The following is a 72089-nucleotide window of genomic DNA, read 5'->3' as shown; positions in this document are numbered from 1 at the left end:
AACTACTACAACAACAACCACTATCACATCTTCTTCATCACTACAACTGTTACTACAACCACCAACACCACATCATCGTCACTACCACCAGTACTACAATCTCTACCATTAGGTTTTGGTGCTTTCATATGAAATAAGGAAACTTTGGGATTGTATTTGGCAATGTGTTTATGTATCATAATATAAATCTAATCAATTATCTATTTAGAACTATACAATATGTAAACACAATGCCAAATACCATTCCAATTCCTTTTTCTTGTGTGCGGAAATTCCTCTTTCGGCATTGAAATTCCTCCGAGTGGTGTCTGAAATTCCTGTGAGCCAAATTTAAAGTTGGCATCTCTGTATTAACATCCAAATTTGCTGACTTGGACAACATGGGTGATTTCTGTTGACATCAGACATCTTGTTTGACGAATTATCTATATTCTTTTGTAGAATGCCTAGGTGACCATATCTTGGATGTCGTGGCAGAAGGGCATAATTTAATTTTTTTGCTCAAGTTGGGTTGGCTATTTTATTCATTTCACTCCTGAAGGGCACCTGAAACATGCATTTTGTTTTTTTCCTTTTTTTTTTCTAATAAGTAAAAATTCATGACTCAATTATTTTATTCCCGCTGAAATTCTTTAAAATTCATGTTTCTCTTAGACATGTAGCTTGTCTTTATGCCTGTCAGATTTGGTTGGTTTTAGTCAAATTTGATTTCAAGCTCTAAGCCTACTAGTAAATGTATGTAATTAGGTACGGCAAACCCTCTTATCGAGTCATGGCTTTGTTGGCAAACCGAGAATTTCAACTCAAATCGTCACTCTCTTTTTCTCGTTTTCAGTCCGTCAAATAAAACGTTTTTGTTATCAGATTAAATCTCAAATCTTCATCTTTTAAAAAATGTTTATGCTTTTTTCATAGGATTTGCTGTTATTTCATGGCTTTGAGTTGAAGAAGAGGAGTAAACTCCGATTTTGAAACCGGCACTCCGTTACTCGAACACCGTAACTGACGGTCGTCTCTTCTCTCCGCTCGGCTGGTTGTGTCAGCGCTATTAATAGTAACGTCAATGGCTGCATCAGAAAGAAAATTGAACAAGCTTTGATTCGATACCAGATTCGCATTTTTATGATTTTTTTCAAAGTTTGAAGTTTCAAGTTAAAAACTTTAAATTGATTTAAAAAATTAAGAAAAATTTGAAAATTTGGACAATTCTGGTATCAAAAGAAAGTTTAAAATCTCAGCTTTAAAATGATGTATACGAAAGCAAGATTTATAGCTTTGCGTTCACCAGCCAACTGAAAACAAAACTACAACTACAACATTTGCCTTATTCACTTCACTCATATGCTGGCTCAGGCAAGGGGCACAATCGCTGATATTTCGTAACTTCGCGTTGAAATTGACAATTTTGGCTTTGTCAGCTACTTTGGGGGCAAATTATTTCTATTTTAGAGTTGAGCTCAGGAAAAAAATACACATATTGTTTATAAAAAGATGTGTATTGTTAGAAAGTTGAATATTTATGAAAATACGGCATTTTGAAAACGGACAAAAGGTTGCTTTCAAAGAAGGACAAATTTTGGCGATTTTCTACAAATTTTGAAATAACATATCTTTTTTAATTTTTAACCAATTTTAATAATTTTTATACTATTTTAATCAGGAAAAAAAAGTTCTACCTATTGAATGCAACTTAAAGACAACAATTATATAATCTAAATTTGGGTTTTCCGTACCTAATGTAATTATTCCAAACACTTGTTTTATCCAAGAGTGTTGCAAGAGTTGTTCAGCTGTCAAAAGCAAAAACACATAGAATTATCCAATTCTTTCCAATTCTTTTCAAGGTTCTAGAGGAGGTGGTGGACGGGGCTGGAGTGGCAATAGAAGACAGAAAGCACCTCGACACCAGATAACAAATAATGCCTCATCACAGAGCCAGATCAGTCAGGTAGGTTGTCAAATATCACCCAACTACTAATCTACAATCACCCAATGACCAATGTCCAATCACCCAACAACCAATCTCCCAATCTCCAATCACCCAACTACCAGTTTTCCATTTTTTTGTAACATAATCGTCATCATCATCATCATCATCATCATCATCATCATCATCATCATCATCATCATCATCATCATTATTATTATTATTATTATTATTATTATTATTATTATTATTATTATTGTTGTTGTTGTTGTTTCCATAATAATTACCATGAATAAGTGAATGATGCTGTCTGTCCTTTCCATAGGATTCTCAAGGCCCTCTGACCCAAGGGATGTCTATGAGTCAACAATTCCAAATGAGTCAGGGTCTCAGTGGTCTTTCTCAGCCTGGACTCAGTGGACTGTCTCAGCCAGACCTGTCACAGGTCAGTTCCATTCAAATAGCTTTTCCAATTCATCATACACTTTGCCACAGAACTTGTATTTGTCATTGGGTTCAGTACTTGAAAATAAACCAAAAACTGTGGATCTAGTTCCAATTAACCGGTAGATAACCACGCCTCTCGGACAATTGTCATAATGTAAACAATGGCAGTGATTGGTAGACACAGCAAACTACACAGGTTTTACTATCGGTGGTATGTGTTAAGTAAAATACCCACTGTTCTACCGCTTGATCAGTAGAATCAACACAGAAAACTATGAAAACTACTACTTAAACGTTTATAATATGATCAAGAAAACCATGTGATAACTAGTCACCCATTTGTCAATATAAAAACAATAACAAAGATCAGATGGAGGTAAAATTCCATTCACGTTATTGTTTATAAACAACCAACTATGTTTGTCTGAGCACGTGTGAAGGAGTGTCACATATTCCATGTTTTGATTGGTCAAAAATCTACTGGTTAATAGAACAGCAGAAATAGTTTCTCAAAGATTCACAAAAGGGTGTTATAGGGACTTATAGTATTTGTCATTGTTTTTTGTATAATTTTGTTTCAAGTTTCAAGATTATTTATACTGTTAGATTTTCGCCAATAAATCACAAGCTTTGATGGCAACTTCCATGTGTGATAAGTCTTGTCACAAAAGTCAAGTAATGTAAAATGTGACAGTTGTCAGTTTTTTTTAAAGAAATAACTTAGTATTGGGGTATTTTTGTGGTGAATTTGACGAAAACCGACATGCTAGTAGGATATCCCATTGGTCTTTGATAGCAGCTACATTATTTCTATGGGAGCATTTGGTCACACAATGTCTTTCTTGTCCTTTAGAAAAGCTATTGTTTGATAGGGAAGCCATATGTGTGTGGTGGTCCTGGGAGAACCTCAGGAATGGTCATAATACTCCAGTTTGAGATGGTCGTTTTGGAACAACAAAGTTTTCTGGAAATTGTTCAGTTTATTCATCAATTTATCTGAATAAGTTAATCAGATGTTGAAATTTTGAAGTGGGGAAGGTACCGATTGTCCAGCTGAAAAAATCGCGTTTATTTTGTGAGAATATTTATGATTAAATATTCTCACAAGTGCTTTCAGCATTGCAAATAATAGGGATTATAAAATGCTATGGTGAAAAAAGTCAATTTCAAAATCTGAGCGGCTAATCATGAACTTTTGTCTTGACAAGACCGTGCGTCTTCCTGTGGGTTCTCCGAGGCCAGTAGACACACACCTTTTATTTTCTCTCTCCACCCACTTATTACAAAATATGTTGTCAATGTGGATATTGTGCAAAATAAAAGCTCAGTTTTTGTTTTTTCTTTCTTCCTTTTGAACTTCAGTTGTCATTATCTCCATATTAATTTTGTACATTTATGTTTTCAGGACAGCTTTGTGCAAGACGACTTCCGGTCTCAGATGGATGTCCTACTGTCCCAGGATTCCACCTACCAAGGGGATCGTATGTACTTGGCTTCCCAGCTCTCCCAGGGACCCTTCAACTAATTGGTGATTGATTCCAGCAGACCAGTCTTGGGGTTGTTTCACGTCCCTGTGAACCAAAAAAGAACAAAAAAGACAAGTGACCTCAAACGTTACTCTGGTGTCAATAGAGACGAAACCAGGCACAGCCATGCGTAACACCACTAGCACTAGCAGCACAGATTGGATGGAGACGGAAGGAGGAGGATCGAGGAGAATGGAAGAAAAGCACACGAGACCATTTACTACCCATTGCGGCTACCATTCCATCTACCTGAAGATAGTTGGAATCAAATGAGCAGTTGACACACGTTCTGCCCTCTCCTGGTCTCTGAGAATGATATGCATTGTTGTTTGTTGTCTTGGATATCTCACGATACCCTGCCAAGGTTGGATATGGTTACATGCGTCAGAATCGTTTATTTGTCAAATTAGTCCTAAAAAATGAATTTAAAATTAAATGAAAGGAAAGAAAATACGCCAAAATAATTTGATGCTCCTACTCACAAAAAAGGGAGATTGATTGTGCTAAAGGGATTTGATATACCAATATCTGCACAAAACTCGAATTTTATAGAAAAAATGATGGCGATAAATTATGACAAATGATTAAATGAAAGAGAAAAAATATTTTACCATGTTTTTTGGGGGCTCAGCAAGCCAAGAAGCGTATCATTATCTTTGCTGTTTATGAAAATATGAATCCTGATATTGCATAATGTTGGCATAACACCAAGCACTAGGAATGCCTCATTTCAATTATTAACGGTGCATAAAGATCGTTTTTCATTTCTCATCATTTACTTTCAATATGGCCTGAATGTTAAGCTGAAATTACTCCTTTTTTCTTTTTTTTGCAATTTACAAAAAAACAAAACAAAAGAAAACGATTTCTTGCACTAAAGGTGCCAAGTTGCTTGAAGGCACGGATATAGCTAAAGATGATGACAGCCCAGCGCATCATGAAATGGACAAAGGTCTTGAGATGTAAGACTAAGCTGTTGTACGGAAATGGAAATACAGGTTTGCTGTGGAATACTGACATGGAGACATGTCCTTACATTTACAATACAATATAATATAATATAATAAAGATTTGCCCAGGTTCATTCAGTCAATTTATGATATCATGTGTTTATATGTTTCATACAAATAATTTTTTTTACATTCAGTTGGTGAATGATGTCATACCCTTTAATCCTGTTGGATTATTTGTTTCGTTTTAACTACAGATTAAGCATAGTTTTGGACCACAGTTTTAAGTATTCTCCCAATTGAAATAAGGTTTAAACATTATTCAACAATGGAAGTAATGAAAATGTAACAGCAATACTCAATGGTTTGTAGTTATCGGAGAAATGTGGAGATTGTTTGTTCATTTTGACTTTTAGAGAGCTGTTCCCTATTTTAGCTCACCACATATATAAAATCAATTGCATTGTTTTGAGTCTCTGCAAATAGTAATACAAATACAATACTAAGTGAATACTGAATACCCACCAACTGTGGCTGTTTTCACCTTCATGGCTCTTTTTCTCATCAGAGATAATTATTTTCTAACTGGGCAGGTGGCTGGCAGTTGACTGACTCTCTTTAGATGGAGAGGGTTCTAAATAATATATCAAGAAATGAAGTGAGTAGGAAAGTGACAGAAGACAACAGAGAATAAAAACATAGCGACAGCTCCGCCTGGCTGAGGAGATCGTGACTCTACCATATGAGCTATCCATGACCCAGGAGTCCTACTCACTTCATTTCTTGTTATCAACATAAGTGCCTGCTCCACTCACTTTTTCTAAATAATATTTCCATTCTTTTGACTCTTTGTCAATTAGTCTTATGGGAGACAGCTGAGACAATAAAATGTACAGGAGATTGAGTGGTTTGGGGTTGGTTTATTTTTTATTTTAAAACCTTTTTTTAAATTTTTGGGTTTATATAAATCATCTCTGCTTTATTATTATATGTCTTCAGTTTAATGACAATGTGTATCCCAATACTGGTGTCTTTGGTTATGTCGGATTGTCTCCAAATGGACACAAAAGCACATTTCTGGAGCCTTACTTTTTATCTTCTATTTTTATTACTCCCCTTTTCTTACTTTTTCCAAATGCTTATGATTCCAAAGTGACAAGTATGAATAAATTGTATCTAAAATGATAAACTGTCCTGTCTCCTTTCTTCTCCTTGTCCCAGTTATTGTTCTCTGGATGGGAGATCTTCTCACCTCCCATGGTGGACAGGAGGTCACTCGCTGTATCTTCTATCCCCCTTTATGTTTTTCCGAGTTCTTTTCTGTCTCTGTCTTAGAATGAGATTACTTGGTTTGTCCTGGGCCTGGCCCGAGTCCTTAGCTGAAAGGGAAACAGTCAAATGTGTTGTATTAGTTCTGGGAGATGATTTTTTTTCCCTTGTAAATCATCTCACTGTTATGTACTGTAATATTTTAAAATTTTGAAAGTCATGTTTTGTAAGCACTTGAGTGCATTCCCCTTTGTGGGATCCTGTGTTTGTGTCTGGATGGAACTTTTCGGTGATCTCAAACAAAACATATATTGATAGTTTGCTCTTGGAATCTTCCTCTGTTCCCTATTTGAATCAGTTCCCTTTGTCTGCCCTTTTCTCGGGTGTTCAAACTGTCATTCTAGATTTTTTAAAATTTTTTTATTGTACCATCCTATCCTCTTCCTTTTTACTTGTGTTGAAATGACCTAAAAGTGTTTACAAGCACTGTAAAACCCTTAAAACCAAACACACAGTGTTCTGATTTAAAAGTAATCGAAAACAGCATTGAAGTCCTAAAATCACGACTTAAAGATGCCCTCTTTGCTGCAAGACAATTGACACTCAATTGAAAGACGACAAATGTTGTCAAGCATGTTGATTCAATTGGTAGACATTGTTTAGATCTGTCCAAATGAAATCTTTTGTTCATTGGGCCTCAAAATCTTGAAGGACAGTAAAATCTAGGACGGTGTACTTGGGGCTGAAAATCCAGCTTAACTTCAAACTTTCGAATATGCATATACATCCTGTTATTGTTGTATGGTGACAGTGACAGTGGGTTTCTGCCTATATTTAGGATTTCAAATTTAGCTAAAAAGAGAGAGGCATTTATCTTGGGAAAAACAGCTTAGATAAATCTATCTTTGTTTTCATACAAAAAAACACACTAAAATAAAGTCATAGAAAAATGTCAATTAATCTGATGTGAATCACAATGGCTTTGTTGTTGTTTTATCGTCATGCATTTATTCATTTTGTTGGTTTACCATTATCTTTTATAGCGAGCTGGATATGACATTTCATCAATATTTTCAATATTACTGAGAAAATAACAAAACAGTTGGTTACATTTTAACAATTCTCAATATTTTAGTTTTAAATTTTAGTCCTTTTCCCCTGTTTTATAGTAACAAAATCAAAACACGATTATCATAAATATTTATAAAGAAAAGTTGGTGAAGAATAGAGGAAAATGAATAAGAATTATTTATTTCAAGTTTAACCATTCAGATTCAGATCTCTGTTTAAGGGGAGGGGCGACACCTGAAACTATTTTCAAGAATAATGGCTATATCCAATATCTTTTTATATTGGGACATTGCCTATGACCAATGGATTCGAACCATGTGATTTATTTCGGTGGGCGTGTCCGGTTGCCATGGTGACAGCCGCCATCTTGGATTTTACTCTTCTCTGGGTGCTATTTTTAAAAGTTACTTTCTCAATAAGTTTCCATGGAATTTTCTTGAAATTTTGCATGGTTGTATTTTTGTATATTATAAAAAAAAATACAGAGCATTTTTTAAATATTTTTAATAGATTTTTATTTATAAATTTTTTTTAAAAATAATTTTTCGGTATGATAAAAATCATGTTTTTTGACATAAAAATGTCAATTTTTCAAAAAATAATAAAGATATTTAAAATTCCTTCTGTATGATTTTAGATAATCACTATAGCTCTAGACATGCAAAGTTTTAAACAAATTGATTGATAAATGACAAAATAAGATAAAGATTGTTAAAAAATGTCATTTTGAGAAAAACGAGATCAAAGATAACCATGAATGAAAATAATAAGACAAAACGGTACAACCAGCTCAAAACATACCAGCACCGTATGAGGGTCCCCCGTGTTCTTTTTCTGCCTCCCTCTGGGCTTTTTCACGGGTCTGAGCTTTCATTTTGCCTCTTTTTTTTTCTCTTTATGTTAAGCAACCCTTATGCTTTGGTCAAGTCTTTTTGACTCTGCTTCCTGACTCAACATCTGGGAGTGTTCTCCCAGTCCACCGATGCTCAAAGACACTTTCAGGGATGTTATTTCTGTTGGACCAAAATTATACTCTGCACCAAACTCAACTTTTTTCAGGGAATGGAAGTATGTTTTATGGCATCTTGACCAAACAGAATTATGAAACCTTTCGTTTGGATTTTGTGTTCTCTTCATCTCACAACAAATCATATACAGGCTTCAAGTGCTCATGAAGCAAATCAAAATTCAAAGGTGTATGTAGACGCTGCTTGTGTCAACAGGATACACATGGGCAGCAATATATTTTTTATAAAAGCATCTGGAGTCCGGTTCAGGAGGACAATACTTATGTTGAGGGAAGTCATTGGTGGAATAACCGTGGTAAAGACCGGCAAGAATAGCCCATCTCATTTCTTTCCGCTGCGGCATTGCTTGGAATCGCTTTATCATAATACTACTTTCACACACCCAATTCCAATCAAAGATTTGTGGCCACGGATCAACGATGAGCCATCATAACTTTCTTGCTTTCTTGGCTTATGTAGCATATAATTGTTGCCAACGTTTGGATTTTTTGGTCACTTTAGGTATATTTATAATAATCCAGTAAAAATTGGAAATATTTAGAGATAATTAACGTGAATACGTGTCAAAATGTGATAAAACAACTGATCAATCGGAATGTAAACAAATCGTAGTAAAAGTAATAGTAATAGAGGCGAACTTTCACCCTGACTCAACATCCAATCCCTGGCGCGGAGTCGGAGGTCGAAAACAAGGTCAGCCAATCAGATCGCACCATTCGTGATCACGTTGTATTTACCTGACAACTTGACCTCTTATCAGCTGTTTGACACACAATCTTTGTTCGCGACTAACAGTTTCTAAACCCCTCTCCTGCCCATATTGTGATATTTATGAGACTGAAACCTTGTCAACTAGACGGGCAAAGAGTAGACTAAACTATCGATATCAAAATCTACAACATCGATATGTATTATAATGCTTTTCAGCCCTATTATTTTCAGTTGAATTCTCACAAAAAATTGAAAAGTTTGATATTTTCATATCGACTCCATGTTTATGAAAGACGATTTACAAACTTTATATTATCCAAATCACCTTCTCACTGCTGAAAATATGTGAAAAAATGATTGTTCTTTTATAATAAATAAAAAACTGAAATTTTATATTTTGACCCAAAAATCGATATTTCAGGTGTCGCCCCTCCCCTTAACTCTCTTGAGTTCACATTAATGGAAAGTCAAACATATTTGTTTGATTTTCAATCATGGTGAACTCAAGAGAGTTAATGACATTATTTACCAATGCAATCAAAGTGTCGTTATATTCAACTGGACTTTATTTCAAGTTTTATGCTTTTTAAAAATTTTATTGGCTATATAATATTTTTTTAATAATGAAAAATGATGCCAATGTGTATTGATGAGTTCCCTGTTCTCTAGCTAGATTGAAAAGAAAGTTTTTTTGTTTTTTTTATTTCAGTATATAATTATAATTATACATTCACCAATGGCAATACATCTCTAGTGTCATGAATTAATTCTTCAATTCTTTCTTTTTTTCTTTCCAAGTTTTTGAGTCGCGGGATTAGAATTGACATCTATTTGCTTGTGGAGAGTCAAAAACTGTATTAGTCATCTTTATTTTTTTAAAACAATTTGTTCAGCATCCTTTGAGCAAGTGAGCTACAAACAAAATTTCTCAAAAGACTTTTTGCTTTGACCTTTTCCATCATTTAGGTCTTCATGACTTCCAGTGTCCACCATGAGACAATCTGTCATTTATAGTCAGATGATGGGAACCTTCAGGTCTTTTATTGATCTCTTCATTTTTTTGCTAAATTAGGCCAATTTCATTTTTTTTTTTTAAAGAATCCAAATTCCAAATACATTTTATTGTTATGACTACAGTAATGAACATATTCATGGTTAGTTTATGTATGCACTATTTGTGTCGTTTTCCTATAAAATATTACTCTCAATGCCTGCTCTGAATTTTGCCTGGGCTTTTTTTTTTTGTTTAAGGGACAGATGAGGTAAGCTTTTATTTTTTTATTATCATCTTTTTTTTTTCAATTTGTAAATCTTTAAATGCCATTTTTATTATTGTTGTTACCATATATATATATATAAGTGTACCCCTTGTGGCGTGTATCTTCTGCCCATAACACTTTACTTTCCATTAGAGCCGTAGGAGACTCCATCCACGGAACTATTGACATCTAGTTAACCCTTTTCCTGTTCCTGTTTGAACGGGTTTCCTTATGTCTTACCTCTGGGTAGGGTTCCTGACCTCCCATGGTGGGAGGGAGGCACTTACTGTGTCTTCTATCCCCCTTTATCTGTTCCAACTTGCTTTCTGTCTTTGTCTTGGAATGAGATTACTTGGTTTTGTCCTGGCTGGGAGAGAAACAGTCAAATGTATAGTAAGAGTTTGGGAGTTTATGTTTTTTTGTCTTGTAAATCATCTCTGTTATGCACTGTATTATTTTTGTTTTAGATATATATATATATATATATATATATACATATATATATATATATATGATTTGTAAACATTTGAGTGTATTTGTCTTAGTGGGACATGTGCTTGTGTCAGGATGAGATATTTAGGTTATCTCAAACTTAGTAACTGGATGGGGTTCCTGACCTCCCGTAGTGGGCAAGGAGGTACTAACTGCCTCTTCTATCCCTCTATAGCTGTTTTCCACTTTGCCTTGTCTTTGTCTTGGAATGAGATTACTTGGTTTTGACCTGGCCCTGGTCTGAGTCCTTGGCTGGGAGGAAAACAGTCAAATGTATAGTTATTGTTTTGAGAGATGATATTTTTTTCTTTGTAAATCATTTCTGTGTTATGCATTATTATACAGTTCACTCCGCTTAATCGCACACTCTGCTTATATTTTACACATTCGTGAAAAACAATTTTTTCTATATAATCGCTCCACTTAATCGCACACCATCTCCACTTAATTGCTACACCTTGATCGCAGTGACAGCCAACAGCCATATGAAATCAACAATGCTGTTCCCATTCCACACAGCTTTCGGCCGAAGCATCCGATCAATTCTTTACAATGGATAACAATATCTTCATCAGCGGTGAACTGACATCTCAGGAGCTATGCTGAGCTCTGTTCAGCCACACAAAAGACAACGCCTGGATAATGAAGATGAGGATGAGTCATCGGAATGTGACACATCTCCAATCACTGATAAACGACGTAATAATCATTAAAAGCATATTTCTGTAGTGCCTTTCGTCGAAACCTCAAAGCACTTTTAAAACAAAAGGAAAAAAAGAGGACATTGTTTACCCAGGTAACAATGAAGGTAACAATGACATTGCAAGACCAAATCAACAACTATCAAAACATTATGAGTATAAAACGGGCATCAATACAAAAGTCACATACAATCCATTTCATATTCAATTCAGTAAATATTTTCTGAAAAGATATGTTTTCAGGGTTTTTTTTTAAAATATCGATATAGCTCGAAAATCTCACAGATTGAGGAAGATCATTCCAAATCACTTAAGTATTTGAATTTAGTTTTAGAAGATGCTAACAATTTTAAATCATGGGATCTAAGATTTATCAGAGAAAGTCTTGAATGTAGATAGGGACGGAAGACTCAGACTCAGATACACCAAAGCAGACAAGGGCTATTTTGTATTCAATTCTAGTCCGGACTGGCAGCCAGCGGAGGGTTTGAAGCATGTCCTTTGTATCATCATAATGAGATTTCCCAGGACTAATCTAGCAGCACAATTCTGTACTCTGGAGCTTGTTTATTTTGTTATTAGGGAGACTAGCGAGCAGTGGATTGCAATAGTCGAGGCGTGACAAGATAAAGCAGAAACAATGCTCTTCAAGTAAGGTTTTGAAAGGTAATCATGACCTCATCTGTGATAGTCTACCGAGCTCATAGTATGTAATTTTCACAGTTTATGTGCTGAATCATAGACAAAGAACTGTCCAGAATGACACCCTAATTTTTAGCTTTTTCAGAAATAGAAATATCACGTGGTGGACAAACTACGCCACTTCATCAAAGTAGAACGCCTTACAGATGATCTACATTGATGGGATTGGAGACCGTTTATAAACAGTTTGCACAGAAGAGAAAGCAATCAACGCTTCAGGATTATTGTTCTTACAAAGATTAAGCGGAGTCGACTGTATTTGTTGTTTTGAATGTAAAATAATGTCAGCATTTGGGTGTATTCCTCTTAATGGGTTCCTGTGCTTGTGTCTGGATGAGACTTATAAGTGATCTTAAACTAAATAAGTACATTGATGGTATGCTCTTGGAATCTACATCTGTTCCCAATTTGCACCATTCCCCTTTGTCTTACTTTATCTTGGGTACTTTACTCGTAATTATAGAACCTTTTACTATCCTATTTTCTGGGTGGGGTTCCTGACCTCCCATAGTGGGCAGGGAGGCGCTTACTGTGTCTTCTATCCTCCTTTACCTTTTCCAACAGGCTTTCTGTCTTTGTCTTGGAATGAGATTTCTTGTTTTTTTTCTGGTCCTGGCTGAAAGGGAAACAGTCAAATGTATAGGGAAATGATATTTTTTTCCTTTGTAAATCATCTCTCTGTTATGTATTATTATATTTGTTATTTTTAATGTGTATAATGAAATGTAAGCATTTGAGTGTATTCCTCTTAGTTGGATCTTGTGCTTGTGTCTGGGTGACTTATAGGTGATATCCGACTAAGTACATTGATGGTATAACTGGGTGGGTTCCTGACCTCCCATAGTGGGCAGGGGGGTACATACTGTGTCTTCTATCTCCTTATATATCTGTTTTCCAACATGCTTTCTGTCTTTGTCTTGGAATGAGATTACGTGGTTTTGTCCTGAGAGGGAAACAGTTGAATGTATAGTTAGTTTTGGGAGATGATATTTTTTTTCATTGTAAATCATCTCTCTGTTATGCACTGTATTATGCTTGCTTTCTTTATATTATATATGATTTGTAAAACATTTGAGTGCGTTCCTCTTAGTGGGGACCTGTGCTTGTGTCTGGATGGACTAAACTAAGTACTTTGATAGAGTGCTTTTGGAATCTACACCTGTTTCTTATTTGAACCAATTCCCCTTTGTCTTCTCTTTTCTTGGATGCTTTATTGTAATTCTAGAACTTTTGACTATCCCATTTTCTTCCATTTTACTGGCACTGATATGACCTTAATGTGTTGCAAGCGCCGTAAAACCCTTCAAAACAAAACAAAACAAACATTGATGGTATGCTCTTGGAATCTACATCTGATCCCTGTTTGTTCCCAATTCCCCTTTGTCTTACTCTCTCTTGGGTGCTCTAATTGTAATTCGAGAACTTTCGACTATCCCATTTTCTTCCTTTTTACTGGTGCTGATATAACCTAAACGTGTTGCAAGCGCCGTAAAACCCTTAAAAACAACAAAAAACAAACGCTTAAAAACAAAACATAGTAACATATTATTGCATATAGCACGATGTTCTCACGCTTTCGGGGTTTTTATTGGCTTTGTCACTCTTAGTATTTGTTTTAATAGGACTCTTTTAATTAAATAAAGCTTAATTAATTATCTAATTTAATTATTCAGACATTATTGCTTCCCCCCCCCCCCCCTCTCTCTCTCTCTCTCTCGTCCCCCCTCCTGCTCTCATTATAGAATTTTATTTGGCTTGTATACTGTGAGTGATTTCAATCTTGAGCAATAAAAGAAAAACAAAACAAAGAAAAGATTTGTTTGATTTGATGATTATGATTTGAATTTGTAGTTGTGTCCACTTATTTTTGTCTGTACTTGGTAGATGATTCTATGTCTGGATTAGACTTTTAACTAAGTACACTGATGGTGTGCTCTTGGAATCTACACCTGATCCCTATTTGAACCATTTCCCCTTTCTTCTTCTCGTGTGCATTTCGTTAATTGCAAATCTATAAAAGTCTTTTTAACTATTCCATTTTCTTCCTTTATACTGGCGCTGAAATGACCTGAATGTGTCGCAATAGCAAGCAGCAAAACCCTTAAAAACAAGCAGTAATGGAGAAAATCAGCACATCTGTCTAAAATCTGCAGTGATGGGTAATTCACCTTTTGCAGATAAAAACATTGAACTGAAAACAATGACTGTTGAATGACGTCATTCTCATTCATTGGATAGGGGAGGTATACTCTAAGACTAAGAGACATGTTGGTAAAGACAGATTTCTGGGTGGGGTTCCTGACCTCCCATAGTGGGCAGGGGGGTACATACTGTGTCTTCTATCCCTTTATATCTGTTTTCCAACATGCTTTCTGTCTTTGTCTTGGGATTAGATTACTTGGTTTTTGTCCATGGGTGCCAGTTTTCCGGTTCATGCCGGAATTCCGGTTTCGCAATATCTCGAAGTCAAATACCTCCGGTTTCAGGGTTTTGAGTAAAATAACCTAATAGCATCGGTGTCAATATGTTTGCTGTGTAATCATTTAATAATGGTATAAGAACGGTGATGAAATAAGAGTAAAGTTAAGGCCGCATTTTCAGTACGAACATTTTCAGGTTTGGCAAAGTGTCGAGATTTTAGTTTCAGGTTTCAGCACTTTTTCCTGCTGGCACACATGGTTTTGTCCTGGCCCTGACCGGAGTCCTAGCTGGGAGGGAAACAGTCAAATGCATAGTTATTGTTTTGGGAGATGATATTTTTTTCCTTGTAAATCATCTCTCTGTTATGTATTATTATATTTGTTATTTTGAATTTATAATGTAAGCATTTGAGTGTATTCCTCTTTGTTGGATTTTGTGCTTGTGTCCGGATGAGACTTATAGGTGGTCTCAAACTAAGTACTTTGATAGTGTGCTCATGGAATTTACATATTATCCCTGTTTGTTCCCAGTTCCCCTGTGTCTTACTTTTTCTTGGGTGCTTTAATTGTAATTCTAGAACTTTTAATTATCCCATTTTCTTCATTTTTACTGGCGCTGAGATGACCTTAATGTGTTGCAAGTGCCGTAAAACCTTTAAAAAAAAATATTTTACACTATCAAATTTGTAAACAAATCACGCACTGGAAGAGATAAGTCCATTGCATCGATCCATCGTGTTTCAAAAAAAAATAATAAAAAATTAAAAAATTGCTTGCTGACACCGGGGTTCCGGCTAGTGGTTTCGAGTTTTCGAATAGAGACAACTGGCCTTAAAACGGTTTCCCCCAGCAGGTCATGTGGAACCCTATTTCTATTTCATACAGTAGTATAGGCTCCCAGTGTCTGTCAGGCGTCCATTTTGTACTAACACTCATATAATACACGCCACTGTTTATAGCCAGGTACAGATTCACACCCGAGTCGAATGGGACTGACAATACTTTCCGTTACTTTGATCGAATACAATAGAAGTGAGACTAACAGGACGGTAGTTTCCTGGATCGGTCTTACCTCCTTTCTTGAATAGCGGTGTCACTTGAGCTTCTTTCCAACAGAATCATGTGATTTTTGATAAGCTAATGGTTCAGAGAGTTCGTCTGATAATGAATGCAGTAAGCGTGGGTGAAACATATCAGGACCGGGCGATTTGTTCTGATTGAGATAGTTTATTTTATTTTTCACATTGTCTTTATCTAGTAAATTCAACATCTGCCAATGCACTACTATCTAATGGATTTATTTTCTAGATTTCTATTTATTTATTTTGTCGTTGTTGGTTTCGTTACAATTCGATAAGTGCAAATTTCAACTTCGTTTGTGAAAGTTTGATTTCTCATCCAACTGTCGGTTGCTAATAATAATACCTTTACAAAATTATATTTATTCATAATTAAAAATAAATAAATAACCGAACAGCGTACATTTGACCGTATGTCACGTATACATATTTGCAGGTCTGATAATCGAACGCAATTATGGGCTTGAATTAACGTTGCTGTAATGGTTTGAGAATATTTCCATTACAACAATGAACCCATAATGATAAAACGTTGGTCTATCAGACTTGCAAAAGACAGTAACAGTTGTGTACTCGTACTAGTACTAGTTGTTTTTGTACTTGTCTGTGATTTTCTTTCACTAAAATTATATTTGGTATCACGACGGTTCGGATGCCCAATGCCAGTTGGCCAGAGTTTATGGTGACAAATTTCGACTTTAAAAAATGACCAAATTGAACCTCACTTGATCCAAACACTACTAATACTCCTTGAAAAACTCATCGGTCATGATAAACAAAACATCAAATAAACTAGGAAAGTGTTTTTCAATAAACAAAAAAAAAAAAAATCATTAAAGTTTAAAAGTAATAATGGAAATACGATTCTCTGTTTGTCTTATTTTTTTTTGCCAAATTATGTACGAATGTGGCCATCTGGCAGCCCCAATACGGCGGAAGTTTGCGGAAGACAGTCTCTTGCTTATTATTGTCAGACAGGCACTTTTAAAGCAAATTTAGAGGTTTACAGTGCTTTATTTGGTATCTTATATCATTCTTCTCAGTCATTAAATTATTTCTAATTAAAAATATTGAAAGTAATCTTACAGATTTTATATTTTGACTAATTAAAAGTTATACTTTAATTTTAGCAGAATAAATAAGGTAACGATTTTCTGCCATTTTGATAACTCGTATTTTGGCGTTTCTTTATTAACACGAGCTGGCAAGTCAACCGTGCTTCAGTTTCAGTGGCGAGAAAATCCAAACAAAAATAATCTGAGCCTCACGACATAGAAAAGGGAATATTATTCTTCCAATCAAAATGAGCCAAGACGCTCTACAACTCGATAACATTCAGAAGTCAATTAAGTTAATTCAAAGATTACGCTCAGGGGTGGGACAGGTATTTAAAGATTTATCAGATGGAATAAGTGAATATGTAGAAGCTGATGGGATCAAAACCAAAAGCGACAGTGAGCAGACATCGGGAGAAAAATCAGAAGAGCAAAGCGACAAACACAAAGCAATTCTAAGGACGTTGAAAAAGTCTCTAGAAAGTATCAGTGACGACTTTAGGTAATGCAGTTTTCTATTATTGTCTTGCATTTTTTTTCTTCTAAATACAACTTATCAAAACAACAGACCCGGCGTTCCTTGTCAGAGGAAAATTTGATCTTTGTTGACTTTGATAACTCCAGTCCAGTGGCCGCCGATAGGCTCACTGTAAGGTGAAACTCGTTTTTTGGAACTTTATTTTTGACCCTTTACTGTGTTGGTCACCATGGCGTTATTTGTGAACCTATGTAACTAATTTTGGTATCTTTTTAATTTAAAGGTCACAAAACAGGCTTTCTAACGGTGCATTTCATTCTTAATTCCTGATTGTATTTCTCAGAAAGCTTATTGTAATAAAAATTTATAAATTTTTGAATTATAAGAACTTTGAATATTATGGATACATTTTAATTATACTTCATACATCGATAGACAATTAATTGAAGAATATCTCTGCCAAATTTCATCAAAATTGATACACTCGCTCATTATTTTATTTTTCCTGCCACCAACCCCACCTTTTAGGACAAAAACCTCATATTTTTTTTCCAGTTTCATTTATCCTTAATTTTTTCCATACTTTCCCTACATTAAAATGATTAATATGAAAATAAAGCTTATTTTCTGACCTTTAAAATGATATCTAACACTTGCCATTTATTTTTTTAATTGAAACAAAGTTACTGAAAACAATGAGTGGGCCATGTTGACTGCAAGACTCAAAATTTCCCGATCGCCGCGAGATGCTGGTTTTGAGGCAGCGGTGAGATCACAGATTCTCTCTGTAAAATTGACAAAAAATTTAAGTAGAAAAATATAAATAAATCTGGAACCGTAGGTCGTAGAGAAACAAATAAGGTATCAAATTTTGTTTTTAAATTTCAAGTCCCCTGACTGAGTCAAGTCAAGATATTTTGTTTGAAAATTTTATCAAAGTGGACTTGAGATTTTTCCCCTCATTTTCATTGTCATTAAGTATCTACTTTGACTTTGGGGACACTTTGGTAGTAAACGTCCATTTATTTGAATTTGGCACTCCAGCAGTGAGCTGATGTCAAATGGCCATGTGGCTGTGACCCGAATTTTATGATTTTTGAGTGATGGGTCTCAGAAAAAAATCCGTAGAATTTTTGTTTATGGATGGATCTTAATGATTTTGTCTTTTTTTCTTCAGGAAGAATTGCCCTTCATCAGGTGTTGTTTATGTTTAATAAATCAATGCCAATTTAGTATCTCTTTTGGTCGTGGATAAAATATGGTATCTATAATTTAGCTTTGGATAATTAAAAAATAAGAAATTTGTAAATTAAAATTGCTGTAACTTAAGATTTTAAACATCTTAACTTTTTAATGAAATTAAATTCAGGGCAGAGTTTTATCCTGCATTCCAGAAAAATCCTAGGTGAAATGTCAGCTGCCATTTTAGGCCAGTTTTGAAACATCTTAAATGCAACAATTTCAAGTCATAAAGTTTGTCAGTAAATAACAAAGGCAAATTATAGGAGTACATTTTTCAGCCTTTTATTTAATATAACTTTTCTTCTTCTCATTTGATTTCCAAAATGTTGGTATACCATTAGAATCGTGTTGAAAGTGCTTCATATTGAATATAGGTTGCATTAAGCTCAATCCAATTTTAATTTTTTACTTAAAGTACCTCTTTTCATTTTCATTATTTTTATTATTCGTTCTGAGTATTATTCATAAATGCTGAGTAGGTGATGGTTACCTGCTAAATATTCAAGCCGGAATATTGGCACCTGAAATTTCCCCAGGAATTTTTGGCTCTAGAATCTGTATCGTCGACTCGAGTGCCAGAAATAGCTCTATGTGTCCAAATTTGACTTTTGAATCACTGACACTGTATTGTTGGGCAGCAGCACAGTGCACAATACGCATTCAGCTGATCAGTTTTTCCTTTTAATTTGGATGTAGCACGTGTACAAGGTCCAATCAGTTCCAGTGTGTACCACAACCACATAAATGTTTTGTAAGGCGAAGCATTCCTGGGCATTAATGGATTTGACCTTATTGTTTATTGCCTTCTGAAATGGAAAGGGGTGGGGTTTCTTATTTTGATAAAGTGTGTCAAATTTGTCTCAAAATATTTGTTTTCATAACTAACGATGCCAAACTGTTTAGCAATTCATCAAAAATATCTGGTGCTACTGGCATTTCAAGTCAAGGGAAAACAATTCTCATTTCTTGCAATCTGTGATTAAAAACCAACCATGGTTTAGATGAGATCTATCTTTGTTAAGAGATCAATGTTACCTCTTATAGTTAATCTATATAGCTCAATATCCACTAAACGTGCTCAAAAGTGCTTTACAAGGGGTCCCTGACCAACTGCAAACCTAAGATATAGGATGAGACATGATGCCTGTTAGGTAATAGTACAATTTTTTTATTTGACAGAGACAATGCTGTTAACAGCCAGGTACTCATTTTACACCTGAGTACGATGAGAAAATGTGAGTAAAGAGCCTTTTTCAAGGACTCAACTATGCGCCGAGCGAGGCTCGAACCCAGGACCTTCTGATCTGAAACCAGACCATATAGCCGCACTATGCACAAGATTTGACCTAAATCACGTGGTGCATTACATGCAATGTGATTGTTGTTGGTTTTTACTGTTTTCAGATGGAAACCTGAGTGTTTCCATGCAAGACCATTCAATTCCTATTATTAGTTGTTTTTTGTTGTTGTTGTCTTTATTTCAGTGATCTGGAAAAGACTGGAACCAGCATTGGGCCAGTTCAGTCTTTCTCTAATATTGACAATCTCAGTTTGGATCCCGTGGACAAAAATGCATCACTCCATTCTCAGCTTTTACAAGCCTATAAGTTTACCAATAAAGTAAGTAGTATACCTTTTCACTTTGACATTGAAAAGATTACTTACCATATAGCATACTATTAATCCTGATCTCTCATCTCTGTGATAAAATGCAACTGTCATTTTAAAAAAAGGTGTCATGGTCCTTCAGAGCCATTAGGCCCATGGAGCTGGAGTTTATCCCGGTTTATAAAGTGTGAAATGGACAATAGCAATTGCTAGGATGCTATTTTATCGCCAAGTATTTTCCATCAGATCTAACAGACCCAGCTACCCAATCACTGTTGGGTGGACAGGTGGCCAGAAAAAAATCTCGACTGCACCCAACTGAGCTATAGGGACCCCCAACCCCAACTGTCACACAGAATAAAAAACAGACAATGACAGACCTGCTGTTTACACTGATGCACTCAATTCAATACTACAGAGGGATCCTGTGCTGGTGTCTGGATGAGACTTTTAAGTTATCTGAAACTAAGTACATTGATGGTGTGCTCTTGGAATCTGCATCTATTCCCTATTTGAACCAATTCCCCTTTATCTTACCTTTTCTTGGGTATTTTAATTGCAACTCTATATTTAGTTGACATTCCATTTTCTTTCTTTGCACTTGTACTGATATGACCTAAATGTTTTGCAAGCGCCGTAAAACCACTGAGAACAAACAAAAACAAAGGGGTGAAAGGATATTTTTATTGGGCTTTGTTTCCAGAGGTGGAGAGTTGCATCAAATTTAATTGCCTTGGAAGTTACCCACTTCTACCTTATCCCTAAAAAATCTTTTTAAATGATCATTTTTCAGATGCATGAGCATGCACAACACGCAGTCACCATCTTGTCACAGAATTCGCTGAAAAGAACACAGTCCCCAAGATATACATCAGGCAAAAAACCAAGAGCAAATTTACTTCTGGCCAGTCTTGCATCGCCTTCGTAAGTTGTTACATGTCGAAATGGAAAATTTGTGTGTCTGTGTGTGATCAGCTGTCTTTGTACTTAGATAACCATGTCGCCATAATGTAAACAATGGCAGGGATTGGTAAACATAGCAAACTGCACAGGATTTACTATCGATTGTATATGTCTAGGTCTAAGTAAAATACCCACAGTTCTACTGCTTGATCAATAAAACCAACACAGAAAACTATGTGTAAACTTAAAATATGATCGAGAAAATTGTTGATAACTAGTCGCCTATTTGGCAGTATAAATATAAAAACAATAACAATGATCAGAGAGATGTCGATTTCTTTCGCACGTTTACGTTATTGTTTATAAACAACCAACCATGCTTGTCCGAGCACGTGTGAAGGTGTGTTACAAATGCCATCTTTTTGTTGGTCAAAAATCTTCTGGTTAATAATACCATTGTGTCTGAAATCCCACCTTGTCCAATTGTATTTGTTGTTTTACTTTTGTGGTTCACACTAATGACAACTGTACTGCATCGAGTGCTTTTTATTATAAAGGAATGGGTGTACTATCCTTTATTATTCTGATCATTAATGTCATAACATTCTTTTGAGCCATTCGGCTCTTGGAGCTGGAGTTTTTTCCAGTTTCTATAGATTGAAACGGACAATAGCAATTGCTTGCCTCTCTTGGATAGGATGCTAGTCTATCTCAAGAGTACTTTCCACCAGATCTAACAGACTCAGCTACCCAATCACTGCTGGGTGGACAAGGGATCAGAAAAAATCTCAACCACACCCGTGATTGATCTCACTCTCCTTGCATGTTAAGCGAGTGCTCTACCAAGTGAGCTATCAACCCCCTTATATCTCAAAATCCCAAGGTGTACATTATGATATTGTTTTAAAAAAAATATTGAGCTTTTACTTTTATATAGCACAATATCCACTAAACATGCTCAAAGCGCTTTACAAAGGGTCCCTAAACCAACAGTAACCTGTAGGACGAGGCATTATACCTGTTGGGTGATATTACAATGCTGTTAACAGCCAGGTACTCATTTAACACCTGAATGTGGTGAGAGAATGTGAATAAAGAGCCTTTTCCAAGGACTCCACTATGCGCAGAGCGAGGCTCGAATCCAGGACCTTCCGAATCAAAAGCGAGTGTCATACCACAAGACCGCACTACTACTACTACTACTACTACTGATAGTGTCTTATTCTTTCTGTTTCTCTCAGAAATGTGGATCAGTTTGTGGAGACTTTAAAGCGAGATTATCCAGACATGTCCATATCCATCGCACGGCCGTTTGGAAGTTGTGGCGTCATACAGGTAAACATTTTATCTCTCATCTTTTGTAATTAATAGTAAATAACTTTGCCATCGTCAATGCTTGATTCCCATGATGGTTTTGGTGGAATGGAATATTCAGTCATTGAAATGTTTCCAAGTTATTTCCAATTTCTTTGAGAAAGAAATAAAGGAAGTGAATGTGAGACTCAGATAAAAGGGGACAAAACAAGCAAACAACATTTGGGCCTTTCGCTTTCCTCAGGTCACACACTAAACATGCAGATAAAGTCGAGAGACAAAAGAAGAAAAAAAAGCCCTGTATCATATACCATTTAAATTATGACGTCAAATTACAAGGGGAAGCAGGGGGAGGGGAGAGACAAAGAAAGAGCTAGGTGTGTGTGTGTGTGTGTGTGCAAGGGAAAGAGGGAGAAGGTTGGGGGGTAGAAATACAATGAGATAAAATGTAAACTAAAAATTGATGGATGATGCACAGCTGATTAAAATTAAGTTGACATGGTTTTAAATTAACAAAAAATAGTTAATGAATATTTTTCCAACAGGAAGGGATGGGGGGGGGGGGGGGGGGGGTGGATGGTTGAGAGAGTAGAGAGATTTTTGTTTATATCTTTGTAACTGTATGGTACCTATCTTGTTTTCTATAATGTACAGATTGAGCTAGGGCGGACACTGAGAGCCATTATCGTGTTGCGAGGGTTAATGATTGAATGGGTCAAAGTGAAAGGCTATGATGAGACATTCAGAACAGATGATGGGCAGGTAAGACTTTTGGTCTTGATTCATTCAAAGCTCGATGGCCAGTGAAGACTTTTGGATCTTGATTCATTCAAGGTTTGACTGTGTTCTATCAACTTAAAATCTTGTTACAATATTTGTTTCATTCACGACTAAATCCAATTTTATATTTTAATTTAAAGATCATGTTAGTGCCAGTAAAGGTAAAAGGGAAGAATATGGGTTAAAAAGAAATAAAATCCAAGCCTATTCAAACTATAAAGACAATAAATTTTTAAAGTAAAACTTTTGTCTTAAAAGAATATTTTTTTCATACATAAGTGTACATTATACAAAAAAGAATGAAAAGAATTTTTTTTAAAGGAGACAACAAAATTAATATTAGATTTATATTCTACCATTGTTAGAATTCCTTGAATGATCGTCAAAAAGCTTTGACAAAGGTTTTCATTATCTTAAATCTAATATCAATATCATGACTTATTCGAATATGACGAAGTGATCGTTGATGTGTATAAAGTATGTCATGGTATTTTGTTCACACTTCCTTTGATACTTTGAGAAGTCATTCTTGTGATTTTTTTGGTGACAGACTGTGTGTATGTTTGGATCATCTGTTATTATTGGACTCAAACTGATAAAAGCTAGATTTTTCCTTAGATTTCAACTAAACACGTCATATTGTGTTGTTGTTTTTTTTGTCAACGTTACTGAAATAATTTTGACACACTTTAGATAAGGCCTTTGAAGTAATTGATTTGTTGGTCAAAATGAATAACAATGTCAAAGCGTTTAGAAATAACAATTTGGTCAATTAACAATGAGAAGTAGCCTATTGTTTAAAATCTCAACTCCAACTCCAACAATTGGCATTTCAGATTGATATTTGGTCTTCCTCAAGATATCAAGTGTTCCAAAAAGTATGTATTACTGTCACTAATTTACACTTAAACTTTATTGTATAATGGTTTCATCAAAACCGAGTTTTAACTGTTAATCAATTTAAAAATCTTTTCCAAGTCACATTAAGTTTAATGTTTTTATTCATTCATTCTAGATGACCACGTAACTGCTAGCTGGTATAGTTTGAAAGACAATCATAGCCCATTATTCTAGTGATTGCAATTTTTACCAGATTTCAAAACAAACAATACAAGGGGGTTCCATTCTTGTAAAATTACACCATCGATCCACTCTCTGACCAAGCTCAATCTTACTCAACTTTGTTACAGATAGTGAAGTGTATTTATGATGTATGGTATCATTTCCTAAACTTTAAACTTGAGCTTTTGTATAGCACAATATCCACTAAACATGCTCAAACCCCTTTACAAGGAGTCCCTAGAGTAACAGCAACACTTAACATGACGCTTGTTTGGCGATATTACAATTATTTTTTTTTCTGTTAACGGCCAGCAGCTCGTTTTACACCTGAGTTGGTGAGAGAATGTGAGTAAATAGCCTTTTCCAAGGGCTCAACTATGCGCTGAGCGAGGCTTGAACCCAGTGCCTTCCGATCCAAAAGCGAGTGTCAAGCCACAAGACCACATGTTTCCTTATATCTCTTTTTTTTTTTTTCTTCTCACACTATTTTTTTCTGACCATCTGATGGTGACTTCGGAAATGGTTTCTGGCTATTTATTTCGATATATTGATTTTAAAAAACCAAACAGATCACAGACCATGCAGAAGCTGCCTCCTTACATTACTATGCCCCTGCTATGCCTGAGATTGCCATCAAATCCTTTGTGGTAAGGGATGATTTCATATCATGTGACTTTATACAAACCCAGCATTTCTATTTAACCTGTTAACTGCCATATTGTGGAAAAACTCGTATTTAAAAATATGGCCATGAAGCCCGTCCTTCAAATATCAATCTATTTAACTCTTTCAGCGCCACTGGCCGCACTGTGCGGCCAGAGCAGAATCTGTTCTACTGGCCAGTGGCCGCACAATGCGGCCAGTCTTGAAAGGCAAAAACAATAGTATAATCCAATCCTACTTTCTACAAAAGAACTATAAATTGAACCAATAGTATCATTTCTTTCATCAGAACATTTAATTGGCCCAAGAGGGGTATTTTAAATGAGATTTTGTGCCGAATTTGTCTTAGCTTGTCATTCTCATGCTGCCTCAATCAGGTGTCAGCCATTCTGTGACGGAAATGCGAATATAGCCTCAGCGATGAAAGAGTTAAATGTCCCTCATCTTTTCTCAAAATCTCTCAAACCTAGGACTTTAATCAAGACTTCACCGAAGTCCCAGGTTTGAGAATTAATGCCAAGAGAAGTCTCATTTAAATTGATCAATAAATGAAGGATAGGTTTTCTGACCAAATTTTTAAATACAAGTTTTTCCAAACCACGACAGTTAACGGGTTAACACTAGAGGAAAGATCAAACAAACAAAACAACAAAAAAACAATTTTCCGAACTCAGTGGTTCCCATCTCCATGTTGTCTAGGTGAATTTACAGTACACATGACAAATAATTACCTAAATACTGATGATTTTTTAATTGCACTCAATCCATTTCTCCGATATATAAATTCTCTGAGTAGACACTGGATGGCTGTCAGCAGGTTATGGTCTATTATTGTTATTAATAGTTTATTATTATTAGTATTAAAAGTAGTAGTAGTATTGATAGTTTATTATTATTATTAATTAATTAATTAATTTTATTTGAAAAAAATAATTATTATATTGTTATTATTATCACTATTATGGTGATTATTATTTAAATTGTTATTACCAAGCAGGCTAATATTAGTCAATGCATGGTAATCATGTGACCTGATCACGTGATGGATCAGCTGTGTAATAAACAAAGGGATGATGGATGTAAATCGCAGTCGAGACAATGGAAGATGATTGTCTGTCTAATTAAGTGAAATGGGTGAGGGTGTTTATGATGTTGGAAGAAGTAAGTTCCTAAAAAGCCTACTCGTAGATCTTGAAAATTATTTTGTGTTGATCTAAAGCACCAAGTGCCTCATGGCTGATGATATCGTACACTATATTGGTCTGTTATTATACTAGGTTGACAATTTACCGTATATGTACAGAATTCTGTATGTTAGTTTTTTTAAAATAAAAAAAAATAGTCCAGATAAATTGGGCCCATGGAGCCGGGTTTATCCTGATTTTTATAGAGTAAAACGGACAATAACAATTGCTTGCTATCCTTTGGATATGACGCATCTATCACTTCATACTTTTCACGCCAAATCTAACTCTCAGCTCTCAGCTACCCATTCACTGCTGGGTTGACAGGGGGGTCAGAAAATATCTCGGCTACACCCGGTATCGATCTTGGTCCCTTCTCGTGTGAAGCGATTGCTCTACCAACTGAGTTATCGGGACCCCCTTGTACGTTATAAACCCTTAGTAAATTTTCCAATCACCGCTAAATGTAAAAAAGTAAGTACATAATTTTTTTTTTTCTGAGATCAGCTCTCAGAAAAGGTCAGTCAATGTGTTTTCTAACAAGTTCAGTCAATTTTTGCCTCCTAAGTTGGCAACCCTGTTATTATTTTTATCATAAAAAGTGAATTCAATGTTTAATTTTTAGTCTTGGTCCATCAGATCAGTTCATATGTAAATGTTTGTCTTTCAGCTTTGGTTCCAAGGGTTTTCTTCCTTATTCTCTGCACCTTGTCATAAATGCGGCAAACACTTGCAAAACAACATACCACCGACATGGAGAGACTTTCGGACTAAAGAGCCTTTTCATGATGTTTGTCGGATGTAGAATGGAAGTGTGTGTGTGTGTGTGCGAGGGAGGTTATGTAAGTGTGTGCGTGTGTCTGTGGGAGGTGTATACGAGTGTGTATGTGGTATGTAATTTTACTTTATAAATAAATATATTGATGTCAATAAAAGGATTTGTCGAGTCTTTTCCTCCTGGGTTCCTGAAGGTTTTTGTTTACTTTGGTTTTCTGGTGATTTGACCTGAAATGGCTAAACCAAAAAGTCAATCAAAGTGCCATTTTTTTTTCTTGTAATTGGCAACAAAACTTGGGATCTTTAGAAGACACAAACCTCCATATGACTACTACTAAATCAGAACAATTATCAGCTTTCCTATGGACACAACCAAAAGGAAACAAAAGTGTGATGTCAAAAAACTAGTTCCCATCTCATCAGATGTGTAAAAGCACTCTTCCAGTTCCAGAGGACTGAATACATACTTATGTAAATGATCTTCTTGTTTCAGAGTGATGGCATCATATTTTCTAGTCTAAACATATGCTGGTAGTCAATAAAGGTCATCCATCCTCACTCTTTTATGCGTAATCCTAAGAAGAATCAGGTTTTCCTAATAATTAGACCCAAACCGCCCCTTAAAATCAAAGAAGTGATTAGGGGTGGGGAATAGAGGCATGAGAAAGATTAGTGAGGTGTGGAAGGGATTGGGTACTGGATTCATAGGTTAAAGATGTCGCGTGCTGGCTGTCCTATAGTACACGTCAAGGGGAACATGATTCCACCTGTTATTGAATGAAACAAGTACTTAAAGTTACACCTCATTATAAAGGGACCTCAACTAATCACCTCACGTTTACATCCCCCCCCCCCCCCCCCACACACACACATTCTTTGTAAAATACCCAACAAATATGAAATAGTTTGTTTTATGTAGTTATTAAGAGTTTTACGGCGCTTGCAACACATTAAATCGGCGCCAGTAAAAAGGAAGAAAATGGGATAGTAAAAAGTTATAGAATTACAATTAAAGCACCCACGAAAAAGTAAGACATAGGGGAACTGGGAACAAATAGGGATCAGATGTAGATTCCAAGACCATAACACCAATGTACTTAGTTTGAGATCACCTATAAGTCTCATCCGGACACAAGCACAAAATCCAACAAAGAGGAATACACTCAAATGCTTGCATTACATTATCATTGAAAATAACATAACAATACATAACCGAGAGATGATTTACAAGGAAAAAAATATCATCTCCCAAAACAATAACTATGCATTTGACTGTTTCCCTCCCAGCTAGGACTCCGGCCAGGGTCAGGAAAAAACCAAGTAATCTCATTCCAAGACAAAAACAGAAAGCATGTTGGAAAACAGTTAGATAGAAGACACAGTATGTACCCCCGGACACAAGCACAAAATCCAACAAAGAGGAATACACTCAAATGCTTGCATTACATTATACATTGAAAATAACATAACAATACATAACCGAGAGATGATTTACAAGGAAAAAAATATCATCTCCCAAAACAATAACTATGCATTTGACTGTTTCCCTCCCAGCTAGGACTCCGGCCAGGGTCAGGAAAAAACCAAGTAATCTCATTCCAAGACAAAAACAGAAAGCATGTTGGAAAACAGTTAGATAGAAGACACAGAATGTGATGCCTTATCTTGGTGTCTCCATAAACCAGGTAATACTGTAATCACTAGAGATTGCTTCGAATGAGTGTTTAAATGATGAAGATCATTTTGCTTTGGGTTTGGTGTTAGCTTATAATATATATGAATTTTGTTTTCAATCATGCAGACTAAATACTTTTTTATTATTGCTTAAACAAAAACACATTTAGGGTCATAGGATTAAATGTACTTTTCACTCTGGGAAGGTTGGCACTCAACCTGCGAGTCGTAGATCGCAACAAAAAATTAAATTAGCATCTTTTTCAGGCAAACCGGCTCACCGGTCTGTCTTTCAGGCAAATTGATCCCCGTTAACTTTCACCCATGGCCTGGTTCCAACTTGTTCGAGATTTCTGTGGTGCACTGTATAAGTTAAAGGAAAATTGCAAAACTTTCCATCCCACCCTCGTATAAGTCTACATTTGACTGTTTCCCTCTCAGCCAAGGACTCTGACAAGGGAAAGGCCAAACCAGGTAATCTTATTCCAAGACAAAGACAAAAAGAACGGTGGAAAACAGATATAGGGAGATAGAAGACACAGTAAGTGACCTACCTGCCCTATATGGGATGATCCCACTATGACATCGAGGAAACACTCAGATGCTTACAAAGTACTCAATATTAAAAACTATGTTTTTGTATTTTTTTTAAAGGGTCTTACAGCGCTTGCAACATATTAAGGTCATATCAGCGCCAGTAAAAAGGAAGAAAATGGGGTAGTAAAAAGTTCTAGAAAAGGTAAGACAAGACAAAGTAAAGGGGAATTAGTTCAAATAGGAAACGGGTGTAGATTCCAAGAACACTATCACTATCAGAGTTACTTAGTTTGAGATCACCTAAAAGTCTTATCCAGACACGAGCACAGGTCCCAACTAAGAGGGATACACTCAAATGTTTACAAATCTTATAAAATATGTAAACAAAATAACACAGTGCATCAATGACACAGAGATGATATACAAGACAAAAAATATTATCTATAACTATGCATTAGACCTGTTTTTGTTTTTTGTTTTGTTTTTAAGGGTTTTACGGCGCTTGCAACACATTTAGGTTATATCAGCGCCAGTAAAAAGGAAGAAAATGGGATAGTAAAAAGTTATAGAATTACAATTAAAGTTAAAGCACCCAAGAAAAAGTAAGACATAGGGGAACTGGGAACAAATAGGGATCAGATGTAGATTCCAAGAGCAGACCACCAATGTACTTAGTTTGAGATCACCTAAAAGTCTCATCCAGACACAAGCACAGATCCCAACCAAGAGGAATACACTCAAATGTTTACCAATCATATAATATAATATGTAAACTCAACATAATACAATGCATAAATAACAGAGAGATGATTTACAAGGGAAAAAATATCATCTCCCAAAACTATAACTATACATTCGACTGTTTCCCTCCCAGCCAAGGAGCTCCGGCAAGGATCAGGAGTAATCCCATTCCAAGACAATGACAGGAAACAATTGGGAAACGGGTATGGGGGGATAGAAGACACAGTATGTACCTCCCTGCCCACTATGGGAGGTCAGGATCCCCACCCAGCATTAGACCTGTAAATGAGCTCTATAAAAATTGACTGAAACTCTTCGTAATTCGTAGCGGAAAAATCCAAAGAATCGAAATTGAAATGAATAGTAATAGTAATAGTAAACAGCAAGCTCGCTTGAGCAAAACAATGGCAGAAAACTAATTTGCGAGGGAATTAATTAGGCTACTTACCATTGTTCCTTATAATTAGGTACCCAATCAGTGAAGAAACTAGAAACGGTCAAATTATTCTTTTTCATGGTTTTATTGTCCTCCAGGTAAATGTGGTCAATTTTGGCTTAGACGAAACAGTGAAATTTATCGCTCAGTGGCTCAGTTAAAATTGGCTACCATTGGGATCACGACAGGTTTGGAAAGTGAAAAAATAATTTCACGAAGGCTGTGTGAGAATACACTAATGCATTCAACTGTTTCCCTCAGCCAAGGACAAAACCAAGTAATCTCATTCCAAGACATGTTGGAAAACAGATACAGGGGGATAGAAGACAGTTTGTACCACCTCCCTGCCCACTATGGGAGGTCGGGAACCTCACCCAGTATTCAAAAGTATAAATTATAATAATAATAGCAGGCCTAGAAGTGATTCAGGAAAATATTTTTCCCTGCTTTTTCCCGGTTTTTTCAAGGCTCTAGGGAAAATTTTAAGGTAGTAATTTTCAAGCATATTCATCAATTCTAGACCAGTTACCACTACCTATATATATTATATATATATATATATATATATATATATATATATATATATATATATATATATATATATATATATATATATATATATATATATATATATATATATATATATAGAGAGAGAGAGAGAGAGAGAGAGAGAGAGAGAGAGAGAATCAGAAAAGAGGGGGAAATTATTGACTCGTAGTACATATTACTATAACAAGCCATCCAGTATCTAAGCCTACACCATCCGTGGGGGAAAAAAAAGAGAGAGAGAGAGAGAGAGAGAGAGAGAGAGAGAGAGAGAGAGAGAGAGAGAGAGAGAGAGAGAGAGAGAGAGAGAGAGAGAGAGAGAGAGAGAGAGATGTGAGTGAAAAAGAGAGTGGCTGAGACTGAGAGAAAGAAATATATTGACTCTGGCTATTAATACTTGGGACGTATTCCTGTAAAGTCTAGGCCTCCTACAACATGCAAAAAAAAATATTTTAAAAAAGGGAGAGACAGATAGAGAGAGAGAGAGAGAGAGAGAGAGAGAGAGAGAGAGAGAGAGAGAGAGAGAGAGAGAGAGAGAGAGAGAGAGAGAGAGAGAGAGAGAGAGAGAAATGGGGAGAAAAGAGACAAAGAGAAGAGAAATCAATAGAGAGAAAAAGACATTTGAATATTACTATGAGAGAGAAAGTAGCGTCCAAAGACTTGTGGCCTACTTATTGAATTGCACATGAATGAAATAAAGCTAGTTAATCTAGAGACAGACAAAACAAACTTAGTACAAATTACAATGAGTAAACAACCTTAATCTGCCATCTCCAAATAATTGAATAACAAGTCACGAAAATTAATTAAAGTAGCCCAAGGACGTCGACCGTCTTTCTTAGCTTAGCTAACAATCGCATTCATGACCAAGTCAAAAACACACAAAAAAAAAAAAAAAAACAAAAAAAAACACACACACACACACACACACTACTAAGATGAGGGGAGGGATGTGTGTTTCTAGCACTCTTGTCTTGTCGACAATGATGAGTCGACTGAGTGAATCAAGCGTCTTTAAGTCTTCGACCAATCACAGGCTATCTAACCGAACCGGCTGGTCGAAACAAAGACGCTTCTCGCCGTCGATGTATTACGCTATTGTTGTGCAAGTGGCAAGGAATATAACACCTTTTTGAGTAGGCCTAAAAGCTAAAATCTAAAAGTAAAAAATGTAATTCTGAGGAATTTGAAAGTCACATTGTTGAAATCGGCTTGAAAAAAGATGAACATTGGTCCTTGTTTCAGAAAAATCGGTTTAAAACCAACTGTTTTACGAATAAATTCGATTTCAAAAATTGCTTTTGTTTATTTTCGATTTTTTTAGCAACTTTTTATTTATCGGCCGATTTTCTTGATTTTTATATCATTCTTTATATCTCAATGAGACGAGATCAGTGATATACTTTGTTTGTTTCAAATGTAACTACAACATAATTTGGTTTTTTTTACTTATCAACCGTGCCTGGATAATTTATTCAACAACTGACGCAACTATCCCATTGCCGTCTTCCAGTGTTTCAGCGATGACTCTAAACCACTATAATTACGTCATGCACAGGAAACATGGTAATAGTTAGTCTGTGTACTCTACGAATGCGGACCGGACTTTGCTGATTGGGTCGATCGTCATATCATAGGGCCTAGTAGTGTGAGGAAACCATAAGAGGCTGCTGCCATGCTCTAAGCCGATCGTTCGCAGGTTGGGTAATGATTACGCGGAAGAATACATGTTGGGTTGTTGTTCACCTAAATTTTTCTCACGGCTTTTTTCCGGCCCCAGACAATTTTCACCGATTTTCCCGGTCGGGAAATTTCAAAATAAAGTTCCCGGCTTTTCCCGGTTTTCCCGGCCCACTTCGAGGCCTGTAATAGATACGAGATATACTGGGGAAAAATTATCATCTCTCACTCAATAAAATTAAAATTGAATTACATATTTGCCTGCTTCTCTCTCCGCTAAGGATCCTTGCCAGGATTATGAAAGACAGAGCAATCTCAATCCTGGACAAAGACAAAGCAACATGGAAAGTAATAATAATAGATATAGGGGGATAGAGAAAACGGAGCCAGAGTGACCTCCCCGCCCACTGTAGGAGGTCAGATGACTCCATGACCCCACCAACGATACTGAAATTCAACAATCCAAAAGACGTTTTCTTTCTCCTGCTGATATTATCTTTAATTCAACACAAAGATCTATCACTGAGAAATGGCCATGACATACATAGTAGCATGACAATAATATCGATTCACATTTTATCAACAATAAAATGACACAGACATATCATTTCAGAACATATTTTTATGAACTTAGTTGAAAATCATGTTAAACAAAACAAACATTTTTAAAATGTAAAAATTAAAAAAAAAATTCATCCCCCACCCCTCCAATTTTAATTTTCTGCAATAAACATTAGGACATGATAAATATTTTCCACATTTTCAATTCATTAGCAGCTAACAAATTTCTACATCCAATATTTAAAACAATCACAACAACGCCGTCCTCTGAAAAAAACATGGATTTAAAATGTTGGCCAGAAAACTCATCCTTCAAATACAGATCGATTAAAATTAAAATGTCCCTCATCTCGTCAAAAACTCTCAAACCTGGGACTGGGACCTCGGGGACTCTGCAGGTCCCAGGTTTGAGAGTTTTTGACAAGATGAGGGTCATTTCAATCTCTTTGTATTTGAAGGACAAGTTTATGGCCATTACGGCAAATTAGTCCTCCTGTTCTCCATTCTTGCCATAGACGCAACAACCATAAAATCAAAAATATCTCCAATGAAGGAAACAAAATCTCTCTTTCTCTCTCTCTCTCTCTCTCTCTCTCTCTCTCTCTCTATATATATATATATATATATATATGGATATATCCGTTCAAGGTTTAGGATTTGTAACCGTTTTATATACAAACAATCAATTCTAGACTTTTCAGAAATTATACAGTGAAACAGGTTCATTTAACATCCAGCCCAAACAGAGGGCAGTGTGACAATGGTAATGCCCTCGCCTCTTCACCAAGGAGTAACTGGTTCATGACATCCTATCTCACAAAATGCTATTTCAAACCAACCCAGAGTTGTCACCAACTCAAAAACGATTTTAAAAAAATATTGGGGACTCACACTCTGAGGTCAGTAAAACAGTTTTACAAAAACTATGAATTTTCCTGCAATTCCAATATCAAATCCTACTAATGTTACCAAAATCCACATTTGGATTCCAATTATATTCAGCATCATCTGCCCAAAACACCAGACATTCTCATAATTGCTTTTGATGAAAAACAAAAAAAAAAAAAAAAAAATAGAAACTAAACCCACGATGAAAGTTTTTTTTTTTAAATTTGGTAAATTCGATCTTCTCTCTAACGATTCTATTGTGTCAATACACATGATATCATAACCTTAATCAATAGTCATTATCATGGACCTAAATCAACTATCTGTCATGCATTCAAGAATCACAAAACTCCCATGTACACAATACATGTAATACACAATAGCTTTAACATTTTCATAATAAATTTAAACACATCCGTAAATAAATAGAAGTGCTGAACTTAACAATATGGAACAAGTCTCCTGATCTTGTAAACATGGACCATTCAAGTTTATAACATATTCTCATCACATATATTCTGAACTATGCAATTTTAGAAGCGAAGTGTCTGAAACGCAATGGTAATTAATTCACAAAGTAGATGGAGGTATTGGTCTATACTGTCCAGTCCATTTGATGTTAGAACCAATTAGTAAATTACTGATAGTAGATAGATGCAAGGAGGTCATTATCAAAGTCAAACCCTACATGGTTGTTGTACAACATATTCTGTACTGTCTACTAATCATCGGTGGTTGTACAACCGATTCTATACTGTCTACTAATCAAGCCATAGATTAGTGAGAAAATCAAACTGAATATTCATGATTTTCTGAAAAACTGGACCAAAAAGTAAAAACTGAAAAAACAACAACATAGACATTGATACCAAAAAGGCAAACAAAAAAAAAAAACAAAAAAAAAAAAACCTCCCAAAATGTTACCCATCACATTTTTCATAAGACCTATGGTAAAAAAAATATTCCAAAAAGTATTGCCAGTGCAAAACGCCTTGGCCCCTCACTTGTGAAATGATAAAGGTTTCAACATAGGCACACACTAAAACAATTAAAACGAAGACCCTTAAAATCAAATTCGTATCATAGTTTAAAAATCCAGCAAAGTCAAGAACAATGACAACACAATAGAATGAAATTAATTCCTCTGTAGCCAAAATTACTTAGTAATCGTATTCCTGTATATTTAAGTTTGACTCCAGATAAGTTGATAGTCACAGGACCAGGATTAAAAAACACAATGACTTGAATGAAATGGAGTGTAAAATCTACAATTAAGATGGGAAAACGAGGTTCATCTCAAGTGATGATGACTTTCTGGAGTCCACTGTTTCATTTGATGACAAGCCATAGAGAACAATGAAAAACTATCAACATGACAGAAAAAAAGAAAACACAAATATAACCCAATATCAGATCAAAATATTTGGCAACAATGCAAGAGAAATGAAGAAACTCAGTGAAACAAGAAGCAACAGACATAGAAATCATGACAAAAACAAATAAATCCCTAAATACCAACATAATCTTCTGCTGACATGTAGAAGAAGTCAATACTTGCTGTAACTAGATCTTCTCGGGTCATTCAGGTTACTGCCCCCAAATCCTGATGAGCCAAATCTGGCCTGACTATACTGTTGAATGAAAGCTTGGGTGTATGCTTCCACAGAACGGGGGTCTCTTGAATCTCGGATAGGTGGATAGCTGGATTTATTGTAATCACCACCACTCCTGCTCCCACTGCCACTGGTGCCATATTTTTTGTCCTCATGTCTGTCGTATTTGACCCGATGATCGCTACCACTACTACCAGTGTATTTCTCATCATACTTGCTTCCTCTGTCATCGTAACGGTCGTATTTGTTGTCTCTGCTATTCCTACTGGAGGAACGAGAGCTGATTTTTTTAGCACCAGTCCTTCCGTCAAAGTCAAAATCATCCTCATCACTACCCTTTCGTTTGTGTTTCTTCTTCTTTTTATGTTTATGGGACGACTTTTCTCGTGACCTTGACCTTGATCTGCTAGATTTCTTTTTGTGACTGTGACTCTTGGATGACCAAAGGGGAGGTGTGCCTCCAGAGCCACCAGCAGGGGAATCTTTCTCAACAATCCTTTCATCCTCATCTACATCCATTTCATCCGACACGGAGACAGTTACCAGATTTGCGTTTGGAATTATCACGCTGGACTTCATGTTACCCAAGCCATCACTGCCATTCGCCGTCTTCTCTTTCAATTTGGAGGCAAATTCTTCATGAGCTTCGTGTTCCAAATCAGAGTCTGAATCTTTCATCAAAGCATCCAGTTCTTCCTCATCATCACTTACAATTTCCATGGCATTATGATCGACCGTTTTGCTATCTTGTATGGGCACAGATGGCGGATTGCTGCTACTCATCTCGTCAAAGCCTTTGGATGGGGTGAGCTCCATTAAAACTGAAGTGGATGAGGTTGATGATCTGTTGATGACAGCAGTAGAATGATCTGGTGGCAGCAGACCACCAGAGCCCTTTTCCGGCCAATTCTCTTTCTGACCAGGAGATGTCTGTGGAAACGGAGGGGGTGGAGATGAAAAATCAATGGAGGTGCCACGAACTAGAGGAAATGGGGGTGGTGGGGGAGGGGGGACGCTAAGATTGATGCTGACAGGGGGGGAGATTTGAGAAGGAATGACTGAAGGTGGGGGGACAATGGGAATGGGGGGTATAGGGGGTGGTGGCACCATTGCTGGAGGAGGTCTAGAGAATAAGGTGGTGGGTGAGGATGGGTTGGATGACATGATGGTTGGAGATGAAGGCTGGCTTGCCACAGTAGCAGTGGAAGTATTCCAAGACCATGGAGGGGGTGGGGGTGGGACCTGCTGAGGCTGAGAGCTGATCAAAGGATCAGATTCAGAAGTTTTCAAGGATGACGATGACAAAGATGAAGATGGCTTTCCAATGTTACTCAGCATGGTTAGACTGTCTAAAAAACTAGCTGCCCCCGTCTTTGTCGTCGGCGTCTTCTGAGTTTGAGAAATAAGCCGTGATAAAAAGTCTATAGGGTTTTCCTTTTTAGGAGGTGTGTTTTTCTTGGGAGGTGTTGTAGAATGTTCATCTTGAACAGGTGTAGTGGGAGTCTCGTCATCCAACGGTGTATTATTGCCATCTTCATCTGGTCCCAGTCGACTCGATTGCTTATTGGAATGAGATGAAGACGTTGCTTGTTGGGACATTGATGAACCAGGCATGTATATTGGTTGAGAGGAATCTGTGTTTCTGTGACTTCTGTCCATGAAGCTTGCAAGACGAGAATCTAAACTTGCATTTCCTGGAGAAAAAAAAATTTAAAAAGGGGACGGTATGAAATCAGATTTTATGAGACTTTTAAAAATTCCATCCTATATTTCACAAGCCAAACACCAAGCATTGAAAGGCTTGGAGGACACCTACCCTACATATGTATATATATACAGTGGAACCTCCCGATCACGACACCTCCGAATAGTGACAACCTCCTGATAACGACATTGATCCCTGGTTCCGATTTTTTTTTCTATTTAAGATCAGTAAAAAAAACCCTCCATATAACGATGCACTTTATGATAAAACCTCAGAATAACGACATCAATTTGGCGATTTTCGGTAGTTTTCGTAGATATCCGATACTAAAAATACTGAGTATGAGTACTCAAAGTTTATAAAAACAATTCCTGCTTGAACCAATGAGAATGCAGCTTTTGAAACCAATGAGAACGCAGCTTTTGAGAATGTGAGTTTCGCCAACCAATGAGAGAGTGAGTTTACCGACCAATGAGTATGGCCGTTGGCGGATACTTAAGCGCGGGCGTTAACGACTGCATGGCATTATCACTATCACTGATCATCGATCCCTGACTGCTAAGCATTCTCAACATCAAACATATGTTTAGTGGTAGTAGCAGTAGAAAGGCTTTGGCATTTACTGCTTCTGTATCGTTCGTTATCTAGAACATCACAATTTATCTCCTCTCCACATCCAACTGTGATCTGCTATTAAAATGTTAAATTATCTAAAAGAGTAACAAAATTAATTACAAACCACCAACCCAATATATCCCCTAAATGCCCAATTAACCCCTCACCCTCCATGAACTCTTCAGGCAACATTAATATTTCAATCTTTTATTTCATCCTTTAACCAAAAAAAATAAAAATTATAGATAACGAACGATATAGAAGCAGTAAATGCCAAAGCCTTTCTACTGCTACTACCACTAAACATAAGTTTGATGTTGAGAATGCTTGATAATAAACCTAACAAATAAAATTGTTACTAATTAAGAGTGTCATCAGATAGGACGGCCTGGGTTTAAAAAAGAAAAAAAAAAGAAAGAAAGATCCCTGACTGCTAAGATGTCTTCTACAACTACCACTCCACCCAAGAAAAGGAAAATACTCACCATTGATGAAAAGATCAAGATATTGGAAGCTGTTGACAATAATACAACGACAAAGAAAGACATTGCGGCCAAATATGGAATACCTCACAACAGTCTCCCTACGATAATTAAAAACAGAGAAAAGATAATGAATACCACAGAACCACAGATGAAGAAACCACGCACGGCAACAAATGCATCAATTGACGAAGCTGTTCTGACCTGGTTCAAGATGACACGAGCCACCAATGCGCCAACATCAGGACCGATAATTTGCGAACAGGCAAAACTGTTTGCCACCAAGCTCACATCCCAGATTTCCAAGCAAGCAATGGGTGGTTACAGAAATTTAAACAATGACACGGCATTGTGTTTAGAGTAGCCAGTGGAGAGTCGGCTTCAGTCGACACAGATGTTGTGGCTGATTGGACTCAGTCAACCCTGTCAAAGATCTTGGGGGCCTTGCCACGCCCACTTTGTCCGCCATCTTGGAAATCTCTAAATAACGACACCTCCGGATAACGACATAAAAACTCGGACCCGTGGCATGTCGTTATCGGGAGGTTCCACTGTATATATATACTTGTCAGAAGCACAGAGGATCTGCAAACGTTCCCATGGGATGTACAATAGGCAAGGTTTTACAAGATGTCAATTATTCCTTTTGATGGTTTAATATTAAGACCAAATATGAAAAAAAAATTGTATTGCGAGCTTACTACAGTTCCTAATGTCAAAAGCCCCGATCAAATCATGATTTAACATAATCAAGGTAGAAAATTAAGTGGATTTAAAACGCCTGATCCAAAAAAAAAGAAAGAAAAAAAAGAACCTTCAGGAAATCAAGGCTTATCTTACGAGAATGATAACTCAACAGTGATTTACTTTGATTAATTATGCCAACAAAGAACAATGCGAAATTGAATGTAAGCTAATAAAATGGATGTTTCGGGTTTCCCCTTTATCAACAAAACAGGATGAATGAAACACCACAGACGAATGAGATAATGTTGTAGTGGCGTTGTTAAGATGATTAATCATTGTTCTTTATTTCTTCGAGCTTCGAGCAGCACCATTTACATTAATTATGCCAGGACATCTTACCCGTTTCTGATCCATCCAGGTTGAGATCAGTGGGAGACCCTTCAGGAGATGGAGCCTCTAGTGGTGGAGAATCTGTCAAAGAGGGAGATAGGGGGACAGGAAATAGAATAGCAAAACAAAATGAAGATTAAAAACTAGTGAGAAAAGACCATGAAACATGTCTTGACTTTTTAAAATGTCAAATAGTGAGAGCTTTTCAAAGTGCAACAACCGCTTCCGGTGCTCATCAAAGCTAAAGTGATTTTGTTTTTGTTTGCTTTGTTTTCAAAGGTTTTACAGCGTTTGAAACATATTTAGTTGTATATCAGTGCCTGTAAAAAGGAAGAAAATGAGAAAGTCAAAGCACCAAAGAAAAAGTGATATAAAGGGGAATTGCTTCAAATAAGGTACTGATGTAGACTCCAAGAGCACACCATTAATGTACTTAGTTTGGGATCATCTAAAAGTCTCATCCAGACACCAGCACAGGATCCCACTAAGAGGATTATGCTTAAATGTTCAACAAGATATGTTCAAAACAAAAATATAATGATCAGTACATAACAGAGAGATGATTTACAAGGAAAATAAATATCTCCTCCCTCCAAAAAACAAACACAATACATTTGACTGTTCGCCTATCAGCCAAGGACTCCACAAGGGCCATGACAAAACCAAGCAATCCCATTCCAAAACAAATACAGAGAGTAACTCAGCATACAGATATAGGGGGATAAAAGACACAGCAAGTGACCTCTTGCCCATCATCAATCTGACATTGAAGACGGAACACAACACCATTTTATCTTTCATACCACTCAGATATTCATACAACAATGTTACCAGCCAGATATTCATACAACACTGTTACCAGCCTGATAATCATACAACACTGTTACCAGCCTGATATTCATACAACACTGTTACCAGTCAGATATTCATACAACACTGTTACCAGCCGGATATTCATACAACACTGTATATCATCCTTCTATTTGGAGCACAGGATTGCTTAACCAAATTCATAGCAGCCAACTTTTCAAAGAGCTTAACAGGGACATCCTAGCGCACAATATCGTCGACCCAGAACAGCAGTATTTTTGGACCATTATATAATACAATCTAGATTCAGAACTTTTTCTGTTTCTTGTTTTAATTTGCTGGTCAAAAAAGCATAATTCTGAGACATGCATGGGGTATTTCCATACACATAAAAAGTCCAATTTAAAAAATTAAAAAATTCTCAGATTGTCTAATATAGACCTGTAAATGAGCTCTATAAAAATTGACTGAAACTCTTCGACAAACTGAAGTCAAGTTTTCTTTTTTTTAAATAAGGGCATCATTGGTGAGGAGAGTGATAAATACAATACATTAAAATAGTGGGTGTTATTACTTACTGGAAGTATGACTGCCATTGATTTGATGTAGAAGGAATGCTAAATAAGCATGTCATTCATATAAGTAAAGATGACTTCATCAAAGAAAGAATTCACAAATTTTGGAATTTTTCTGACATAATCAGAAAAATAATCACCATTATCATCTTAACTTCTAGTGCCATGACCAATTGAATTTATTCCTCACATCTTTATTGATGCTCGACAAGTCTGAATTGCGATCCACAAACAGCTTAGGCAATGTGAGAACATTAATTAAAATAATGTAGCAATGAGCAAACTTGATTTTCAATCAGTTAATGAGAGGGAAAAAAACCTGAAATAAATATGACTCCTGGTCAATACACTGAATCATTAAGTAGGAAAAGTGAATTATCATCATAATGAAGAAACTTCGGCAGGCGTAGCCGTTGCGGAAAAATCCAAAGAATCAAAATGAATGGTAAATCGCCACAGTAAACAGCAAGCTCGCTTGAGCAAAACAATGGCAGAAAACGTCCTAATTTGCGCGGGAATTAATTAGGCTACTTACCATTGTTCCTTATAATTAGGTACCCAATCAGTGAAGAAACGGTCAACCAGTTTGTTTACAACGTGAGGCAATCGAGATGTGCTTGTAGCAATCTATCCTAACTTTCGATTTGAAGGTGTCTACATAACGCACTTCCAGCTTTCGCATTTTACTTTTTCATTCTTTTAAAACCCCCCATGTAAATGTGGTCAATTTTGGCTTAGATGAAACAGTGAAAGTTATCGCTCGGCCTAGGCAATATATCCATCGTTAATATAAACGGCCCCCATGAGCTATGCATAGCGCTGTGGAACACTCCTAATTACTTTACGGTCATTCGATTTGTGAATTCTTTCTTTCTGTCCCTTTTTTAAAATATTTGAATTTGACAAATTGACTGATTTCAGTTAATTGACTGAGAATTTACAAGGAACAGTTCCGATTTTATCAAGACAGTCGGCCGTTACGCATGCTCAACTGAAAACAGGTTCAATATAGAGAAGCCTACTATACATCTATCACTGACAATAAATCCTACCTTGGTGTGCGTTGTCCATATTGTTACTGAGGATGCCGTAACTTTCTTTCCCATTCAGGTTCCAACCTAAGGATACGAACATGATATAAATAGGTAGCCAACGTTTATATCGCTCAATGCACACAACACACAACAACATTTTCATCTTGTAGAACAATTAAAATAGTGTGAAACAGAGACCCTCTGATTTCTGTCAATAACGATCCTGGATAAATATTACGCCTGGACTTTGTGGAAGATGGAGTTGGCCTGCATGTTATTTATATAGAAATGCTTTATTATTGTTATTATTATCATCATCATCATAATCATTATCATTATTATTTTAGTTATTATTAATATTATCATCGTCATCACCATCATCATCATTATTATTATAGTAGTAGTAATAAGTAGTAGTAGTAGTAGTAGTAAGTAGTAGTAGTAGTAGTAGTAGTAGTAGAAGTAGTTGTTGTATTAGTAGTAGTAGTAGTAGTAGTAGTAGTAGTAGTAGTAGTAGTAGTAGTAGTAGTAATAGTAATAGTAGTAGTAGTAGTAGTAGTAGTAGTAGTAGTAGTAGTAGTAGTAGTAGTAGTAGTAGTAGTAGTAGTAGTAGTAGTAGTAGTTCTTCTCATTATTATTACTGTTGTTGTTATTATTATTATTATTATCATCATCACTTTTATTATTATTATCATTATATAAGTACTACTGAGAATTTAAAATTCGTAATTTTCCATAAAATTTCGTATTTTCTCTAAAATATCGTAAAATTACGAAAAATTCTTAAGATCAGCAGGTATGTGTACATGTTACTGTTGGTCAGGGAACCTCTGTACAGCTCTTTGAGCAGGTTTAGTGGAAATTGCACTGTATAAAAGCTCAACAATAAAATTTAAAAAATTAACATTTTTCATACATCTCTGTATTCACATAGAAATGAAATATGCCGCTTTGACAAAACTGTTCAATTTTTCATTCTTATTAGACAGTAAACTAGGGCCCAAAGTTGTTAGTACATTTTTTTATATTTTGCAGAGTAGAGTTATTATCATGATTTGTTTGTTTGTTTATGAGGGTTTTACAGCGCTTGCAACACATTAAGGTCATATCAGTGCCAGTAAAAGGAAGAAATGGGATAGTCAAAAGTTATAGAATTCAATTAAAACACCCAAGAAAAGGTAAGACAAAGGGGAATTTGTTCAAATAGGAAACAGATGTAGATTCCAAGAGCACACCATCAAAGTACTTAGGTTGAGATCACATAAAAGTCTCATCCAGACACAAGCACAGGCCCCCACTAAGAGGAATACACTCAAATGTTAACAAATCAAATATAACATGTAAATAAAATATAATACAGTACATAACATAGAGATGATTTACAAGGAAAAAAATATCATCTCCCAAAGCAATAGCTATACATTCGACTGTTTCCCTCTCAACCAAGGACTCCGACCAAGGTTAGGACAAAACCAAGCAATCTCATTCCAAGACAAAGACAGAAAGCAAGTTGGAAAACAGATATAAGGGGATAGAAGACACAGTATGTACCTCCCTGCCCGCTATGGGAGGTCAGGATCCCCACCCAGATTATCATGATTTGAAAAATCCATTTGTCACAACCACAAAGATGGAACAAGCTAGCAGAAGGTAAGTAAGAAAACTTGGATTTCCATGAATAGCTCAAGATTATACACATTGTTACACCATTTGAATGCGTCAGAATAGCAAGTTATCATTGTGATCTACTTGTATTCCAGTCATCTTGTCTAACTTGGGGAAATGTCCACAATAAAATGAATCTCAATAGGAAAACCGAGAATAACAACAACAAAAACAACTCACTATTGAGCTGGTTTCCAGATGATTGAAATCCTAGCAACGAACTTGAAGCATTGTAGTCAAAAGATGCTCTCCCTCCAACATAAGTCGGGGGACTATTCTCTGGTGATGGGGCATTAACATCAGGTGATGGGATGGGCGACTCCGGCTTGGGCATCGTCTTTTTCATTTCATCTAGTTTCTTCTTCATGTTGTTGATTCGAGCACCAAAGTTTTTGTAGGCCTAAAATTCAAAGATAATAAATTCAGGAAATTGTAATGAACACATTCAAAATTCTTCTATTTTAAGTCATCTAAATTAGAAAATTAAACGAGACTTACCTGTAAGTTGAAGTTTGATTGGAATTTTATAGACCCAAGAATATTCTTAGGCCTTGACCGAGAGAAAGCGTCCCTGCACATGCGCAATCACTATTTAAAGCTAATAGGCTATAATAGCTGTTACCATCAATTATCTAATTTAAAAGACCTCAAATTGATTTGCAATTTTGCAAAACGATGTATACATTCATGGGGTGGGATAAAATTGGGAAGGGCGGTCAAGGCCTAAGAATATTCTTGGGTCTATAAAATTCCAATCAAACTTCAACTTACAGGTAAGTCTCGTTTAATTTTCTAATTTTATAGACCCAATGAATATTCATATGGCCTTGCCCGAGACGTTAAAGCCGTAACAGCTATTGTAGCGATCCAATATATAAACGGACATACACAATTATAAGCATATTCTTTCATTATGCTATATTAAAACGTTAAAACCTATGATAAAAGGAACGATGTCCTAAGCCATGAGGTTCCATATCTACTTTCATTCAGTATGTAAAAAGTTTTTCAAAACTATTGCAGCCTGTGTCCTAAGCCAGACACTGCATAGATAGTTATGATATAAATTCATAACTCTGTGACTAAATTCAGACACAGGTTAATCATGTTTAATCTATTTGCAGCCTGTGTCCTAAGCCAGACACTGCAGAGATTGTCCATGAGGTATTAAATATAACTCAGTCTGTGATTCCGCCAGACACTGAGTAACAAGGTGCCATATTATGATTTCAGTAAAAATTACTGTAATTGGTCATTGGTGTTTTCATTATCAGCCTGTTGTTAAATCCAGACACTGATAATTATGTTCATAATAAGGATAAATTACTCACATCAACGTGCTTTCCGTAACACTGCTTTCCCAAATGCAGTCCCATCATCTTTTACAATTGGTTTATTGTAGAATTTAGCAAACGTCTTCTGACCAGACCATGCTGCTGCCTTAAGTATGACAGACATATCTACATCTTTAGTAATAGCTGACGTGCTCGCAGCCCTGGTGCTGTGTGCTTTGAATATTTTTGTATTTATTCCCGACTTCATAAGAGTCAATTTAATCCATCGACCGATTGTTTCCTTAGTTACCGGTTTATGTGGACATGCATAACTCAAAAACAGTTGAGATGAATTTCTAAACGGTTTAGTTCGTTTTATATATTCTCGCAAATATGTTACAACACATAATCGTTTATTAGATGGGTATCCCAGTAATACTATGGAATTTTCATTATTTTTCGGGGTATTATGTTTCAATAATTTAGAAACATGAAAGATGGCCCGAGTTTGTGTAATATGACACTCTTCTAAATTTAACGAGTGAATGGTTTGGCATCTTTGTCCAGTGACTAAGGCACATAATGTGACTAATTTGAAAGTGAGCATTTGTAAAGTTAATTCCTTACAAGGTGAGCATTTTTCCAAAAAATTTAACAGTATTGAAACGTCCCAAATTTTGGTGTATCTTGGTTTGCTTGGGTGAGCCAAGAAAATACTTCTCATTAAACGTTTTATTTTGTTATCATCTCCGATGGAAGGTTGGTCGAAAATGCAAGATAATGCAGAACGAGCAGTATTAACTGCACTATAACAAAGTCCTTTTTTAGAAAGGTGTAATAAAAACTCTAGACAGTGTGAAACACTATATTCCTCGACATCCCACTGTTTATCAGAACAAAATTCAATCCATTTCTTAAGGTAAACATTGTATTGTTTAACAGTATTTGGTCTCCAGCCTTTCATTAAAGTCTTGACAACTCGTCGGGACAACCCTTGTCTTTTGAAATTGTTCCTGATAATACACATGCCATCAGTTGGAGTTTTGGGTATAACGGATGTACTGCTGAGTGGTTTGATGGTAAAATTAACACATTTTTGGCTTTCTTCAGAAAAAGAGGAGGAAGGCACATCATTTCCATAAGTTTTGGATACCAAGGAGCTATTGTCCAATGTGGCACGACCATTAATATCTTTGTACTTTGGTCTTCTTGGATTTTCCTGAGAATCCTGGAGATAAGATTAAATGGTGGGAAGATATATCCGTAAGTATCCCATTTATGTTGAAATGAATTAATGGCGCAGGCTTCAGGATCGGGATAGAAGGACATATATATAGGTAATTGTCTGTTTGCACGAGAAGCAAACAGATCTATTTCAGGGCATCCAAATTTCTCACATAACCTATCAAAAACTTCTGGGTGTAATTTCCATTCTGTATGAATTCTAACTTTCCTACTGTGTGAATCAGCTATATTTGATTTTCCAGCTATATGACAAGCAGACAACCAGATTCCTCTTTCTTTACACCACAAGATGATTTGTTTAGTATAATAGTTGACAAGTCTAGAGTGTGTACCCCCATATATTTTCAATAACTATTGCATCAATATAAGTAGGTAATTAATTTTAAATCCAAGAGAATTAAAAACACGATGATTGCTTTGCAAGGTTCACTTTTTAAGTAATTGCGCATGTGCAGGGACGCTTTCTCTCGGGCAAGGCCATATGAATATTCATTGGGTCTATAAAATTTGACAGCTTCATTCCTTTGCAAAGAACAAAACCTCTAAATCACCTAAACAAAAAAGTCCTTGACCTATAACCTGAGAGACTCTTGACCTTACAAACTACTATTTAGGTCCCACCAGACAGAATCTGTTATTATTATTGGGCTAATGGTAAGGCAATGAGGAGGAGGAGGAGTGGAAGAAGAAGAAGAAGAAGAAGAAGAAGAAGAAGAAGAAGGAGAAGAAGAATAAGAAGAAGAAGAAGAAGAAGAAGAAGAAGAAGAAGAAGAAGAAGAAGAAGAAGAAGAAGAAGAAGAAGAAGAAAACCAATGCCAAAATAAATTGTTTAAAGTACATTAAACATTAATTTAAAATAAGCCAATGCCACCACTTTCAGAATACAACCTAGAGCATACAGTAATAGGAAATATGTAGGGGAAAACTTATTTTTGACCAGTTAGAGCTTGGAGGCACTGGATATAGAACCAAAAATCAAGATTCCCATTTACATGCAGAGCCTGGCTACACGCATGCCCTGTCTCATTCTCAAAGACAATGCTTATAAAAGGAGACCCCTGTATTAATTATTATAATAAGCCTCTTGAATTAAACATGCACATATACACAAAGACCAGGTAAAAAAATTGAAATGACAACTAAATACAGCACTTACATTTGCAACAATCCTAGCCTCTCGATATTGGGCATCGTAGAATGTTTCACTTGTTTTCAGTGTGTCCAACAAAGCCTTCTGATCAGCCAAATGTTGAGACTGTCTTTTGACTAGATCTTCCAGTTTGGTGCAAGAGTCCTCAAATTGACTGGAGAATTCATTGCCATGGGCTCGGTCTGCTCAAATGAAATCATTTCAATTATTCTTTAAAAAAAGAAAACTACCGTTTAAATGTATTTTAATGAAATTTATCGACTGAAAAGACATTTGAACATTCCATCTTTAAATTTAGAATTCAAATAAATAAAAGATGCCTTTCCATGTGACATTGTGAAAAAGTCAACAAATGGGGAGGTAATCACTTGCCTAAGAAAAAATATAAAGATCAGTGGGACTTGAATCCGCATTCCACTGGTTAACAATTGGCCATCCCCTCTCCCCAGTTTAATATTAATTGTAATTGCTTTCAACTTGAAATTCGGTTCATAATGTACAATTGTGTAGTAGCACACCTAATAACTTGTAATTGTTTAACAAACTCAAAACTAAATATACCACAATTGTGTATTAGCATACATAATAATAATACCTTTTAACTGTTTGACAGCCTCCAAGCTGGATGCATCCAGTCGTAAATGGGAAAGCTGCTTTGACTTGATTTGAATCTCAAGTTCTTGTCGCCTAAATACTGTGATTTGCTCAATCATCTCATGGGGCTGTGATAAGAAGGAAAGAAAAATGTTTTAAATTACCTTTTTAAAAGATTGATAAACTCAAAATTCCTATAAACCGACATGGACCACACACCTGGTCATTTGCATATTTGCTTGACCCCTATTAATGCATCAATTATACAGAAAATGAAAGACAAGAAGAAATAGAGGAGGAAGAAGAAGAAGAAGAAGAAGAAGAAGAAGAAGAAGAAGAAGAAGAAGAAGAAGAAGAAGAAGAAGAAGAAGAAGAAGAAGAAGAAGAAGAAGAAGAAGGAACCTTGGTAACAATTTTGACTTTCACCATTCTCTCAAAAAACAGGGTGTCCAGCAGATTAAAAATCCTACCTCCCCCAAAAAATCCTACCTAGCAATTTAAAAGCCAAAGCACGGCCCCTGCGTGTCTTTAACCCACCCACAGAAGAGGCATTTGAACTTGAACTGTCAGTGTCTACAGCATTGGAGGTAGCTTTACTATTGCTGCAATCACTAGCACTTGGCTAAAACGTTCATTCTTGAGCCAAGTTTGATTAAAATAGCACTTTCCCATAGTGTGATAATGAGTAAAAGCAACAGCAATGAATTGAACAAAGAAAAAAAACAGTCCGCCAAAATTTAAAATAGGCCTAATCTAGATTTCTAGATCTAGCAACGAGCCACAGTTGACTATCTCGATTTATAGATCTAATCTACTAGATCTACAAGAATAGACTAATAGAGGAGGCACAAAGGCAGAAAATCCAGAGAAATGAAAATAATAGTCCTCAATTGAACAACACCAGTTAAGATTTTGCAAAATGTATAATCCAAAAGGAAAAGAGGCACTTCGCGAGATGAAAATGAATGCGGATTAGACGAACGCCAAGCCGAAACTAAATTTGAGACTGAAAACGGCGGAAGAAAGTGAACCGTATGATCAAGTCAACCGTGTGGTCAATACTTGTATTAAATTATCACCGACATTTAAGAGCTCTCAAGGTATTTAACTCTCCTTTATTCGGATTCGGTATTTTCCAGTATTTTCATAGGGAGGAAGGCTTAGGTCGACTTGATTCTAGCAATCGGCGTATTAGTTGCAAACGCGTTTCCGCTCGAAATTGCACGATCACTTAAAAAATCTGACCTCGGGTGCAATTATCCGACTTTTTCCTACCAATCCGACCTTAAGGTAAAAATTCCGACTTTATCCGACCTCGCTGGACACCCTGAAAAAGCAACAAATCCATTTTCCCAGCCCACCTCAAAGCCAGATTATTTTCACTGTGATATTTTGAAAGAGGATTTTTTTTTCATAAGGAACTCAATTTAACATTAAGGTAAAATCTTGTTTAAAAAAATTGAAATTGTATGTGAATTTGACCCAGAGGTATCCTAAGAGCTTAATTCATTTTTGTTGTTGGTTATTTAACCAAAGCAATCTTCAGTATGATTCACGAAAGTTTGACTCACTCTTTAAATTAGAGAAATACACGATACCTAAAAAAAAATTATCTACATACAAATGTTCATATTTTCATTCTGCAATTAAAAGGAATGATTTGGTATTAATTGTCTTCTAAACAAGGACCGGCATTAAATTCTTATCCACAGAAGTGGAAAAAATGACATTAAAACTACAGCCTATACAACAGATGAAAGGATTGTTACACCTTGAACTCTGCTAGAATACGTGTACTCTCATCAATGTCATCCTCAGTGGATTGTTCTGAGGCTGTCTGAATCTCAGGGGTGTCTTCTTTCACTGATGGCTCATAGGGGCTTGCCACTGGACTTATTGGGTCATTGTCATTCGGTTGGGCTACTGGAACTTTGAATGGCTTGCCATCTGGATAACAAAAGTAAAATAAATCAATAATGAATTCCCTTTATTCCCTTTATTTGTCCCAAAAGGGAAATTTGTCTTTAGGGTCTATTCCAAGGATAGACTGGTATAATACAGGAATCAGACACAGTGCAGCATCGCGAAGTGAGCTAGAATGGGGTGACTTGCTCAAGGCCACACAGTGCAGTGGGTAGTTGAAATCCGTACCTTTTGGGTAAGGGGCAAAGACCATACTGCCTCATAACATGTGATAAAACATGATAAAAAGTGTATAACAGTTGACTTCATTATCACAAACTATGATTTTCAAAAACCTCACATTTGAGACGGGATAAAAAGAGTGACTTTATGCTTTAGATAAATATCTTTACAATCAACAATTGCATTAAAAAAGCTACTTTTTCCAGAACACCAAGATTGAATGATGTAGTTGCAGTGAGGACTATTTCAGAGAACAATCCTCCCGAAGTAAGGTGGACTACACAAAGTAGGTCAAATGGTATCATCTTATCCATACAGCATCCAAATTACTGACATGGTACACAGCAGAGGGAAAGGATTAAAGGATGTAGCACTGAATGGCTCGCCATCAACTGCTTTTCCTTTCCCATGAATACAGAGATTAAGACAAAGTAGCTACTTGTAACGCACATCTTTTCAGTAGAAATCTATGAATTGAATGGAAATGAAAACTAATTTGTGTTGATTGTTAATTCATGAAATCTACAGACTAAACGGAAATGATAAAATTAAAAAGAAAACAAAAAGAAAAGAAATTGTAGAAATGTTTCTATTTATACTTACTTAAGACAGCATTTAACGACGTTACAAATGAAGCATCAAAAACTCCCCTCTCTTGCCAGATGTTGAAAATTCGCTCAATTTTACCTTTTACAGACAAGTCTCTGTCAATAAAAACACAAAAATATTTATTAAAATCCTCCAAACCTTTGAAGACAAAAGTTTATTAATCCATTGTTATTCTAAATCTTTCACACAATACAAATGGCATTCAATATCCACTTAAAGCAAGCACTAACAAGAAATTTTGAAAGTAATACATCAAACAAAAAATCTTTTAAAAGAATAGCACAAATTTATTGGTATCCAATTAGACACCATAATCATTAAAGGACAACTGTTCTACCTAGATGGTAGTAAGCAATCAGTCATTGTTTACTACACAAACCAAAAGGAATGATGGACACATGGTTCTGGAAGATTTTGTAATATCAATATAGTTTTAAACAGAATAAGATGGAAGAATTTTCATCAATCTTTCTAAAGATGTGTTCAAATAAATTACCTGACTAGCCTTGCAGCTTCTGGTAGGTGCTCTTTAAATGTGGATGCATAAACCTGGGCCTTCTTTTTCTTACATGTTTGGACAACATCATTACATAAGTAGAACAAGGTGAGTCGATGAGAAGGATGAACTGAAAAATTTTAATTTAAAAAAAAGAAATGAACCACAATAAATGCCACAACTGATTCGGATTAAACTTGAAGGCATTTAAAATAAAAATCTCTTTTTTTACAATCTCCATCCCTGGAACGGAATCTTCTTAAAACATGATGAAACCTGAACCTCTTGAATCTGTGAAAATTCATGAGATGAAATAAGAAAAGGTGACATCACTTCTATTTTCAACGAAAAACCTGATAAAATTATTTTCCAAACTGAAGGGAAGGGCTGCCCCAAATGTGAACAAGGCCCGGATGCAAATACTTTATATTTATAGTGGTTCCACTAACTAGGCTTTATGGACTTTTCCACGCTCTCAATCATGTCTCTAGCAAAGCTGTAAGGTTTTAAATCCAAGCCATTGTCATTAGGCTAGGAATACAAATGGACGTTAAAATTGATTGCTGCTCATTTAATTGTTTTTCAAATATCGGTATGACTTGAGTCCTTCAATTGTCAACAATCTGATTTCCATTACCCAGTTGAATCCTCGACAACTTTACCCAGTTGAAATCCTTGACAATTTTACCCAGTTGAAATCCTTGTAAACTTTACCCAGTTGAAACCCTTGTTCCTTGCATACACCAACCATTTTGAATCCGTTCTCTACTTGTTATTTTTCACAGATCAAATTTCTGACTGATAGAGTTATTTAATTTGTGTAAGACTTTACATTGTAAAACAGTGCCAAACATATGACAGCTTCTGTGCAAACTGGAAGTGTGATTCCACATGACCCTGTTCAAGCATTGTGACACACATTGAGTGAATAAGGTGAATCCGTGGAAATTATCTCTCTGTAAATGTGTTCAGATTTTTTATTCTAAAAGTTTGGAAAAGATGGCATATAAAATCAAACTTGGAAGTTGAAAAATAAATAAGAAAAGATAGACAGGCCAAGACAAACAGGCCAGAGTAGAAAGGCTAAGGTAGAAAGGCTAAGACAGACAGGCCAAGATCGGCTAACAGAAGTTGAAGACAAGAGCCAAGGGTTTTTGTCTCAGTACTCTTTTATCAGATTCTGATGGAAATGAAACAAACTTAAATTTTTTTTTTTAAAACACAAAAACCAAAAACCATAAACAAATATTTTAAAAGTTTAACAAAGTATGTATATGTGTATAAATAAAAATATCAATGGTATCCAGACTGCTTTATATTTAGGGCAAACCCTTTTTCGGATTCAGGGCCAGGATATTCGCATTTGCAGCAAGGCAGTAATGTCACTTTGATTTTCACATATCAGCTTTTGAATTTCCATTGATATTACTATTACACATTTACCAAAATCCAACCAATCAGAAAAAATAAAACATTGCGAAGTATAAAAATTCAAAGAGCTCTGAAAATCCCAGCAGTGAGAGAGGAGGGGGAACAACAACTAATTTGGCTATGTGACTTGTGGTATGATGCTCGCATTGGGATTGGAAGGTCCTAGATTCGAGCCTCGCTCGACACATAGTTGAGACTTTGGAAAAGGCCCTTTAATCACATTCTCTCACTGTACTCAGGTGTAAAAAGAGTACCTGGCTATTAACAGTCTGAAAAACAGTAATATCGCCTAAAAATAACATAGTTTTACATGTTACATGTTGGTCAGGGACCCTTTGTAAAGTGCATTAAGCTTAGAGTAGATAGTGAGCTATATAAAATCTCAAGTCTTTAACAACTACAATATGAAAAATGTTTTAAATATAATATCTGAGTGTCTTGTGAAGACATATTATTTACTCATGACAACATTAAAAAACAATAATTTATAATCCTCTTCCCATTTGTTATATATAGTATATTGTTAAAAAACAAGATTTTACCTGAACGTTTGAGGACTTTCATCCATAACTGAACAATTTTTGCATGGTGGGTTTTGTGGTGTATTATCCACAATGATAAACTTTGAATACTGTCCTGGGTGTTGTTGACAGTCTTCAGTTTCTTTTCCACACTCTCCTCATTTAAAGATGCCATTCTGTCAAACAAAAGTTTAACTGTAGCTTAGAAACAAGATTAAAAAAAAAAAAAAAAAAAAAAAAAAAAAAAAAGTAAAAAAATAAAAAAAAAAAGAGAAAGAGAGAGAGAGAGAGAGAGAGAGAGAGAGAGAGAGAGAGAGAGAGAGAGAGAGAGAGAAAGAGAGAGAGAGAGAGAGAGAGAGAGAGAGGAGAGATCAAAACCAGAGATCACCGCAAGATTGACTGAGGAAATATTTTTGGGACAAAAATTGCTTTTTTTTTTTATTTTTTAAATTCAACTACAAATTAATGATAAAGACCCTTTATACTGCCTGCAAATTTTAGGTCTCTTTTTCATCTCGGTATTTAAAGATGCTATTTTTCGCTTTTACTTGCATTATATAATTTGAAAATCTTGATCTAGTGGTCCCTGATTTCGGCTTTTTAAACTCTGGATTGCTCTCTATCAATAAACAATTTTTTTTATGTTAGGAAAGGATGACAGAGATATTGAATTACTCTATGCAAAAAGTTTAGAGTTGAAGCTGTTTCTGAATTATGCTCAATTATCCATCGGTTAGTAATTAGCATACCTGCCAACCCATAGTGAAAAAAAAAAAGGATGCTTCTTCCAAAAAATAGGAGTCTAGGGAAAAAAATAGGAGTAAAAATGTTTTTTTTTTTTTTTTTTCAATTAATAAATTAAAAAATCGGAGTTTCCCAAAATCCGGTGGGGTGAGGTAAAATCAAGAAAAAATTAGGGTAAATCCGATTTTCACTGGGTACTTGGTCGGTATGAATTAGTAGCATTTTTGGTCACAATTTTTCCAATAATAAAGCTGCACTGCAATGACCATTCACAACTTCTTAACCAGATGAGAGTTAGGACGTTACTTTTTTCATTCCAGGTCCAGCAATTTCTTCTTTCTGTGCTAAATTAATACTTAATACTAGCCATATCTCTATTTCAGATTCAAATTCAGTCAATCATCTAACAGACGTGTAACCAACCGAAATTAGTCCCCCCCCCCCCCCCCAGATTTGTCCAGACAAAACCATTTTACAAAAAATATGTTGATTTTTGACGGATTGCTGAATGGTCATAGGTATAAATGATGGGTGATGGGGTTTCGGTTCGTGGTAGTAATTCGGGCTTACAACAAGATATGAAGTGAGTAGAAAAGTGCCAGAAGACAATAGAGAATAAAAATTTTTTTCGCGGCGGTGGTGGGGTTTGAACCTGCGACCTTATTGGTACGACAACTCCGCCTGGCAGGTGAGAGCGTGGCTCTACCGTGTGAGCTATCCACGAACATAAAAAATATTCGTTTCAAACCCAAAGTCATTTCTAGATCCCTCTCTCACCCACTTCTTGAGATCGCCGATTCGTTCACCACCATCGCGAAGTAATTTTGACCAGCAGTTAAGCTTAATAGCCAATATTCTCATCACAAACATATAACATAGAAACGATTGAGACATTGAGTATGCTCCGGTGTATGGGGTGAATTTTTAATTCAGAAAAGTGAGTGGAGCAGGCACTTATGTTGGTAACAACAAGATATGAAGTGAGTAGAAAAGTGCCAGAAGACAATAGAGAATAAAAATTTTTTTCACGGCGGTGGTGGGGTTTGAACCTGCGACCTTATTGGTACGACAACTCCGCCTGGCAGGTGAGAGCGTGGCTCTACCGTGTGAGCTATCCACGAACACAAAAAATATTCGTTTCAAACCCAAAGTCATTTCTAGATCCCTCTCTCACCCACTTCTTGAGATCGCCGATTCGTTCACCACCATCGCGAAGTAATTTTGACCAGCAGTTAAGCTTAATAGCCAATATTCTCATCACATCAAAAAAAAAAAATTTTTATTCTCTATTGTCTTCTGGCACTTTTCTACTCACTTCATATCTTGTTGTTACCAACATAAGTGCCTGCTCCACTCACTTTTCTGAATTAAAAATTCACCCCATACACCGGAGCATACTCAATGTCTCAATCGTTTCTATGTTATATGTTTGTGATGAGAATATTGGCTATTAAGCTTAACTGCTGGTCAAAATTACTTCGCGATGGTGGTGAACGAATCGGCGATCTCAAGAAGTGGGTGAGAGAGGGATCTAGAAATGACTTTGGGTTTGAAACGAATATTTTTTGTGTTCGTGGATAGCTCACACGGTAGAGCCACGCTCTCACCTGCCAGGCGGAGTTGTCGTACCAATAAGGTCGCAGGTTCAAACCCCACCACCGCCGCGAAAAAAATTTTTATTCTCTATTGTCTTCTGGCACTTTTCTACTCACTTCATATCTTGTTGTTACCAACATAAGTGCCTGCTCCACTCACTTTTCTGAATTAAAAATTCACCCCATACACCGGAGCATACTCAATGTCTCAATCGTTTCTATGTTATATGTTTGTGATGAGAATATTGGCTATTAAGCTTAACTGCTGGTCAAAATTACTTCGCGATGGTGGTGAACGAATCGGCGATCTCAAGAAGTGGGTGAGAGAGGGATCTAGAAATGACTTTGGGTTTGAAACGAATATTTTTTGTGTTCGTGGATAGCTCACACGGTAGAGCCACGCTCTCACCTGCCAGGCGGAGTTGTCGTACCAATAAGGTCGCAGGTTCAAACCCCACCACCGCCGCGAAAAAAATTTTTATTCTCTATTGTCTTCTGGCACTTTTCTACTCACTTCATATCTTGTTGTTACCAACATAAGTGCCTGCTCCACTCACTTTTCTGAATTAAAAATTCACCCCATACACCGGAGCATACTCAATGTCTCAATCGTTTCTATGTTATATGTTTGTGATGAGAATATTGGCTATTAAGCTTAACTGCTGGTCAAAATTACTTCGCGATGGTGGTGAACGAATCGGCGATCTCAAGAAGTGGGTGAGAGAGGGATCTAGAAATGACTTTGGGTTTGAAACGAATATTTTTTGTGTTCGTGGATAGCTCACACGGTAGAGCCACGCTCTCACCTGCCAGGCGGAGTTGTCGTACCAATAAGGTCGCAGGTTCAAACCCCACCACCGCCGCGAAAAAAATTTTTATTCTCTATTGTCTTCTGGCACTTTTCTACTCACTTCATATCTTGTTGTTACCAACATAAGTGCCTGCTCCACTCACTTTTCTGAATTAATAATTCGGGCTTATTAACTTTGCGTATTCGTAAACGTCTTCCATATAAATCTATATTTGATCGATATAATATCGATTACAGTGTTTCTATTTTCAGAATTCTAAAGTTAAAAAAAAAAATCAATCGTTTAAATAAATTATAATTTTTTATTGCTAGCTATTTTTAGAATTTTGTTGTCGTTTTACAGCAAAACTCAACGCAGCAGCGACGCAAAGTTCCAACTTTCAATTGTCAACTGATTCATGAGCTCAGTCAATAAGTCTTCGGACTTCTGATCTGAACTAAGTGGGTTCAAGCCCCGCTTGTGACAATTATAATTTCATTTGATTTGTATGTCATGTTCCTAATATATGCTCTTGTATTTCAGATTCATAATCATTAACACATAAAATTGATGCATGTATTAGCGATAGATCTCTACTACTACTATTGATAGACAATAATTCAGTTCATCAGTTGATTCAACCGTCTATCCAAAATATCAAATCAATCAAATAAATTAGAATTCTCTAACTCACTCAAACTAAACTTTACAAACATTTTTTTTCTTTAGACATTTTTTATCGGAAGGACTTCCAGAGTTTCACAGCACCTAAAGCCTAAGTCAAAAGAGGGGATTTTTTTAGCGGGTAAATAAAAAGGATGGACATGGTATTTGTATGGGAAAAGAAAGAAAGAACGATTTTTCAATTCCCTAACTTTTTAAATTCAATCTTTGATAATGATACATCATTATTATCGTTATATATATACATGTAATGTAGCAGTACTTTGGTACACGTCCATTTGGCCCTCCAGCAGGTAGCCGATAAATAGCCTAGTGGCTGTGACCCGATTTTTAGGACTTGAGTGATGAGTCTCAGAAAAGTTTCATTGTATAGATTTTTGTTTATGGATGGATTTTAATGATTTATGTCTTATTTATTTTAGGAGGAATTACTCTATCGTTTGGTGTAGTTTATTTTAAAATCAATGACAATTTAGTATATCTGTTGAGTATGGATAAAATAGGGTATAATTTAGCTTTGGATAATTAAAAAATTAGAAATTGATAAATCAATATTTCATGATGGCACGTTTATTTAACATCTTAACTTTTAAAATAAAATTAAATTCAGGGCAAAGCTGTATATTGCATCCATGAAATTCGTTCCAGCAAAATCCTTGATCAAATCTTAGCGGCCATTTTAGGCCGGTTTTGAAATCCAAATGGTGGTTACTACCGGAAATGCAACAGTTTCAGGTCACAAGTACGTCAGTAAATAACAACCAAATGCCAAAGGCAAAGTCAAATAGAAATAGAAGACCATTTTTCAACCTTATAACTTTTCTTCTGCTTATCTGATTTTCACAATTTTGGTATCATTAGAATCGTGTTGAAAAGCACTTTAAAATGATATAGGTTTCATTGAGATCAATCCAATTTGATTATAATTTTTTTTTTTTTTACCACACTCACACAGCGAAGTTTGGATTTGGATCTCCAAAATTCTCTTTAAATCGATTTATGGTGTATGCATATTTTATTATATAATTGTTAGTGAAGTGCAAAAGTGCTATTACTAAAACTATTTTCTACATACTTTAGTAACAATGACAGACAGTGGTAGTGGTAGGCAAGGGGTGGGAGTGGGAGTGGAGGCGAAATCGAAATCAGCAACCGTCAGTCTGAGTTTTCCCAGTTCAGATCCAGCTAGAAAAGTTGAATTTATGAACGACGCGGTACCATTAGGTAGATAATCCTTACCTCACAATATAATTCATATATTGCACATATCAAACATCAAAAAGGCAAAAACGAATTGCTATAAAATTCGATTGAAACATCCACATTCTTAGTCCATATTCAAGGTCTAAAACAATCGGCCATATTTGTTTTGAAATAACGCAAGTTTTTTATCAGCCACATGCCGACAACGATATCGTAGACCATATAAAAAAGTTTGATATAAAATATCTAATTATGTTTCCAACATAGATTTATACTTTAAAAATTCATATTATACCAATTATATGCTGATTTTCAATATAATAACAAAAATAATATTTAAAAGCGAAAGTACAACAAAAGTTACGCTAACAGCCCCCACCTTCCGAACAACGGACTAGCAAAAATACACTATCACTGTATCATTATTAATGGATTCTGATTTTTATTTTATTTTTACGTGGATTCTGGTTTGTATTTTAAATTTTTCATATAGATATATAATAAGTTAAAAATACAAATCAAAATCCACGTAAAAATAAAATAAAAATATGTTTCTCCTTCTGAGTTTCTATAAAAATATGCACCAGATTTCATGTCTGAAACAGTCATTGGTCCATGTAAAAGTGTTTTGTTGTTGTTTCTTTTTCTTTTTTTTGTTGTTGCTTTGTTTGTTTTGTTTTTTTTTTTTTGTTTTTTTGTTTTTTGTTTTTTTTTGTTGTTTTTGTTTTGTCTTGTTTTTTTCTTTAGGGGTTATACGATGGCATAATATTATACGTTTAAGACCAATCGTTAAAAAGTTAAAAATCGTTGCTATGTTTATTCTCGGATATATTAGTTTTTTTTAGAGCGTCTATTTCTCTATGCTGGTCCAACTCTCTTCTCACCAATTAATTATTTGAATGAGAAGTCTAATGATTTTAGTGCTTCTTTAACTTTATGGATGTTTGTTCGCTCTCATCTACCTCACACTAGGCTCCTGATCAACCATCGCCACCAATATCATCATTTTTTATTTTCTTATATTTTTATTTTCATCCAATTCGTTCTCCTCCTCCTCCTCCTCTTCTTCTTCTTCCTTCTACTACTACTAGTAGTAGGTTGTCTTTTTCCCCCTCATGTTTTGCCATTTAGTGTAACTATAATTAAAGCTAAGGTATGGGCATTGATTGGTACCTACTGAGGTTTCCGGTTTAAATAAGTACATGATATAAATTTTCATTTCTGTCAGAAAACAAGCCTTTTCTTTTATTCTGAATTAAACTTGTCCATGAAATAAATTCAAAATGTTTGAGCAATATGTAGGAACAAACAGCTTTTATGTAATTACGAACCACCATAACATCGAAGCCGAAAAAGTACGATAAACACAACTATCTACTTTCACTTTCACTTCCTGATTCATGCTCGAAACAATATTATTGTAGAAGTTGATCATAATAGGATTCAATAGTCTGCTGTCACGTCGCCCAGCAACGAGCAGCTTGGTTCTAAACAAATAAAATCAGTACTTTTTATTCTCCATGCTGGCAAGACTGGAGGGCATCCGCCATTGTTCGGATAGTTTAGAACCAGTTGCTAAGTTACTATGCGTCATTACGAGGGAATTGACATAAATACTGTTGAAAGCTATTATACTTGAAATATTATTTTATAAATAGCTCCTTTTACCAATAAGTTGAGCACTATTTTTTAAATGATTTTTGTATATATATATATATATATATATATATATATATATATATATATATATATATATATATATATATATATATATATATATATATATATATATATATATATATATATAGGAACTGTGTTTTCAGTCCACCAGTGGACTGAAAACACAGCTGTGTATTCAGTCCACCGGAAATAAAAATATTTAAAACGGACCAATTATCGATAATGACGACATTGATACTGAGCCTATTGTAAGGTAGTCATCATCAAAAGTGGATAGGCATAACATTTATGGCAATTTGAGGCTTAATAATATCATTTACAGCGTTTTATTTACTCTCGGAAAGTCTTGAGTGAGAGTTGTTCGAAATCGGGAGCATGAAATAGATCTCAATTCTCGATACCATGGTTGCCAGATAGCCATTGGTCTGGCCAATTTGGTCAAAATTGACCACACAGAGAATAATGTTTCTATAAGTAATCTAAAATTGACATTTATATCTATTTTTAATGTTTCCTAGTCCGTTATAATTTTTATGATTACCAAAACCGATGAGTTTTCCAAGGAGATCATAGTTTTAGTATTGTTTGCCCAAGCAAAGTTCTATTTGGTCACATTTCACATCGATCACTGGCCTCGGGCACGCCTGTGTACTCCCTTGACAAAAAATAGATAGATAAAAGATACTTACCAAAGTTGAAGTTGGTCTGTTATTCTACAACACTGGTCGATTGTGAATTCATTTGAGTGATGAACCATCCATTTACCGATCACACTTTAAATTTTGAGCCCAGATACTACCCAACATAAACTGCTCATGGATTGTATGAAGATAATATAAATCTATCAACAGAACTAGAGGGGAGGGTATATTATGATAATTATGGTAAGGGAGGGCAAATGAATTCACAATCGACCAGTGTTGTAGAATAACAGACAAACTTCAACTTTGGTAAGTATCGTTTATCTATCTATTCTACAACACAATTGGTCGAATTGTGAATTCATATGAGACTTCAAAGTCATATAGTAGCACGCGATGTAAAACGATGAAAAGCCAGAAAATATTATCGCTTCAAGACTAACTAAATGAATCGTAAAATATAATGAAATATCCGCTTCATGATTAATCCAAATCAACGAATCCATTATACTTAATGCATACCACCCTTTGTGGCAATAGGGTAAGGTCTGTTATACGAAGGGAGTAATTGATAACCCGAGTTACACATGCATGCACCCTACAGAAACACCTAAACTGTAGCTTCCGTAAAATAGCCTGACTCTACCAAATATTTCAGTCAAAAGTCAAGGCCATGGTCATACTGTGGCGACCAGTTCTGTCGGTGCTTCGCACGAACATTTGTCTTACATTTTAAGCACTACGACGCACTTCTATTGTATTCAATGTTTACTTCCGGTTTTTTAGTCTTGGACGGTTCGTCCTCTGATCCATACAATCAATCCAAGTTCTATCCACTATTAAACGTTAGCAATAATCTATACACGGATTTTGTTATTACTTTATTGTATCATTACTGACTATTTCTACATTGGTGACCCCGACGTGAATACGTAAAATGGCTCAACCAGATCTCTCACAACAAGTCGCGAATTTGACAGGCCAACTACAGGCTCTTGCTGCTTCCACCAACTTCCGTGAACAACAAATCAACTCTGTCTCCATCAAGCTCCCGGAATTCTGGACTAAATCACCGGAGGTTTGGTTCGCAAGAGTGGAGGCACAGTTCAACACCAAGAAAATTACTCAGGATCAGACAAGGTACGACTATGTTGTCAGTTCTCTTGACATAAATACTGCAGAAGAAATTCAGTCACTGCTAGTAAACCCACCACATCTTGATAAATATGGCAGCTTAAAAAAAGCCTTGATCAAGACCTTCGGCAAATCCCAGACCCAGAAAGACACAAAACTCCTTAATCTTAATGGTCTTGGTGACAAACGCCCAACTGCTCTACTGCGCAATATAAATGCACTGAATGATGACCCTGTCACTCTGAAACGTGCATTATTTCTCATGAACCTTCCCCCGGACATTCGAGGCATTTTAGCCGGGCACAATCTTACAGACACAGAAGAATTGGCTGAGGCAGCTGACAGGATCTGGGAGACACGCATGTCCGGTGTGCAACATATTTCCTCATCACAATTCCTGACTTACCCTCAGCAGGATGTAACAACCACACGACCACAGTCAGAGGAGACTGTTGCTGCAATTAAGACAGTCCGCCAATGTGGACAGCCTCTTCAACATAGCATGCCCAACTCTATTTGCTATTATCATCAACGATTTGGACCAGACGCCCGTCGCTGCCAAGATGGTTGTAAATTTTCCAGTTTACTCAAACTCAAAAGGAAACAAACAAAACTTGCCTTCTTCGGGAAACGCTTCGGCTGGTCGATGAACGTGGAATCGGTCAGCAATCCAAATTCAAACACGTTTTCCATTTATGATAGACGTTTGGGACAATCTTTCTTGATCGATACTGGTGCTGATGTTTCTGTATACCCCGCCTCAACTCAAGACCGCAGAACATTAACACCTTCTATTACACTCTCTGCTGCAAACGGAACATCAATCAAAACCTGGGGTAAACGCACCATCACTTTAGAAATAAAATCTAATCAAGTCCTCAATCACGAATTTTACCTGGCAGATGTGACACGTCCAATCCTGGGTGCGGATTTCTTTGTTTCTAACGCCCTGATAATTGATCTAAAAGGAAAACGACTCTTGTCTATGGACAACATTTCTGTTCCACTTAAATATACTAATTCACCCATAAGCCTTGCCGGCCTCTCAGTGCACCCAAGTACTGCATACTCTGACCTCCTTCAACAGTTTCCAGACCTTGTCATTCCCCAGTTTAACTCATCTCGCAACAAACATGGCGTGGAGCATCACATAATCACCAATGGGCCGCCCGTCCACGCTCGAGCGCGCCGTCTCAATCCAGAAAAAAACTGACTGCAGCAAAGGCTGAATTCTTCAAGATGGAGCAGATGGGAATCATCCGTCGCTCTAAATCAGCATGGGCATCCCCTCTTCATGTAGTTTCCAAATCGGATGGCCAACTGAGGCCTTGAGGTGACTACAGACACCTCAATGTTGTGACCAAAGATGATCGGTATTCTCTACCTCATATTCACGACTTCAATAGCCGCCTTTCTGGATGCAACACCTTTTTCCAAGATCGACCTGATTAGGGGCTATCATCAAATTCCCATGGCAGAGTCGTCAATTCCAAAAACAGCAATCATTACGCCATTTGGGTTGTGGGAATTCGTGCGGATGCCATTTGGCTTGAAGAACGCTGCCCAAGCATTTCAAAGACTCATGGATGGCATTTTGAGAGTGAGAGACATACCTTTCGCTTTCGTCTATGTTGACGACATTTTGGTTGCCAGTCATTCACATAAAGAACATATTGAACACTTACGGGAACTTTTTCAACTCCTCTCTACAAACGGACTTGTGATCAACAAGGCGAAATGCGTTTTCGGTGTTAGCGAGTTGGATTTTCTTGGCCACCGTGTGACTGCTGAAGGGATTCTTCCACTACCGGACAGGGTGGCCTCTCTACGTGACAGTGCCCCTCCCACTGACCGTGCTGGCCTTCAGCGATTCATTGGCTTGCTAAACTATTACCACAGATTTATCCCACACGTAGCAGACTTCCTTGCCCCACTACATTCTCAGGCAAGTGGCAAAGGACAATCCATCGTGTAGTCTGATGAATGCAATACGGCGTTTGAAAAGGCCAAGGAGGCTTTGAAACACGCTGTTCTCCTTCACCATCCCCTACCAAATGCCCCAACAAGTCTTACAGTTGACGCTTCCAACTCAGCTGTCGGTGCACAACTTGAACAAAAGCAAGGTCATAACTGGGTCCCGCTTGCCTTCTTTTCTAGGAAGCTCTCAGCCACAAATAAAAAATACAGTGCGTTTGACCGCGAACTGCTCGCCGCTTACAGCGCTGTCAAACACTTCAGGCATTTCCTGGAAGGTAGGGCATTTACATTATTCACAGACCACAAACCACTTGTCTCCGCTCTCATCAGTCAAACTGACCGCTCGCCTCGACAAACAAGACACTTGTCTTACATCGCCGAATTCACCACTTATATTCAGCATATCACAGGTCAATTTAACGTGGTAGCTGATGCCTTCTCGCGTTTTAATATTATGACGCCCACAGACTCAGGCATCTGTTCCATTACTGATTTCACTAAACTTGCACATGACTAGGTTCACTCACAGGAAATGGAATCTTATCGCAAATCTACCACAGGTCTTACACTTGAGAACATTCCATTTGGTTCATCCACAGTCTTGTGTGACACTTCAACAGGCGCAACACGCCCCATTCTTCCAACGTCATGGACTCGACAAATTTTTGACCAGATTCACGGTCTCTCCCACGCCGGCGCACGGCCCACACAACGCGCCATCAGTCAACGTTTCGTTTGGCATGGGATAAAAAGAGACATACGTAAATGGTGTAAAGAGTGTCATCATTGTCAATCTTCCAAAGTGCATAGGCACACCCGAGCACCACTTGTCGACCGGCCACTACCAACGAATCGATTTAGTAGCCTCCATGTTGATCTCGTTGGACCACTACCCATCAGCCAAGGTATGACTTACTTGTTTACAGTCATCGATCGCTTCACGAGGTGGCCAGAGGCAATTCCTCTTCCAGATGCTCATGCTTCTACCTGTGCTCAAGCTTTGATACACCATTGGATTTCCCGATTTGGTGTTCCTGAAAACATTACTTCCGACCGTGGCGCACAATTCACATCGGCACTTTCGACAGAGTGCAACAGGTGTTTTGGCATCAACGTCAACCGAACAACCGCATATCACCCTCAAGCAAATGGGATGATTGAACGATTCCATCGCCAACTGAAGGCAGCACTGAAAGCCCGGACCACAGGCACTAACTGGTATTCGGAGATACCCATTGTGTTGCTGGGGATTCGTACATCCTGGTGAGAGGACTCTGGCTGTTCCCCCGCTGATTTAGTCTACGGTTCAACCCTTCGTCTTCCAGGAGAGTTTTTGTCGTCTACTGGCCCTGAAACATCTACACCAAAGTCAGAATTCGTTCAGCGGCTACAAAACACAATACGTTCCATGAAACCACCACCCTCCAAGCTTCACGGCCAACAGTCCACATATGTGCCATCCAACCTGGCATCTACTGGTTACGATTATGTGAGAATTGATTCGCACAGACATCCGCTCCAGCGTCCATACGACGGCCCTTATCGGATTATTGACAAAAGGGACAAATATTTCATTTTGGACATGAAAGGTCGCTCTGAAAAGATTTCCATCGATCGACTAAAAACTGCACACCTCTCACACTCAGACACTAACATCAGCCACACAACAGCCAACCCAAAACCATTGACATTACCTCATTCAGATGACACGCAACTGAAACGCGTGAATTCGACCCCTGTCACGGGACGCCTGGCGACAACAACTCGATCAGGTCGAGAATCTCGGCTACCACCAAGATTCCGCTGAACAACTGTTGCGCCCCGCTGGGGGAGGGGTAGTGTGGCGACCAGTTCTGTCGGTGCTTCGCACGAACATTTGTCTTACATTTTAAGCACTACGACGCACTTCTATTGTATTCAATGTTTATTTCCGGTTTTTTTTAGTCTTGGACGGTTCGTCCTCTGATCCATACAATCAATCCAAGTTCTATCCACTATTAAACGTTAGCAATAATCTATACACGGATTTTGTTATTACTTTATTGTATCATTACTGACTATTTCTACAATACCACCAAAAGTAAACAAATCGTTGATTTTATACAACAGCTCAACCAACAGGGTAGTATTTATGTTCCCTGGCCACTCCTAACAACAAAACACCAGTCGACGCAATTGTCTTAAATGACGTCAAAATTACATGGGAGTCGGACTATAATAATCATTCCAGTAATACCACAAGGTAATAATATAAGCACGTAGCAGCGATGATGGCACGTAGACAACAAGCAAGTCCTCAAGCTGGGATCAGAACCTCCATAACATAGAGGCGACAGTTTATAACTCATAAGGCCTCTGGATCCATCTCTAAGGCTATTAACTCACTCAACCCTAACACCGACTATATCCGTAGTTTAACAGGGTTACTTTAGCCCCATGCCTATTTATTACGTATTTTATGCGACAAATTATATGCGTAGTATCAAAGCTAATGTTTTTAGTTTTATATGTTAATGGTGGTTGAACAAAAATGTATATGTATATGCTCATTTTTAATATATCCAATTTTGAAAAGTAGCAAAAAATTCTAGGATTGAGTGAGTTAAAACACCCGCTAATCCTGCCTTGATTAGGCATAAATACTAGAATATGCATCAATCAGGCCCGAACCAACAAAGCCCACCTAAATACAATCGAACAAGTACAAAGAAAATCTTCGTGAATGTCACCAACTGGAACTCAAACCAGGAAGAATCATCCCCATACTGGGCTAAAGTAAGTGACTCACATTACAGAATAAGAGATTAACTCCTACCAGCGTTCACACCACACCAGAAACCAACATCGGACACGCCCGAAACCTGAAGTTCTGACAAACCGACCAGTCCCATCAGTCATAACAGGCATGCCTGCCCAAGCCGAAAGACAATTGCCTAATCGAACCTGTTTACCAATTAAAATGTTTAAGATACCACATTAGTTTATCCTTTCACCTTCATAAGCATCCATCTGTCTTCACTCCTTGTCAATAAGATGTGACTCAGACAGCCTCATCCTCCTCATCCTCTTCACCATCACCATCGCTATTATTATCATCCTCATCATCATCTCATCATCATTCTTCACACTCCCATAATCCTCGTCGTCACCAGTTTCCCCCTGGTGCCGCTTTGTAACCTAATATACAAAGACCTCCATGGAACAATCTGACAAATTCTGCTTCGGCCCATTTAAATAATAAAATGAACTAAATATACCGATATCCGTGTCACGTCATGTGGATATTACACTATGCTGGAAACTAAGACTGCCGCAAATCGTGGGTCGATGCGTCTATTGCATTTAAACAGGAATCAAGACCCATGTTGTATGTATGCATTAAAAATTATACACAAAATAGTTGCTAAAAATCCCAAACAATTTCAATCGAAACAAGGGAAAATATACTGTAGGTCATTGTATATTAGCAACACTGATAAAAACCTAAGTATAAAAGTTAGTGCATCAGCCACACAACCATAAGTCGTTACCCATAGTCTCCAATCAATAAAGATCTAATATCATCAGAAATTCTTTCCAGAGATGGCAAAACTGTTGAAAACCAGCTCCCCCTTTATCCACCGCAAATGTCTGATCGAAGGACTCCCTACTAAGTATGAAAATATTAAGCCACCTAGGTTAATGGTCCAAGTAACATAAAATGTTGTCAAATCAACCAATACAGAGTGTTAGTGTTAAGTAATGCCACTCTGAGTGAATACACCACGGCTCTAATTAAAGAGCGCCTGTCTAACACCATATGTAAGGAGATGTCTATAAAATATCTAATTTAAAAAGATGTGAACAAAATATCCAACCAGGTCTATTAAGGATATGTATAATCCAAAATCAAGAGGTAAACCACCCCTACACAACAGATATCCCTGACACCCAGTATGCAATGTTAGGTAATCTAGCAGAGATATATGACTGAGCGCATGCTATCCCTGGCACCGGGCAAAGCTGAGGAAGCCAAAAATAACCCCCAAAAGTTATCAGGGTCATCAAGGCACTTTGACCCTAGCAAATAACTGCCCACCTTACAAAGTCTAAAAGTCAGGCAAAAAAGCAGTGATAGTTGACTGAGTGCATACTATCCCTTGTCCGGAACAGAGGCTGACTAACAGTCAAAGCCCCGTCCCATACTATCCCTGGTCCGGAACCGAGGCTGACAAACAGTCAAAGCCCGTCCCATACTATGTAATACTATCCCTGGTCCGGATCAGAGGCTAACAGTCAAATCCCCGTCCCATACTATCCCTGGTCCGGATCAGAGGCTGACTAACAGTCAAATCCCCGTCCCATACTATCCCTGGTCCGAATCAGAGGCTGACTAACAGTCAAATCCCCGTCCCATACTATCCCTGGTCCGGATCAGAGTCAAATCCCCGTCCCATACTAGACAGATTGCGCATCGGGGCGCTAACGGGGCCGATTAGAGATAGACGACGATTGGGATTGTTTGGAAGCTTTAACCCTTTGCCCACTTGTCATTATGATATCGGAAATGCTATCGCCGTCTACATCTACGCCAGAATAGAAATAGAAATGGAGGGTGGAGCCTACCATGATATAACATTTTATGGATCCCTAATTTCATCATATCAGTTCTGTCCACTGACAGGTGGGTGGGTATCGCTTTCCAGAACTTATGTCCTTATATGAAATCCTGAGTTTTTGACCAATCAACGATTGCTCTTTTGATAGCTCTCTTGTCAACATGAGACAGCTCAGCCCTTGATTTATGTACAGGCATCACAGGCGGAATATGTTGTGTAACTTCAAAGACCACGGTTGACCGAAAGCGATGAATGGAAGCCCTACTATGGCGTGGAGAATGAGGTCTTGTATGTATAGTTACGTCACTATCTCAACGCTCGTGAATTCTTAGTAAGGCTGGATTCACAATCAAAACACGAAATCTGTGTTTTAAACTCTTGAATCAATCGAGTTACATCAGTGCGTTCGTCTCATTGAGAAATTAAAAACGATATATAAATCAAGAACATCGACCAGAAAATAAGGAAATCATCATAAAATTATAAAATTTGAGAAAGCTGTTTTCAAAATCAAATCTATTACAAAAAAGATTATTTCTAGACCGATTTTTATTAGACAAAGACAATTTTTCTCCACTATTCAAGCTGATTCCAACAATGAGGTTTTCAAATTTATCTCAATTTATTTGTCATTTAAAAAAAAATACCCAATTGACTGCTCAGGAAATGAATACGTAATCCTTGGCGGCTAGCGAGTAGGTGTTAAATTTTGCGTATCCCTTTCCAACGCAGACGCACCCCCCCCCCCCCCCCCCCCCCCCCCCCATAGACACATAGATAACACAGGACGGTAGTCTGTGGATATACACTCAGTAAGTATAGAGGAATATAGCCACGCCCCTGGGACAGTCGCAAGGCTCAACTATGTAAACTATCGGTAACCTACGATGGAGACGTGAAAATTAGGGGTTCCTTCTATTCTATATGGGCGTGTTCAATGTCAAGTCAGTAAACTAGGACTTCATATATAGGACTGGTCCCCGCCCCCATACTAAATCCTACGGGGCCGTTCGTTTTTTTCCTATATAACAGTACCCCTGTCGTCAGGCTTTAATGATATGCAGATGTCGCTGATTCCAAGTGATCGGTAAATGGATGATTCATCACTCATATGAATTCACAATTCGACCAATTGTGTTGTAGAATTCTTGATTTTCAAGTTCAACACGTTGACGCCATTCCTGGTGACTCGAGAAGTTTGATCGACTTTTAATTTTGTAAAAAGATGATTTACTTTTACTCACTTTTAAGATTATTATTTTAATTTAGAACACAGTGAGGCGTCAAAATGTATTACCTTGTGTATTTCTTGTACGTAACAATATGAATCCGGAGAAAAACGAAACAAAAACGAACAAACAAACAAAAACCAACCAAAAAAAAAAAAAAAAAAAGAAAAAAGAAAAATAGAGAACATCTTTATAGTTATAGGGTCTTGAATGTGTTTAAGGGAGCGTCACAGAGAAAAGGGGGGTGGGGGTGGGAGAGATTGGAGATAGAGTATAGATAAATAGAGAGAGAGAAAGAGAGAGAGAGAGAGAGAGAGAGAGAGAGAGAGAGAGAGAGAGAGAGAGAGAGAGAGAGAGAGAGAGAGAGAGAGAGAGAGAGAGAGAGAGAGAGAGTGCTTTGTAGCTACTTGTACTCGATTTTTTATTTTTATTTTGGTTCCTATCCTTATTTATAAGGTTACAGCTTGGGACACTTTTGGTGTAGACAATATCGACGTGAGCAGCAAGGAAGATGACTGTACATTCTTTTAAGGACTCTTTTGTTTTTAAAGGTTTGATGGCGCTTATAAAACATTGAGGTCATGTTAGGGCCAGTAGAAAGGAAAAAAATGGGATACCAATAAAAAAAAAAATTACAGTTTTAGAAGACATGATAGACGATGAACAATAGACCAGCCCTACAATTCAAAGGACAAGGGATGATTTTGAAAGAAAAGGATCTTGGAAGAAGACAAAGTCAAGACTGCCGGGCGGGGGGGGGGGGGGGGGGGGGGGGGGGTGCCTCGAAACACAGCCGTACTCGAGGCCAGTGTTCGATGTGAAAAGTGACCAAAAAGAACATTTCTTGGGCAAGCAACACTAATACTCTGATCTCCTTGGAAAATTCATCAGTTTTGATAATCACAAAAAAAAAAAAAAAAAAAAAATCAAAAAAGAAAAATAAGAAAAAAAATATCTAAAGGACTAGGAAAAATGAAAAATGGATGTAAATGTTAATTTTAAATTAATTGTAGAAACATTATTCTCTGTGTGGTCAATTTTGGCCAAATTAGCCAGGCCAATGGCTATCTCGCAGCCACGGTAAGAATCTCGTCAATGTTTGATAAATCGGTTTCGAAAATTGAGATCTATTTCAGGCACCCGGTTTCGAACAACTCTCCATCAAGATTTCCTGAGAGTAAATAAAACACTGTAAATGATATTATTCAGCCGTTGAATTGCTATAAATTTTATGCCTGTCAATTTCTGATGATGCCTATAATAGGCTCAGTATCAAAGTTGTCACGATCGATTAAGGTAAGTATAGACGATAATTGGTCCTTTTTAAATATTTTTATTTCCGGTGGACTGAATACACAGCTGTGTTTTCAGTCCACTGGTGGACTGAAAACACAGTTCCATATATATATATATATATATATATATATATATATATATATATATATATATATATATATATATATATATATAGCGCAATATCCACTAAACGTGCTCAAAGCGCTTTACAAGGGATCCTGGTTAACAGCAACATTTAACATTTTGGACGGGGCATGACGCCTGTTAGGCCATATTACATTTTTTTTCGGACAGAGACAACGCTGTTAACGGTCAGGTACTCATTTTACACATGAATACAGTGAGATAATGTGAGTAAAGATCCTTCTCCAAGGACTCAACTATGCACCGAGCGAGGCTCGAACCCATGAACTTCCTATCCGAAAGCGATTGTCATACCACTAGATCACATAGCCGCACTTTTTTTTTTTTAATATTTCATCATCCATCTTGGCTCGTACTCTTAAGCACGTTGGAGGTCAGCTGTCTCCACGTATCGCGATCCTCTGCGGTGCACATGAAGTCTGCGTTGCTTTTAAAATCATGTGTGGCCATTCTTGGGTTATTTAAACATGTCATTCTCTGTCTTCCTCTTACTCTCTGTACTTCGATCATCCTAGATGTTACCAACTTTTCTATTCCGTCGCTATTCCACACATGTCCCAGAAACCGTAACTGCCTCTTTCTGATGGTATCTATAAATATTCTTTCTTTTCTCACTTTCGCCAACAATTCCTCGTTCGTGTACTTGTCTGTCTATGATAACCTCAACATTCTTCTAAACATCCACATATCAAATGCCTCAAACCTCCTAGTAAATTCTTTGTCATGCGTCCAAATTTTACAATCGTATAAAAGGGTATAATATGTTTTCACTACTTTCATGCTGGTCTTCAACTTTAGGCTTTTTTTTTTGACACAATTGGACGCATTTTATGAAACACATTTTTTGCTGTTGCTTTTATTTGTTTTATATCCTCATGTCACGATCGTCATGGCTATATATATATATATATATATATATATATATATATATATATATATATATATATATATATATATATATATATATATATATATATATATAAGCAGTTCCTGAAGTTAATTGATACACACTTTCCAAAAAACTACAAGCTACATAAAATTATTAACAGGAATACCATAAAGATAAGCTACTCGTGTATGCGCAACATAGAACAAATAATTTCAAGCCACAACAAAAAAAATATTAATAAACCACCGACAAGAAAAAAGTAGGAGGTGCGATTCGGTTGGTATAGCGCCCTTTGAGCATGATCGTGTATTATACTCTGATGCAAAGGAAAAAGCAGACATACTTAATAACCAATTCTGCTCTGTTTTTGCTTCAAAAGCTCATACCAAAATTACCACTCAACAACTAAAAGGCGAAGAAAACGATTCCAACACTATGGCCGAAATCAATGTGACAGTAGAGGGCGTTTCCAAACTCCTCGCCACTCTAGATTCAAAGAAATCATGTGGCCCAGACAAAATACCATCCCGTCTCTTAAAGATATTGAGTAACGAATTTGCACCTGCCCTCACACATTTATTCAAACTCTCTCTTGAAACGGGAGACATACCAATTGTTTGGAAGCACGCTCTTGTCCAACCCATCTACAAGAAAGGTGATAGAAGCAGGGCTCAAAACTACCGTCCAATTTCATTAACTTGCATTTGCTGCAAACTGTTGGAGCATATAGTG

The 72089-nt window shown here is 36.7% G+C and overlaps 3 protein-coding genes across 3 annotated transcripts in view; 2 read left to right on the top strand and 1 right to left on the bottom strand.

Moving 5' to 3' along the window:
* Positions 1–4993, top strand: part of LOC144964975 (regulator of nonsense transcripts 1-like) — a 34799-nt gene extending 29806 nt beyond the window's left edge. The window contains exons 23-25 of the mRNA XM_078899790.1: positions 1845–1948; positions 2253–2372; positions 3780–4993. Of these exons, the coding sequence (XP_078755916.1) occupies positions 1845–1948; positions 2253–2372; positions 3780–3899 (344 nt within the window). The 3' untranslated portion in view covers positions 3900–4993. The remainder of the gene's footprint in view (positions 1–1844; positions 1949–2252; positions 2373–3779) is intronic.
* An 11791-nt stretch (positions 4994–16784) lies between these two features.
* Positions 16785–26824, top strand: LOC144964974 (mediator of RNA polymerase II transcription subunit 27-like). Its single transcript, XM_078899789.1, has 8 exons — positions 16785–17139; positions 19842–19977; positions 20759–20889; positions 22110–22203; positions 22837–22944; positions 23799–23840; positions 24594–24671; positions 26542–26824. The coding sequence occupies exons 1-8, from the start codon at positions 16886–16888 to the stop codon at positions 26674–26676; spliced, it is 978 nt and encodes a 325-aa protein (XP_078755915.1). The 5' UTR covers positions 16785–16885; the 3' UTR covers positions 26677–26824.
* A 7024-nt stretch (positions 26825–33848) lies between these two features.
* LOC144964973 (uncharacterized) lies at positions 33849–57959 on the bottom strand. The gene is made up of 11 exons (XM_078899788.1): positions 57806–57959; positions 52774–52928; positions 50801–50930; positions 50299–50399; positions 49322–49497; positions 47552–47678; positions 46963–47138; positions 43468–43687; positions 41641–41706; positions 39213–39284; positions 33849–37018 (listed from the first exon to the last, which is right to left on the bottom strand). The coding sequence occupies exons 1-11, from the start codon at positions 57820–57822 to the stop codon at positions 35259–35261; spliced, it is 3000 nt and encodes a 999-aa protein (XP_078755914.1). The 5' UTR covers positions 57823–57959; the 3' UTR covers positions 33849–35258.
* Between the last annotated feature and the right edge of the window lie 14130 nt (positions 57960–72089).

Source organism: Berghia stephanieae, chromosome 2 (genome assembly GCF_034508935.2).
Source record: "Berghia stephanieae isolate SIO BIC M18660-M18661 chromosome 2, UCSD_Bste_1.3, whole genome shotgun sequence".
In the NCBI taxonomy this organism is placed as follows: domain Eukaryota; kingdom Metazoa; phylum Mollusca; class Gastropoda; order Nudibranchia; family Aeolidiidae; genus Berghia; species Berghia stephanieae.
Note: the sequence above shows the minus strand (reverse complement) of the source record. Positions and strands in the feature narration are given on the sequence as shown.

Excerpts from the sequence above, each read along its gene's own strand:
- LOC144964974 (XM_078899789.1), top strand. The coding sequence starts at position 16,886 with ATGAGCCAAGACGCTCTACAACTCGATAACATTCAGAAGTCAATTAAG. Across the intron at positions 20,890-22,109 it reads GCCAGTCTTGCATCGCCTTC|AAATGTGGATCAGTTTGTGG; the intron begins GTAAGTTGTTAC and ends TGTTTCTCTCAG. Across the intron at positions 22,204-22,836 it reads GAAGTTGTGGCGTCATACAG|ATTGAGCTAGGGCGGACACT; the intron begins GTAAACATTTTA and ends TATAATGTACAG.
- LOC144964973 (XM_078899788.1), bottom strand. Across the intron at positions 50,931-52,773 it reads GAAAGTCCTCAAACGTTCAG|TTCATCCTTCTCATCGACTC; the intron begins GTAAAATCTTGT and ends AAAATTTTTCAG. Across the intron at positions 43,688-46,962 it reads AGGCTAGGATTGTTGCAAAT|GCCTACAAAAACTTTGGTGC; the intron begins GTAAGTGCTGTA and ends TTTGAATTTTAG.